Source organism: Coptis chinensis, chromosome 8 (assembly GCF_015680905.1).
Source record: "Coptis chinensis isolate HL-2020 chromosome 8, ASM1568090v1, whole genome shotgun sequence".
Taxonomy (NCBI): Eukaryota; Viridiplantae; Streptophyta; class Magnoliopsida; order Ranunculales; family Ranunculaceae; genus Coptis; species Coptis chinensis.
The window spans coordinates 69,208,904-69,280,992 of NC_141463.1; the positions used below are offsets into that span (position 1 = coordinate 69,208,904).

General features: G+C 35.6%; 1 protein-coding gene and 2 long non-coding RNA genes across 7 annotated transcripts; 2 read left to right on the forward strand and 1 right to left on the reverse strand.

Annotated features, from left to right (window-relative positions):
• Nucleotides 1–44,217: 44,217 nt before the first annotated feature.
• Nucleotides 44,218–46,928, forward strand: LOC147482680 (uncharacterized). Of its 4 annotated transcripts, none has more exons than XR_015204533.1 (6): nt 44,218–44,424; nt 44,574–44,659; nt 44,771–44,821; nt 44,948–45,148; nt 45,436–45,928; nt 46,486–46,882. XR_015204533.1 is itself a non-coding variant. In XM_086577391.1 (6 exons), the coding sequence occupies exons 1-4, from the start codon at nt 44,254–44,256 to the stop codon at nt 45,080–45,082; spliced, it is 441 nt and encodes a 146-aa protein (XP_086433517.1). In that variant the 5' UTR covers nt 44,225–44,253; the 3' UTR covers nt 45,083–45,148; nt 45,436–45,928; nt 46,486–46,928. The 4 variants fall into 4 exon arrangements, 3 of the variants coding, with proteins under 3 accessions (XP_086433517.1, XP_086433518.1, XP_086433519.1); XM_086577391.1 differs by having other exon boundaries at nt 44,225–44,425; nt 44,577–44,659; nt 46,486–46,928; XM_086577392.1 differs by having other exon boundaries at nt 44,225–44,424; nt 44,621–44,659; nt 46,486–46,928.
• Nucleotides 46,929–47,933: 1,005 nt separating this feature from the next.
• On the reverse strand, nt 47,934–50,192 carry LOC147482681 (uncharacterized). Of its 2 annotated transcripts, none has more exons than XR_015204535.1 (3): nt 50,085–50,192; nt 48,592–49,662; nt 47,934–48,355 (listed from the first exon to the last, which is right to left on the reverse strand). It is a non-coding gene; the product is annotated as an uncharacterized LOC147482681 (long non-coding RNA). The 2 variants fall into 2 exon arrangements; XR_015204536.1 differs by having other exon boundaries at nt 49,875–50,171.
• A 90-nt stretch (nt 50,193–50,282) lies between these two features.
• Nucleotides 50,283–53,731, forward strand: LOC147482682 (uncharacterized). The gene is made up of 4 exons (XR_015204534.1): nt 50,283–50,468; nt 50,553–50,665; nt 53,232–53,286; nt 53,444–53,731. It is a non-coding gene; the product is annotated as an uncharacterized LOC147482682 (long non-coding RNA).
• Nucleotides 53,732–72,089: the final 18,358 nt, after the last annotated feature.

The window sequence follows — 72,089 nt, forward strand, 5'->3', positions numbered from 1 at the left end:
ACGCCCGTATTTAAAATACGTATTTATCTATTGATTAATTAATTAATTTAATTATTTATTTAAAAATTCGCTGGATTGGATTTGGGATATGTGGGCCTGGTTTCTGGGCCCGAGTCTGTGTTGGGCTTGGGTTTCAAACCCAAGTATATAAACACATTTTTCTAGAGAATAGGGTTTTTTTAAGATAATAAAAATAATGAAAATGGAGGCGAGCTAGAAGCTCGTTTGCTAGAGCTGTGGGAGCCATTTATTTCGGACTCGAGGAATTTCGGCCGAAATCGCTCATTATTGTGAGTAGAGTTCACTCTCACCACTACTAGAACTATGATTTTCATCTGTTTAAAATTTATGAATTTACTGTCCATATAAACTGTTATTGGGAGTAGTTAGTGTTCTTTTTTTTCTCGTATATACACCAAGGTGGTTTTACTGTAGAAACAGGTTTCATTCTTTTTTTTTATGCCGGCCATTTCTGTTCAACAATGGTTTTTCTCTGTAAGAGTTAAAACTTATTAGATTCGTTATTTGTTAGAATTGTTGGAACGGTTGGAACTCTGGAGATTCGTCAATTTTGGCGACGCGAGTCCAACAGCAAGAAAACAACCAGTATTTAGTTGAATCTTTCTTGTTATAATTGCTGTGTTGTGACGTTGGTTTAGGATTGTGGGATTGGGTAAAAACTGTTGGTGGTAGTGGGGGATGTCTGGATCGAAAATTGGGTGGTGCTGTTGAACTTTGACGAGGTCGTTAATGGAGGCACCTCATTTTATTATGATGTTGTTTTGGTGGGTTTAGGTTGTGGTTTTATGTGGATTGTTGATTTGATAAAGTAGGGTAGTAGGTGTGAGGGCTGTCGAGTGGAGCTTGAAGCACCATTAATGGTGGCCGAAATTTGTAGATCTAGTTTTGGGGGAAGTTTGGATTGTAGGATTTGAGGTTTTAGCTTTTGTTAAAGTGGTGGGGGTTTGTACCCTCTCCATTTTCGGTTTGTTGAAATTGGGGGTTGGGTGGAGGTTTGTGGTGGTCGATTTTGGGTGGTGGTGGAGGAGAGAAACTGTTGGAGAAGATGAACAGTAATCCGAATTGGGCTTGGGCCTTAGTTGTTTGGTTGGGCCGGTTTGTTTTGTTTTGTTTGGGCCCGATTATGTTCTAAATTGTTGGGCCAGTTCTAATATTAGTCTATGGGCTCGTTTCATTTGTATTTGTGGACCAGTTTAAATTAAAGTGTTGGGCGGTTCAAATTAAGTTGTGGACCAGTTTTGGTTTTGATTGGGCCGGTTTCAGGTCAAATTTTCGGGCGAACTTCAACAGTTTTGGGCGATTCGGTCTAAAAAGTTTTAGGCCGGTTTAATATTGCTTGGGGCCAGTCCATAGGACTTAATATAGATCCCAATTGGGTCAGGTAGAATAAATAAGTTGGTTTTAGACTTTCGGGTTCTAAGGTTTGGGCTTGGCCAGTTGGGTCCGAACCATTACCTTAGTCATGAGCCCATGAGCCATGCACCTTTGACATTAGCCATGAACCATGGCTATGACCCTGAACCTGTTGAACCTGGAAATGGTAGTTTGACTTTGACCATGACATGTTGACTTTGACTTTGACCTTTGACTTTGACTGTTGACTTTGACCGTTGACTGTGGAATGTTGACTTTGACCGTTGACTGTGGAATGTTGACTTTTCCAGTTTTTCACACTTTTGATTATATGGACAAATGTAGTAATAAAATATTGTCGTATATTGTATAACCTTGTTTGTCATTATCTAATTTAGATTTGACGTGAGTAGCGTGTAAAACATATACATATTGGGCTTTGATTGTGGACTGTGGACTGTCTAATTGTGCTACGTTTTATGTTGTATATTGTATGGACAAATCCAATGCTAAAATGTTGTGGAAGCTTGTATAAATTGGTTAGTCCTTATCTAAGAAAGATTTGACATTGATGTTGTGTATTTTTGACACGTGCTGAGATAGAAACTGTAGGAGATATATTATTCCTAAAATGCTATAAAAATATATGCGATACGTTTGAAGCAATTGTGATATCATATGATATATGGGGATGTATATATTAAATGCAATAGTTTTGGAGACATAAATGTATAAACGCTCCATTATTTTATATGTGAGATGCTACTATGAGGTAGTATAGTATGTGTGGATATTTTTCTACGGGATTGTGGCTTAGTGCAATAATATATTGGCACGTGAAAAAATGAAAGTAATTATGAGATATAATTGAGATATTTCTAAATATTGTGGCTTAGTGCAATAATGTATTTGACATGCACGTGATATAATGGAATGATTATGAGTCATAGATGTATGACACTTGAATAAACTACGTAACGAAAATCCTAGAACCTAGCTACCACAACTCATGTGATTGGCCCTTCTGGCATTTCAGTTAATCTGAATGGCCTTCGGGCGTAAGTAATGTGATTGGCCCTCCTGGTGTAGCCGAATAGTGGCTTGATTATTCCGTTCGCAAAATAGAACGAGACGCGCGATATTTTATGCCGAATAGTGGCATTACTTATATAATTGCTTCCGTGTGATGATTTACCTGGTGTGCGGCATCCCGCTCAAGGTGGTTATGCACGGAGTGGTTCATTATGTAAGGGGATGCATGTGGATGTACGTGTTTGGCGTTGGGTAGCAATTGTAGTAGCCAGGGAAACTAGGTAAGACATAGATACGTCGTGGATTTTAGGGACACGCAAGGAAAGCCTTAAATAATCTAATTATGGTAATATGTTTGGTTGGTTATTTGTTTAGTTATAACCTAAGGCGCCTCGATGGAGGAACTACATGCCTTGTTTATGATGCGTATATTTTGTGGTGTGGTTAGTGGGAAGTTAAGGCGCCTCAATGGAGGAACTACCTGCCTAGATTATTGTACTTTAAGGATGATGATGTATTAGTCGCGGGAAAGTTAAAGCCTCGATTGGAGGAACTACCTGCCTAGATTATTGTACTTAAGGATGATGTATTAGTCGTGGAAAGTTAAGGCGCCTCAGTGGAGGAACTACCTGCCTAGATTATTGTACTTAAGGATGATGTATTAGTCGTGGAAAGTTAAGGCGCCTCGGTGGAGGAACTAATTGCGGTAAGGTTTGTGTATATATATGTATAATTATATGTTGTATTTTAGAGCTACTCACACCAGCATTTTTATAATGCTGATCCGATTTGCATGTTTGCTTATCGGGTGTGTTCATTGAATGAACACAGTTGATAAGTCTTGACAGGTTTAGTGTTGAAGAAGATTGGTTGCTGCTTGTGGTTTCCGTTAGCGTCGCATTTCAAGATAGGCTTTGTTTTCCTTTGAGGTGATATAGAGTTTCCGTTGAGACAAAGTTATTTGTATTTTCATTTGTAAATTTTTGTAATAAAGAGGACTTTTGTTTAAGTTAAAATTTTTATTGGTTTTTAATTATCCGCATATTTAAACTGTTTATGGGTTTTTGGAAGTTGAGAGTGCGTCACACCTCGGAGATCGAAGAGTCGGGAACAGATAATGTTTTTCCGAATTCTGTCGAAATTCGGGGTGTGACAGTTACTTTCCCTGATTTCTTTATTTTTTATGGTGAACTCGGAACTCTCTTGCTTCTCTTGAAGTGAAAAACTTACAGGTTTCATTATTCACGATTCATCAAATTCTTGACTAGAAGAAGTTATGATCGTTTTTTCTGAACTTTTAGGACTGATCTCACCTTCCAATTGATCTCTGATGTTTAACTCAGTCTGATAAACATTTGTGTTAATTTGAACCTTAATTTATCTGTCTCTGTAATCTCTATTCTTGGTTTTGCAGTGAGATAAAGAGAATAAAAGGGAAAAACAAGGAGAGAGAAAGGAGAGATACTTATACTAAAGAGTATCATAGGTAGTGTTATGGTATGGAGTAGGATACATGATAGTTTTTGTTCCACGACCAATTAAAACAAGCCACATGTCCACATAAATGAGACGTAGGATACAAGATAGTTTTTGTTCCAAGACCAATTAAAACAAGCCACATGTCCACATAAATGAGACGAATGTGATGTAAAGACTTTTTTTTCTTTTTTCTTTTGAAAGAAATATAATGTAAGGGACATTTAAAACTCTTGCTGGAATTAGGAAAACTATTTCGATCAAAAGGGTATCACACGGAATCAATTTTTTGTATGATTCTTTGATAGTAAAGGAGAGGTACTTATACTAAGGAGTATCATAGGTATTGTTATGGCACAGAGTAGGATACATGATAGTTTTTGTTCCAAGACCAATTAAAACAAGTCACATGTCCACATAAATGAGATGAATGTGATGTAAAAACTTTTTTTTTTCTTTGGAAAAAAATATGATGCAAGGGACATTTGAAACTCTTGTTGGAATTGGGAAAACTATTTTGATCAAAAGTGTATCACACGGGAATCAATTGTTCGTATGATTTTTCGATAGTAAAGAAATCACAAACAGTTTTGGAAGACAAAAATCGCTTTGTTATATGTTTTCTTATCCCCTAAAACAGCTAGGATATTGATAAGTGTTCAAATAGTGTATTTTAACCATTAATTATACCTCTTGCTTATCCCTTGATCTTAATGGACTAATCAAGTTTTATAAGTTAAGTTTTGTGACTTTACATGTGAAAAAGAGAGATTTCCAAAATATTGGAGCATTAAAGACCTCATGCGAGCTTGTGGACTATTATGGAGAAAACTCAAAGTTTATAATAAACTTATTAAAATTATTAAAAGAATGGACTTGGATTTGTTTTAAAGCTTAATTATTTGGGAGCTCAAGTCATTGGACTCATTGATTGGATCAAAGCCTGTGAAGATGGACCTATTTGGAAGCCATGTTGGATGCCCAAGACATTCATTCAGAAATTCAGCAAGAAGTTCTCGATCAAACAATGCAATCTCATATACTATAGCGTAGAGCTCATCGCGATGTTCATTTTGATAGGTCCCAGGTCTCAAACGGACTTATGGTTCAAAAGATACAGAGTTTATAAGATTTGCATCACGCGCTGAAAAAGTCAATGCGTCTAGACACATGAGATCATGCATCCTAAATGAATAGAAGCAACAAAAACCTAATTTTTTAGTCAAACAAAGGTCAAGGTCGATAGAGTAAGAAATTGGACCCAAAAGCTCATATTGTAGATGTTTCTAGAGCTCATTGTAACACTTATATAAAGAGCACCTCAGTGCCAAATGTAACTCACCAATTCACATTATTTTTGTCTCCAGAACTTGAGGCAGAGAAAAATTAATAATAAAATATTCGGTTTTCACTAGTCTAGTCTTAATAAATTAATTTTCTTCTTCTTTTTGTTTTTCGTCTTCTATGGAAAGCTAATATTCTCCTTCAAGGGAGGAGATGAAGTCAGTGCTTAGGGTTTGGTGATTCTTTTCGTTCATGGTATTCTCCAATCAGGTTAGTTCTTTATATTTGTTTAGTTATTAGTTTCATTGCCAAGACCAGAAAATGAGAGTATAGATTAGTGTTTTTATTTATTGTAATTAAATATCATACTAGTTTAATTAGGGTTTTATTTATTGTAATTAAATATTATACTAGTGACAGACTTTTATTTATTGCAATTGAATATAATATAATGCTAGAATATAGTTTTATTTATTGTAATTGAATATTATACTATTATTCTCTACTTTATTTCTAGTTGTGTAGTATTTTAGAGTAAAAAAAATATTCCTTGTGTTTGTCTTAGATGGTGATTCATTAAATAGCTGTCTAAACTCACATAAAAAAAATAAAAAAAAAAATTAATAACACATACATAGGAATAACAACATAGAAGTAGAAATAATTGTTTAATGTTGTTTCTCCCAAAAAGGTATCAACACTTGTTTGATTGCCTGATTATAATCTACTTGTGATAACAATATAAAACAAAAGGTCCTTAAATTAAAAGCATTTGTGGATTTGAATCTCTCTCTCTCTATCTCTTTCCCATTCTTTAGTATTAGTATTAGTATTAGTTTAGTTTAATTCACAATCTCTACAATTATAGTTTTAATCCCTCAAAACCCCGCGGCCTTTCCACTCATGTCATTCATAAGTGATACTAATTATAAGCGGATTAATACCCTACTCATCCTTTACTTTAGAAGGATATTAAGTTTTGATCTTGTGTGGTTTTGACCAACGACTCCCATAATCCATCATCATCCATATTCTCTTCTCATCAGATACAGGTTACGGTTATAGGAGGTCTAATTTTTTTTATACAATGGCTGCTTTCTCTCATGGCTGCTTTCTCTCTCTCCTAGGGTTTAGCATAATAAACCCATCTCTCTCACCTCTACAATAGCCTTTTTGGGTTGATGTCACCACCCTGTGCCATTTCGGACGGATGTCTCCTCTCTTTCATGAGATTACCTCATCTCTTTGCAGATTGTAAGGTGAAACTTTAGTTTTCATGTTATCTTGTGGCTTGAGGAAGTGAATTTGGTGAATCTGTTCAATAGAAGTTGAGTGGTTGTGAAAAGAGTGTGTGCTCTGGAGATTTCGCTGTAGCGGTTTGGTTCTTGTGGGTGATCTTGGGATGACATTTGGTATATTTCGTTGGCTAAAGATTGGAACTTGAACCTAGCGGTGGCTGGAGGGGAACTCTGGAGGCTAGTGATGGTAAGGGAAGGACTTGTACAACCACTATGAGCGGGTTGTTGAGGGATTGGGTCTGAAGTCTGTTTCTTGGCAGCTGGTTTTTTTGGAAGCTTTGGTGACACCGGGGTTCTATATGGAGATAAGTCGAAAGATTGGAAGGGGATGTTTGATTGCTGGTTGCGTTGGGATTGGGCTGATGTCTAGCTGATGGTGGCTGGTAGAAGACGGGTAGAGATGGAGAGTGTCGGGTTGGTTCGAACCAGATCCACTTTTCAGGCGGGTTGGAATGTTTGGGCTCGGTTCCAGGCTCTTTATCAGGCCTACATGGTGGGTTGATAGTACTAGCTAATGTATTGAGCACAGACTTGGAGCCTGGCTATGTTGGGCTATGGCTATGCTGGGCTATGGATATGTTGGGCTGTATTAATTTGGTTCTCTAATGGTTGTTCCTTATTTAGGGGTTTCCTAATGAGGATACAATATAGTATGTAATAGGGGATTAGTAGGTATATATACAAGTTTGTAATGTTACGCCCTGTAATGATCATACTCTTAGAGTGGATGTAAAATTCAAACTTTGGTTATATACACGTAGGGGTCTGCCTTAACCCGAGCTTATCTGAAAAAAAAAAATACTTTTTTTATACAGTTTGAGGTACACTTATTAACACCAAAGCAATCTCGACTCGGTAAGTGGAGCAACATTTAGAAGATGATTTCAGAGTCAAGGTTCGAAAGTCTTGATGTGGAGAGATTTTCCTGAGAAGCCCGCTCACACTCAATATGTAGGTAAAAGAATCTTTCCCCAGTTGTTCATAATCTTTCACTTATAATCTCACAAATTTTCTCCTTAGGCGCATGACTTAGCAACACAAAACGATCACTCATTATAAGATTTACTTAAGTTACCGCTCATACAGCTTCCAGCTGCATGAGCAAGCCAAGCTACTCACTAAGACTGCCCAAGCAGCTAACTTCGAGACAACTAAAGGGAAACTTCGTGCTAGAACTAATGGATTAGTATTAATAGGATTTCACACCTGGCGAATCTTTCACCCTACCTCCTCTTATTAACACATTCTCATTCTCAAGATTCAATGTTATTTCACAACGCTGGAAAATTAATTTACGATTCAAGGGTTGCCAAGAGATCGAGCTAGGACGAGAGGTAAAAATCTGACTTCTATTCCTATCTTGCCTAGATCGGTGATTCAATTCTATAGAAGCTCTTCATACCTCGGGGAAAAGATGAGTATGGCGAGCTCACAAATACATGCTCTCTCAGCAGAGCATGTTTACGGCATCTTGACTTTGATATATGCCTCTGTGATGATCCATAAAATTCTTCTTTTTTTTTTTCTCGTTGTTAGTCTGTAGAGCGTGGTTGGTTATAACACTTAGGGGTCGTTTGTTTTTCTGAGCCTATGAATGCTGAATGCTGAATGGCTCATCCTCTGAATGCTAAATGCTGATTGCTGAATTCTAAAAAACATGTTTGTTTTCTGTTAGAATAACCTGGCTCTGAAGGCTGAATATAAATCATTCGGACAATTTTACTCATGCTATCTATTTTAAACACTAACTTGATTTCTTGTTAAACAAAATATATATTATATTTGAGGAGAAGAGATTGATTATCGAAAAAAATAAATGATAAATAAATTTATTTAAAATATGCTTTCACAAATATATTTTAACGGTTTATTTTCATATTTTGTTTATTTTTCAAAAAATATATATGTAATTCTATTTTTAACAAAGTGGATATCATTCACCCAAAAAAAATGAAAAAACCCGTGACGCCAACATTAAATTTTGAAGAACCTATTTTGAAACCATAAAAGTCAAGGTAAGAAAGTAGATGGGTTCTTAAGATTGGGTTCTTAAGAAAGGGCAAGAAGGGACTTTTTTGTTTCAAGTATTAGAATTCAGCATTCAGAAGAAATTTTGGTGCTGAATGCTGAATGCTAAAAGTACCACTTAATGCTTAAACTACTTAAAAAAAACAAACAAGTTTTGAGCCTCTGAATGCTTAAAACTTAAGTTTAAGAGACTCTGAATGCTGAATTCAAAAAAAACAAACAACCCTTTAGTGAATTTTGTTGGATACTTGGCCATGTGTCTTCATGTTGTTAGTTGGTAAATATATATGTACTTACAGTGACCCTGTTATAAACAATATACAACTTTTTGGATCCGGGCATATTATGCATGAACTCATTTAGATAGTTTGCGTAAATTGGTAAGAGTGACTCTGGTGTTATGGTAATCGTCATACTCTTCCTCCATTGATTTCTCAATCAAACAAACAGCTTATTGCATTTTTATATATTATTTATACAAATATCTCCATGACTTTTCTCCTATGATTACTTAACTCTCTCTAAAATTACTGTGAAGAGTGAAAACCATACTTGCTTTAATATTCTTTTTTTTTTCATAAACCACCATTGTATTCATGAACTGATCCAATGATTACAAATAGTTATCAAGCCAAAAGAAAATACATGAGTCAAAACAAAACTAAGTAATAACAATAAAATCGTGTAGACAAACCCCAATAGCATCTCCTCCTGTCTACGACCAACAACCATAGAGTGTTCAATTTGTATCCACCAAGCCACCACCACTTCAAAACTTTCAAAGTACCTATTGCTAGCCTGCATCTTCCAAAAAGACCCGAAGGTCAGTAACCAAGACCAGAAGGTCAAAATTGAAAACTCGAAAGTCTCAATCGTCAGAGTGATGCTTCCAAAAGGAAACACCACACCAAGTGCACTACAAAAGTGCGATAGTGGCCTAACTAGAATTCATGCCAAGGTATCTATACACCAAGGCGGACGAAGAGGAAGAAACAAAGCCGAAAACCTGCATATCAAAAGATGAAGGTTATATTTCAACAAACTCAACCAACACACACCATGCTTCTAGAGCAAGAACTGATGACTCAAACTCATAGGTTTGGACTTGCAACTGTTACAACCAAAGATATCAGTAAAAGAACACCACACAACACTAAAAACGATAAACTGATCTAGCTTATTATAGGTCATAATAGGCGCAGCAAAACCCAAAATGGGGAAGAAGAAATTCAAAATGAATCCCTTCAAACAGCCATGAGTTAGAGTAATTGCTTGCACATGACGCTTGCCGATCGAAATGCTATATACACATCCCAAGAACAAAAACCCCATATCTTTTCTATTTCTTCTTCTTCTTCATCTCGGCCGGAATTGATATCAAAAAGAAAAAAGCAAGAAAAAAAGGTTTGGGGTAATGAATTTAGGCTGAAATTGATGAATTTTGATAGGATATGTGTGATTTGGGATACAAATTTGATGGAATATGGTTTGATTGGAGGGATTAGGAGAGGAAATTGGAAGATTTGGGTGGATTTGGGCTGCTAAAGACCTAGGGATGATGAATAAGTTTTTGTTGCTACAGTGACGAGGTAAATCCACCCAAATTGAAAGATTTGGGTGGATTTACCATAAATTGCTTTAAACTACACCATAATAGGATATTTGCAACACGTACCTTTTTTGATTTGCAACGGTTATTTACCATTAGTAAATTTCCAACGCTAAATAAGCGTTGGCAATATTGTAAAGCATTACTTTATTTGGTTGAATTTCCGGAATTAATTGCTAACGCTTAAAAAGCGTTGGAGAAGTGTTACAAATTAAAAACTTGAAAATTTCGCGAAAGGGGTAAACGAAAAAAAACGAAATATCATTGAGTTAAAAACGAAAATTTCTTTCTCTCCTCGCTCTCTCTCTCTCACCGCCGCATCCCTAAAATCATCATCCCCTCAAAACTAATTCATCACCGCCGCAATTTTCGATTATGAAAAATAGATCTCGCACTCAAAACTAATTTTCGGTATATTAACCAGGTTTGTCTTTCTTTCTTCAAAACTTTAAAGTAATATCCTTGTTCTAGCTGTTATTCAATTTTTTTATTATGTTCAATTCTTCTAGTGATCAATTTTGAAAGAGACACAAATGCATTTTCTTGAAAAGTAGTGTGGCCGTCTTGTACCCCGCTATTGTTTGAACTATACCTCTCAGAAACAAACAAATGCAACTTACAACAGATAAAGCAACATAGACAAGTATGAGAGTGGAGGATTTAACAGGAGACTTCAAAGATCTTTAGATATAGGAGTAGATTGAGCCATCCGTAAATTGCTTCAATCTAAAGTAATTGAAACGTAACCTATTGCTTCTATTGCTTTTACTAAATATTTGGATATCACTTGTTGATTTTACTAAATATTTTATCAAATATTTTACTCATTTTCTATAGGCTAAGCTTTTCGGAGAGAGCACTTGAGCTTCTAGCTTTACCCGAAGATGGAGTGCCTAGATTTCTCCTCGATATAGGTATTGTATATCTTCATTTTTTTGGTCTTCAAAATGGAGACAAGTGTTTCAATCAGATTCTTGTATCTACTTTTGCATGGAGTTATTGGAAGCTAACATCAAATACTGTATCTTGTCATCTTAGGTTGTGGGTCGGGGCTTAGTGGTGAGACATTATCTGAGAATGGGCACCAGTGGATCGGCTTAGATATTTCGCAGTCAATGCTTAGTATGTGAATTCTTGATTTGCTTGGAAGTCAAGCACATTATACCATGTTTGTCCTTATATATATATACACGGTTTGTCTAGAGTGACACTCTTATAGTGACACTCTTATCTCACTCTTCTCCTCAGCCGTCCAATCTCGCCCTCAAGATCTGAAGATGTAATTCACTGATAAAACCGATATTTCAAAATTTCGTGGTATTTCAAAATAAAAAAAAATGAAAATAACAAAAAACACGAAATTGGGTTCTCTCTCTCTCTCTCGGCTTCTTCTTCTCTGAGGGTATCATTTGGCAATTCGGCTTCTTCTTCTCTGACAGGTATCATTTGGCAATTCAACTACTAGTTCCATCAATTCAAATTTAAACTTCTTTTGACTGTCTTTGTAGATAGAATTGATAGATATGTAATTACTATAGTGCACTTTTGGTTATGGTGCTTGCCTATTGGAACGTTTTAATTGACACTTGGATTGTCATTATACCATAAAAACTTGAATTTTGATTTAATTTAGGTTGCTATGATTATAGTTATGATTGATACCCTCGTTTAAAGACGGCGACAATTTCGGTGAACTCTGTTAGAGTTCGGTGAACTAGCATATTCGGTGAACTCTGTCAGAGTTCGGTGAACTCTTTCAGAGTTTTGAACTCTGTCAGAGTTTGGTGAACTCTGTCAGAGTTCGGTGAAGTAGCATATTCGGTGAGCTCTGTCAGAGTTCGGTGAACTCTATCAGAGTTTTGAACTCTGTTAGAGTTCGGTGAACTCTGTCAGAGTTTTGAACTCCTTTAGAGTTTTGAACTTTGTCAGAGTTCGGTGAAGTAGCATATTCGGTAAACTCTGTCAGAGTTCGATGAACTATATCAGAGTTTTGAACTCTTTCAAAGTTTTGAACTCTGTCAGAGTTTGGTGAACTAGCATATTCGGTGAACTCTGTCAGAGTTCGGTGAAGTAGCATATTCGGTGAACTCTGTCAGAGTTTTGATGTTTAAGTTATTTACACTGTTTATGTACATTGGGATTTTTAACTGTTTAAGTTATTTATATTTTTAATTTTTTCGATTTATAGAAATGGAGACAGAGACATCAATCAATATCGAAGAAGACGTAGTTGGGTCTTCGTCTACTAAAGCCCCTGTTCAAGGCACGCAAACATTAGCTGCTCCTTATATAGGAATGACTTTTACAAGTGTTGACGAGGCAAAGACTTATTACAAAGAGTATGGTCAACAAGAGGGATTTGAGACTCGTGGTTCGAACGACTTCCAAGCAACAAAAATCGGTGGATTTGGTTAGTGGTTGTTTACCGGTTTGCTCACGTGAAGGGGTTAACAAGAGAGATGAAGTCCGATCAAGAAATACATCAACTATCCGTGTGGTTGCCAAGCTAGAATTCGTATTAAGAAAAGAATGCATGAAGAGATATATGAGGTCAGCGTTGCTCATAATGACCATAGTCACAGTCTGGTGACCCCATCAAAGAGAATTTGCATGAAAACTAACAAACATATGCCTGAAGCAGCGAAGTGCTTGACCTCATTATTTAGTGATAACAGTTTATCTATTGGGAAAGTGGCATCTGTTTTCCATAGAGAGAAAGTTGGGTTTACACAGAAAGATTGTTGGAACCATTATTATGGTTTGACCAGAAAGATGCCTAAAGAAGGTGATGCAACTGCCGTGCTGCAATATTTTATGCAGAAGAGTGCCGATGATCCCTGGTTCTACTACGCTATTGATTTAGATGAAAATGGGACTGCGGTGAACTTTTTCTGGGTTCATGGGAGGTCTCGATGCCAGTATGACTATTTCGGGGATGTTGTGTCTTTTGATACCACATATCGCATTTCAATGCATATTCCATGCCTTTTGCCCCTTTTACCGAGTCAACCATCATTATCGGTCGATTCAGTTTGGTTGTGCATTGTTGCTTGATGAGACGAAGATACATTCATATGGCTATTTAAGGCCCGGCTTGCGCATGGGTGGTCAGATGACGCCAACTGCAATCATCACTGACCAGGATAGAGCGATGACTGCAGCCATTGCCAAAGTGTTTCCTAGTACTCGTCATCATTACTGTCTTTGGCATATTATGCAGAAATTCCAAGAGAAGATGTCATTTACCAAATTTGAGACATTGGTAACTGAGTTGAAGAACACTATTTCTTTTTCGTATAGGATTGTTGATTTTGAGAGAAGATGGTGTACAATCATTGAGAAGTATGAGTTGTCTGAAAATCTTTGGTTGACAGAGATATATTCAATGCGGGAGAAATGGGTTCCTTGTTATCTCAGTGGCACCTTTTTTGCTGGTATGCACACGATTGGTCGAAGTGAATCGATGAATGCTCATTATGACCAGTTTGTAAATTCGACGACTACGTTTATGCAGTTTGTACATGTTAATGAGAAGTCTTTGGCTTTGCTTGCTAGGAAAGAAAGAGATTCTGATTACCGCACCGAGCATAGTTCACGGATTGTGCCTAACGATGTTTTCCTCCTTATGCATGCCATGAAGGTCTATACGATCTCAATATTCAATAAATTTAAAGAGCAACTAGAAAAGGCAAAGATGGAGTACAAAATTGATGGGGAATAGATTGACAGGTATGGAACCGGAAGCTACATGGTGAAATGGAGAGACCCGCTGAAGAATTTTGTTTGGAGAGTGAGTTTCGATAGAGGAACCTTAGAGGGAGACTGCGAATGCAAGTACTTTCAGTTTATGGGTTTGCTTTGTGGTCATATCTTAAAGGTTTTTATGCACTATGAGATTGAAGAGATTCCAAACCATTTTAGATTGACGCGGTGGATGCAAAAGGCTAACACTTATAGAGCAGAGTTTGATACTGGATTTGTGGTCGGGAATGTCTCAAATGAACCTTTGAGAGTGGCTCATTCTATCAAGGTTGCTTCTCAAGTGGCTTACGATGCGTTGCATACTTTTGAGGGTTATTCATATTTTATTGAAAAGATTGGTGAAATGGCTATTGAAATTTCAAAGTTTAATGAGACTTCCTACGAAGGAGACGCAGAAGTTGCAGAGCCTCCAGTTGTAGAGCCTCAAGTTGTAGAGCCTTCAATACCTTCGGTTAATACATCACAGGTTTTTTTTTTTTTGAATGTTTAATTTGATATAAATTTAGTGTTTAATTCGGTGTTTAATTTGATATAAATATTTATTTTAATTCGGTCTTTATTTCAGCTATTGATTTTGAATCCCAACATTTCTCAAACAAAAGGGAGGGGGAAGAAGAAAGCGGATAGATGGAAATCCCCCAAAGAGATAGCCCTAAACAATTCAAGAAGAAAGTGTCACAGATGTGGACAGATTGCTAACCATGACTCGAGAAATTGTCCGGAGAAAAATAATACGTAATCTGTCGATTGTAAGTATAGCTTTATTCAAAACTCTTTGATTCATTTGTTCACTAGTTCTAATGATATTTTATCTGCGCGTCGAATATTTGATTCTATATTGGTCCCAGATGTTGTGTCATGGACTTCATTGATGTCTGGACTTGTTAAGAGTGGTTTAGATATGGCAGCCTTGTTAGAGTTTTATCAAGTGTTGTTAAGTTGAACTGTGTCGAGGGTTGTGTTCTATTGCATCATTATGTCCATTGGATAATATCTAATGTTGCCTGCTAGGCTCTAGATAGGAAACATCATAATGATAGACCGGTGCTTTTTTTGATAACTTCTTTCTCCCTTTTTTTTTCAAAGTTCAATATTGCTTGGTTTAGGTTACTTTTGGGGAGTTTAATTAGACCGAGTTCTAATCTCATTGATGTTGTAGAAAAGAGAAGTATGGCTCAAAGAGAAATGGAGAATCTGGAGGCAAAGCTTTGCTTTAGGTAAAAATACGCCTACTCATCCGCTCGTTTCCAGCCCCTCGACTTTGCATCACGATCTTTAGTCTTTTCATCATTCTCTCGTGGTTATGTTTCGATCGCTACTGAGTTCCACAAGATGCCACAATATATCACTCGCACCTTGACTATGCACCATTCAAGAAAGTGCATCAAAATTGAGTTATTAGCTACAACGGAGAAATTGTCGGAAAAAGAGCGAGAGAAGAAGCGTAGTGTTGAAAGAAGGTGGAGAAGTTGAAGAGAGCTGAAACTTGGAGTGAAAGGCTTGAACAAGCCAAAGCTAGGTGCAGAGTGCAGCTATACTTGTTGCTAATTCATTCCGATGTGCTTAAATGTTGTAAAGACGTAACAATAATATTTGGGATTGCATAAAGCATTTTGATGTGCTTATTGTAATAAATGTTACTTGTTGTTGCACAAGCCCTTTGCAATTTTGTTCCGTAAAGTTGATATGATGTATTGATGCAGATACTATACCACCAGTATAATGCCAACGTTTGTCAACAACAAATTTACCTCAACCTATATGATCATCAATTAACATCAACAAAATTTAGCTCAACTGATAAATTGCCAAAACACGAAACTTCTGTTTTTTTGCCTCTTGACCGGTGTGGCCAAGGGGCAAAAAATAGACACGTCATTTTTTTATGCAAGTTCAAATCCAAACGATATGGCTGCACCGTTTGGACTTAGTCCCAAACGGCATGACCGTTTGGGACTAAGTCCAAACGGTGCGCCATATCGCTTTGGATTTGAACTTGATCAAAAATGACGTGTCTGTTGACTTAGTCCCAAACGGTGTAGCCACACCGTTTGGGACTAAGTCCAAACAGACACGTCATTTTTTTGATCCAAGTTCAAATCCAAACGATATGGCCGCACCGTTTGGACTTAGTGCCAAACGGCATGGAACTCTGACAGAATTCACCGAAAATAACTAAAACAAAGCAAAATTCTGACAGAGTTCACCGAAAATGTTAGTTAAAACTCTGACAGAGTTCACCGAAAACAATTGAAACAAGGCAAAATTCTGACAGAGTTTACCAAAAATGCTAGTTAAAACTCCGACAGAGTTTACCGAACTCTGACAGAGTTTACCGAAAATAACTAAAACAAGGCAAAATTTTGACAGAGTTTACCAAAAATGCTAGTTAAAACTCTAATAGAGTTCACCGAAAATAACTAAAACAAAACAAAATTCTCACAGAGTTCACCGAAAATGCTAGTTAAAACTCTGACAGAGTTCACCGAAAACAACTGAAACAAGGCAAAATTCTGATAGAGTTCACCGAAAATGCTAGTTAAAACTCCGACAGAGTTTACCGAACTCTGGCAGAGTTCATCGAAAATAACTAAAATAAGGCAAAATTCTGACAGAGTTCACTGAAAATGCTAGTTAAAACTCCGACAGAGTTCACCGAAAATAACTAAAACAAGGCAAAATTCTGGCAGAGTTCACCGAAAATGTTAGTTAAAACTCAACAATTCGTCGATACTGATTGTTATATTTTCTGCCGTTGACTCCATACATACACAATTTTGGGTGATCTAACGGTTGTGTATTAGCAGTAAATCGGCTGCAGGAAAATTAAAATATAAAAATTAACATCCAATAAACAAAACCTAATAAAATTACCATACAAGCAGTTAATAACACAAAATACTTTTAATAACGAAGAAAATATACCTTAAATCGAAAATGGGGTTTGAAATTGGTCCAAAATTTGAATGGGGGTTTGATTTGTATGAATTTTTCGGTTGAATAATTAGGGGTTTGATTTTGATTAATCCGATTTGTTTAAATAATTTGCTGTTTGATTTTGATTTTGATTTTGAAATGGTGTAATTTGGGGTTTTGTTTGAATTAGTCGCGTAAGTTTTGTTTTTGGAAAACAAAATGGTGATCTTTTGAAATATCAAAATACCGGAATATCGTGCTTAAGGCTTAAGGTTGGTTTCTGATATCAGTTTAGATTATCTAACGATCTAACGGTCCAAAATTGGTTGTTTGATGACTGTCCAAAAATTGGCTGTTCGCCTAGCCTATCCACACACACACACACACACACACACACACATATATATATATATATATATGGGGAGGGATAGAGGCACATTCATTATGCGCACATTATAGCCACATTTTCGACATACAAATGAATTAAGGCCTAGTTTTTTGTGGAGATGATCTCCCCACCATGAAGATCATTCTCACAAAAAATCATAATATTTGGATATGTCTAACCATGTAAAAATTAGTGTTCATTTGTGTTTATTTTTGAACTTTTCATCTAACGGTCTAAAAGTTTTGTAAGCATATTCTAATGTTAGACTTCTTTGAATGAGCTAAATTTTTGTGAGCATGTTCGCCATGGTGGGGAGATGATATCTACAAAAAATCAGCCCTTAATTCAACTTTTAAGTCTATGATTTTACTTGAATTAATTTACAATGTGGCTATAATGTGCGTATAAGAATGTGCCTCTATCCCTCCCCTATATATATATATATATATATATATATATATATATATATATATATATATATATATTTTATTTTTTTTTTTGCTAACCGGTGTCAGGACCAGCTTACACACACCTCGACTGATCCCGGGCCCTGGTTGGAAATTTATTTATATGAGCAAGCTAGAAAGCTAGATCAAGGATATCATTTGATAAAGGATATGCCACCTATGTTTAAACATGTGTCTATCATCTAGGTGTAGTAGTAAGTGAAGGTTTTATTTGTTTGTGCACATTTGGTTTTGTTTGTTTGTGTATTATAACTTTCTTCTTAGATTTGATCAGTGTTGTATGTATTTCTTTGCACAAAAATACATTAACACAATGTTGTAATAGCCAACACCTCCCAACCCCACACTCTCCTTCTTAATATAAAAGTTAGCTCCCTTAGAAGAAAAAAATGGAAAAAGTAAATGTCCTATTTTACTGTTTTTCGATTTTGTTGTTGTCTTGTTTTATTTTCTTGGCCTGTTTAGAATTTGGACAAGTATGAAAATTGCATATTGTTTGCCTATGTTAGAGAAAGCGTAGAACTTTGACTGTTTGCCTTTTGAGGTTTTGAGCTGATGGATCGACATACCCAAGGCTAGTCGGCCCAATGCAAAGTTGTTTTAAAAACTGTCGAGCCTAAGCTAAGTATAGTGGTCTTCATCATTTAACTTTACAATTTTCCTTGATTGTCTAATTATAAAAAAATTTAGAGCGATATCTTATGGTCTAGTAGCTTGGTGCTCCATTAATCTATGCCTAGAGACCTATATACCTGTTATAGACTTATAGTATTGAGACGGGGACTATTATTGGACCACTACTAACGGTTGTAGTCGGATGTAACGACCCACCCCATTCTATCACATCGATACTATCCCCACTTAGCCACTGCGGACCTCTGACAGTGTGGGGTTTTCGGATTCCGGACAGTAGCTTTCCAGGAGGTCACCCATCCTTGGACTATTCCTGCCCGAGCACGCTTAACTGTGGAGTTCTCACTAACCCTACAGCCAAACGATCCTGAAAAGGCCTCGACTACATCGGACTTGTTACATTGGGCTCATCTCATGCTTGGCTCAAGATCGTACTTGTAACTATAGCTGTGTTTGGTTCAAAGAAAATTGAGAAAAAGAAAGTGTTTTCAAGGAAATTGAAAACTTTTGAATGTTTGGTTCACAATGGAAATTGAAAACTTTTGAATGTTTGGTTCACAATGGAAAATGAAAAACTAGAAAACAGATTCTTCAAATGTGTTCAAAAGGAGGAAAACAACTTCCATTTTAACAAAGAAGAAGTTGTTTTCTATTTTTGAAGGAGGCTTGCAAGAGAGAGAAAGGGGGAGAGATTTTAGAGATCTCAGGTTTCAAAAGATTTTGATTCCCTACGCACTACACCAGATTGGTTAATAAAAGACATGTTAAAAGACACGAATATTAGCGCCGAATCTTTGGACCCGTAACCAGCCCCGTTTATATTACAAAAAGTCTCATTTATTTTTTTGTTTGAAATACTTAAAAAAGAAAAGCCCAATATAAACAGCCCAAAACAAAATAAAAACCACCGACTCTTTCTTCTTTTTTCATTTCATTTCTTTTTTTCATTTCTCAGAAAGGTGATTTCCTCAAAGGTGATTTACGAAAAAAGATTAAGGCGATTCCACTCTCTCTTTCGTTGTCAAAGGTGTTTTACTCAATAAGGTGATTTTTCATTCTCCTCAAATCTAATTAGAAACCCTAGCTTTCTCATTATATTTTCTGTTCTCCTCAAATCGAATTGTTAAATTCGTTGATTTTGTTGATTTAAATGATTGTTGAATAATTTTGATTTAGTTATCTTATTTAACTTAGTTTTAACATTGATTTGAGAAATATTTTTGAATGAGTGATGCTTTTGTAAATATTTTAGGTATTTTTGAATAATTGATGCTTTTGTAAAATTTAAAAAAAAAACTTTATTCCAGCTTAATAGATATGGTTTGGAATTTACTAGATAGAGAAAAACCCAAGGTTATGTTTTTTATAAGATAATTGAACTAATGTTAAGAGCGCAAGAGGCAGAAATATTACTAGGTAGAAAATATTATGTAGCAAAGAAGCCATGAACCAAAGCAGCAGGCTATTAGAAAGCTGCTAGAATATCATGAAATGTTTCTAGTTATCGATGAACAAGTTTTGAAAGGGTTGCTAAATTAGTGTCGAAAAAGAGAGAGGAAGTGACGACAACAAAATTTGGGGGACATTTCATCAAGGACTAGAGAGGAAATGCCGACTTTTCTTCCTTAGAGTTTTCCATGTACACTTTTCTATTGAATGGTGCAGCTTGTGTTAGAGGTCTAGACATGGAAGCTTCGTAACTTAGAAACTATGATTGTAAAAAAACTCAGTATGATTTTAGACCACTAAATACTTGTCCTGTTTCAATTGAGCCTTTTTAAGGCCAAACAAGAAGTTTGCTTTGACTGAACTTCCATTGTTAGTCTTTCGATCTGGTAGACTGGCCTGGTATACCTAATAGAAGACTCAGCTAAGCTAATTCACGAACAAATTTATCATTGATGTATTGATGTATTGATGCACACAAAAACAGTCCCCTTTTTGTATTTGCATGTCTATGGGGAGGAATGGGGGTTAATTAGCATCCTTAGTCGTGTGGAATATATGGCAAGGCTTACTTAGTTACTTATGCAGCGACAGTCAGAGGGACTATCTACTGGGGAAGTCGGGGCTGCACAATTTTCCATACATATTAGCAGTCTTTGATTAGGATTTTACATTTCAAAAGTCAAGAAGTGGAGTTATCCATCCATCTGTCCCATATCCCCCCCTCCTTTTCTTCCCTTTCCTCTTCTCGAGCCCTCCTTTCCTAGGTTTTAAGGTATTGCAGTACCTCAGTCTCGCTTCCCTGAGATGAACTCCACCAATAAAATGTGTACTGTTGTGGTAAATGGAAGCTGGTTTCTTTCAGCGCAGTAGTTGAAACCATTCTTCACTATGCCTTTCCTTTGTTAACACTCTCCATTTAGATATCAGTATTCTTGTTTGTCTCCCTGTTTTGACATTTGTTAGTGTTTTTTTGAGTTTGAAGGCTGCTATTGATAAACTTGATTTGATTATAGCTTTCTGCTGTTTATAATTGCATTTATTATGTCCATTTATCTGTTAATTTGAGAGTGTCTGGTCTATTTAATCTTTTGTATCCTCACTACAACACATCTTTTGTGTCCTCAATAGGCACGCAGGAATAAATCTCACAAACAAAAGCCATTTCTGTGTGATAGGAATGGCTCTATTACCACCACACAAAGATTGGATGTCAGCACCATTGAATAGCGATGAATACTTGGATGTACTTGAATCCTTTTTAAAGTTCATGACCTATAGATTAGGAAAAGGAACTTGGTGCTCTTGTCCATGTCCGAGGTGTCGTAATGTGAGTGGAAGGTTTGGTCCGAAAATAGTGGCTGACCATTTAATTCGTATTGGAATAGACCCATCCTATACGATATGGTATTTTCATGGGGAATCATTTGAAGAAGATGCAATCAATGTTGAGACTGTTGATCCTTCCTCCCATAGCCAATATGAAGATGGCTATTCTCGAGACATTGATTTAGTTAGTGAAGAGTTAGGATATGTTCATCTTGATGGTTTGGATGAGTCCATGGATGGGAGTACTTCAGATGAAGATCGAAATGTAGATGAGATGAGCTTGGACGATGATTCAAATTCTCATAATGAGTACCACTGTCATCAAAATCCAAATGATATAGGGAAGGAAACGAAGTTTAACAATTTATGGGAAGATGTGAAGAGGCCCATTTATTCATCTTGTAGGAACAATCAAACGGTTATCTCAGAATGATTAATGAGGTTAACCTTAAGACGAAACATCAGCTATCAGATAACTGTTTCACCGATCTATTGAACACTCTAAGAGGAATTCTCCCTAAAGATAATACCTTACCAGTCAGTACATACGAAGCCAAAGAATTGATCAAGTCCTTAGGTATGGAGTATGAGACGATAGATGCTTGTCCAAATGACTGCATATTATATTGGAAAGATGATGAAAGTCTACAATGTTGTCCAAGATGTGGTGTAAGTAGATGGAAGAATGAAAGAGGTGATGATCTCTTAGAGAAGAAAAAAAACTTCATTACCGGTGAAAAGTATTGAGATACTTCCCCTTGATACCGAGGTTGCAAAGATTGTATAGGTAACCCTCTTGTTTAAATACTTATAACACATTGCCATTTGGTTTTAACACGTAGCCAATTAAGATATTTATGTTTTCGTAGTGTTCCTTGGATTGCGGAGCAAATGACATGGCATTCAAGGGCTTGTCGATGAAAATAGAATGCGCCATCCAAATGACTCTCTTAATTGGAGTACAATTGATGCTAAGTATCTGGAGTTTTCTTTTGAGCCTCGAAATGTCCGTCTAGGACTTGCAACGGATGGGTTTAATCCTTTTTCTCATCAGAGCAATTCGTATACTTGTTGGCCTGTTATGGTTGTTCCCTATAACTTACATCCATCTCTTTGCATGAATAAGCAATTTGTTATGATGTCTATGTTGATACCCGAGAAGAGTAGTCCAGGGAAAAACATTGATGTCTACTTGCAGCCTTTGATTGCAGAGTTGAAAGAGTTGTGATCCACGGGCACTCCATGTTATGATTCTTATACTCAGTCTACTTTTACCATGAAAGCAATTTTATTATGGGCTATTCACGACTTTCCTGCGTATGGCATGCTTTCTGGTTGTAGAATTGGTGGAACTTGTGGTTGTCCTATTTGTGCTAAAAATACGTGTTTAATTAGATTGAAACATGGGTCTAAGATTGCATATATGGGTCACAGAAGATTTCTTCCTGAAGATCATCCTTTTAGGCATCAAAAGAAACCGTTTGATGGAAAGGAAGAACTTGAGACTGCTCCATCCCGATTGACCGGTACTTAGGTGTTGAGCATAGTAGAAGGGTTTGAAACGGTGTATGGAAAGGGGGCACCAGATAATGGCCCTAGTGCGTGGACCAAATGCTCAATTCTAACTAAGTTGTCATATTAGGAGGCAAGTAATGTTTTTAACAATATTTTGAATATGATTTATCATGTGTCATTGTCATTTGAATGTTTGTATAATGCATAGGACTTGTGTGTCTTTCACAATTTGGATGTGATGCATGTAGAAAAGAATGTCGCGGAGAATCTCATTGTAACTATTATGGAATTGGACAAGAGTAAAGATGGGTTGAAAGCACGCCTAGATTTGAAAGAGATGAAAATTGCAAACACTTGTGGCCCATAGAATCGAGATAAGTTACTATTAACAAAGGCTGAGTTTGCTCTATCTCGGGTTGAGAAAAAACTCTTCTTAGAGACTTTGTCCACTTTGAAGGTACCTATTGGATATAGCTCTAATTGGAAGACATGCAAGCGGGGGTAGATTTTGAATTGAAAGGACTGAAGTCACATGATTATCATATTTTGATGCAACAATTATTACCATTACTACTAATGCATGCTTTTAAAAAACACAAGCCATTGCGTGTAGCTATTGGGCAATTGTCAACATTCTTTAAAATCCTTTGCTCCAAAGTAATTTACCGTGATGAGCTTCGTATTGCAAAAGAAAGAGTGGTCGAAGCATTGTGTGTCTTTGAGAAATATTTTCCACCTTCGTTCTTTGTTATTATGACACACCTTGTTGTGCATTTGGCGGAAGAAGCAGAAATTTATGGACCAGTTTGGAGTCGGTGGATGTACATTTTTGAGCGGTAAGTCTTTTGAGTAAATCGTGCTTATTTTTGTTATTGGTTATAAATAATATTTTGGTGATGACATGTCTTAGGATGTTGAGATCTTATAAGAAGTACGTAAAGAATCCGGCACACCCTGAAGGTTGTATTGCTGAATGTTATGTCATTGAAGAATCAATAATGTACTACATGGAGCACATGCCTAATGGCTCAAAGGGAAGCCACAAGCGAGGCAAGGAGAGATATATTGATGATGATGGTGAATTTGTAAGCGAAAAACCCCTTAACAAAAAAGGAGTACATACACTAACTAATGTGCAATATGAACAAGTGCGAAAATGGGTGCTTCAATGTTCAAAAGTTGCCATTCCATGGAGAAAGTAAGTATAACTAGTCAAGGTTATCTTAATTTGTGATTACGTAGCTGGGGAGGCATATATTTGACTTGTATTAGTTTTGTTTCCTATTTAGGAAATACCAAGCATACGTCAATGGATTCAAATCCAGCAATCGCAAACGTAAAGGCAATAGTCCGATGAGTTTTATTTTTTGGTTAAGGCAACAAGTAAAACATCTTGACACCGAATTCAACATTTAAAGTTCAATTAATATTAGGTAGTTTTGTTTAATATATATATATATATATATATATATATATATGTTGGGGTTTTTGACATCTTGAAAACAGTGAGATGTCTGTCATCAAGAGACTTGCTGATGGTCCGCACTTTCAAGCAACATCTTATAATTTCTATCAAGCAAGTGGATATGTGTTTTCTACTGCTGAATGAGAAATTAGAAGACAACTCAGAATTCCGGAGTTAAAATGAACGCAATGACCAGTTTTCGCTCAAGTGCTAAAGATAGGAATCTTATCGATGAAGAAGCTACCTATTATGGGGTCATAAGACAAATTCTCGAGTTGAACTACTTTGACTTCACTCAAACTGTATTTTACTGTGATTGGGTTTGAATTGAGGATAAAGCGAATGGATGTTACTTTGACCCTGATATTAATTTAGTTTTTGTGAATTTTAGCAAGTTCAGAAGAAGTTCAAAGTTTGAAGATGAGCCATTTATCCTAGCATCTCAGGCCTCTCAAGTATTTTATTGTAAAGATCCAACATGGAGTGGCTGAAATGTGGTGTTAGATGCTCCAAAGAGACTAACTAGAGATATGGATGCTTATGAAGACCCCTTGACTTTTGAGTCTAGAGTGCCTAAAGAATTTTTACATACATCACATTTAGAAGATGTTGGAGAAATAGGTGCAGATTGTGTACCAAAAAATTCTCGTATTTTGAAAAAAAAACGGTGAATGAATGATATGCATTTGTAACCTAGTCCAATGACATTGTAAAAGGCAGGAGAAATATATGCATTTGTAACCTATAATCAGTCAAATTAGTACATGTTTTTTCTTTATGGATGTTTTTGAATGATTTTTCTGTTAGCCAATGATTGATACTTTGCTCTAGACACTTGAGCACTTGTTATTGTACACTTTTTATGCATGATTTATAAGATGTTGTGTCATAAGATTATAAGATGATTTATAAGATTGATACTTTGTCTAGCATTACTTTGTCTAGTATAGTCATAAAGACATTTTAGACTTTGTTTCTCCATTGTACAATATTTGAGCCAATAATCTGTTTGCTTTTTTTAGGATATGGCAGACCAGGAGAACCAGGAGAACGCAAAAGTATATCTTAGTGATTAAAGATGTGTAAGTTTCATTGAATATGCTATTTTATAATGATTTGTGTTCTACAAAGAGCTCAAGGAAAAAGTTAAAAAAGGCCAAGAAGGAAAAGGTTGTGATGCATGATGTTATGCCTACAAATACTTCGAGGGTTGAGGTAATTTCATGACTAGGTGTATAACTTTCATTGCATTTTGTGTGTACTAATGATTTGTTTAAAAAAGCCAAGAAGGGAAAAGCTGTGATGCATGATGATAAGCCTACAAATACTTCGAGGGTTGAGGTAATTTCATGACTAAGGTGTATAACTTTCATTGCATTTTTTGTGTACTAATGATTTGTTTAAAAAGGCCAAGAAGGGAAAAGCTGTGATGCATGATGTTATGCCTACAATGGCGGAGGTAATGTCATTACTAAAATCTAAAGGTATATAAATTTTATTGAAAATGTCAATTTCTAATAGTTTGTATTATTTTCAAGAGCTCAAAACAAGGGAAGAAAAGGATTAAGAAAGAAAAGGATTCCATACATGCTGCGTTAACTAGAGATACAAATGGAGGAGTAAGTTTTGTTGATTCAAGAGTTGTTGGTGTTGATCCAGGTTAAAAAATGTTTTGTTTTGAACAGTTTACATGCTACACTAGATTAAGTGTTAAATATGAATTTCCTTGTTCTTATGCTCAACTTTAGGATCAAGTGCTAGGGTGAGTCATCAAGGGTCAATGCCTTTGTTTATATCACGATTCTTTGAGAATCTTGCTGGTAATGACTTTTGAGAAATAGTGTAAGAAACAAGCTAATATATTAAGTTAGTGCATGGATTTTTTGATACATGTTCCTGATTTCAGGCTCATCATCAAATGCGTCCCAAGGTTCTGACCCACATGATGGAAACCCTCCACAAGATGGAAACCCTTCTGTTAATACACTTTTGATTTATTATCTTTTGTACTTCTTTGTTTAGATGTACAGTAATTCATTTATTTCCTTTGAGTTTTTACATTTTGTTTTAAGCCTCCATTTTATTTTAAACAATAAATGGCTCCTGGTACTGTTTCCAACTTGGTAGTGAGATAAATCAAACTTTATTATGTCATGTCTTCGTGCAACTGTCAATGCTCCATCTTCAACGATTGATTATATATAGTACAAGCGGTCGATGTCCAAATTCGGAGAAGTATAGTGGGATAGTTGATAGTGAACCATAGAACACAATTTGGCTTATTGATAGAAAACTCAGCTTATCAAGTAAACTAATGATTCTATAACTAGGCTGATGAATTGATATGATCACAACACTTCCACTCTAGCTTTCTTCTTCGACCTGGACAGTGGCCGAGGCAACCGAAACTCAACAGAGAACATGAGTGTTTCTTCAACTGTTAACATGTGATAATATGGTATTTTCCTTCTATTGATTGTTTAGTCAAGTTTCCACCATAAATTTTGACTGAAATTTTTTGTGCTCTGAAGAACTATGAACTTCCAGGTATTATTAGTCATCAGATATTGTCAGCATTAGTAGCTTAGCATTTGGCCCCCATGGACTCAAAAGTTAAGTGCATTTTTGGTTATCTGGAACTCTCACATTTGATTTCGGGGTTAACCTTTCTGCTGATTCTATCAGGGTCACTTTGGGTGTCTTAATGTGGACCTTAAATTTGCTTACTACTTTTTCTTACATTTATGTACTTAAGTTTGTCTTTGAAACTTTCACGTATGTATCCGTCCCATTAATTCTCCATTTATGCCTTTGAGTTTTTTTTTTTTTTTTTTTGGTGTAGTTCATTTTATTTTATGGTTCATTGACTTAGTTTTTGTTGAATATAGGAAAAGAAATTTATTGAATTTGACCATGGACAACCAATTGGAGATAATTCAAGTAGCTATTCCAAACACACTTGGTGGAATTGTGAAAACTCATTGTCCAATTTTCTATGAAAGTTTCACAAACGTTCCCGATCAAACTAAGAATGCAATTTGGAAGAGTATCAAGGTTAGTGTTGAAAATACATCAAAATGAATTTTTATTTATTTGTAAGTATATAAGATTAACATTGATCCGACTTCATTCTTATACTGAAAAGAGTACCATGTTTCCATACATATAGGAAATGTCAACTCAAGAAGGTTGGTAAGTCTTTCAGGGGAGTACAAGCATCGCCTTTAGAGTTAAACACTATGACAAGTACAAAAATGATGACGAAAGGAAAAGGAACCGGCCCTAAAGGAGTAAAGCAGACGAGTGGGAGAGATTTGTAGACAATGAATCGAAACCTTCGTGGAAAGCGAATGTGGTTGATTGGCAAGAAATCAAGACAAGCAAGAAAGTCTTTGCATACATCATGCATGAAGAGGATCGCAAAGAACAATCCATGAGTTGGTATGTTATTTTGCATCTTAATGTATGAGAAGTCGAGAAAAAAGAAGTTGGTTCTTATAGTTTTTCTTCTATTATTTGTTTTTTTAGAAAAAGAGAAATCCTGGTGCTAAGTTCACCCAAACAGATTCTTACATAGCTATCCATACACGCAAAGATGGTTCTTTCGTTGCTCCCGAGAGGATGGTGAGCTATTTAAATATTAAATTGGAACTAGTTACGACTATTATATGTTTTGCTTTTGTGTGTATGTACAAATAATTCGTTTTGTTCTTTGTGTCATAGTAACAGGCTAGAATTAATTCTATAATTGAAGTTGATCCGTCTAGCGTTGACTTAGACTTGGATAATGATCCGGTTGCGCAAGTGTTTGGTCTCGATAAATATGGTCGGGTGCGTGGTATGAGTCTGGTATCACGAATACTTCTCTTTGTCATCATCTCTCACCAAAGAGAAGCTTCACCAAGAGTACCAACAACGTACTATGGTTGAAGAGCGGGTTATAAGTCTAGAGAAACATATGATCAATCTCACCCAAATCTTGGTGGAAATGAAAGACCAACAAACAAATTCACAAAAGTGTGTTACTACTAATGCAACAACATCTAATGTAATCTAATTATATCTCTTGAATTGCTTGAGCTACTTTTTGCAATAAATTTATGCTTAGCTGCTTAATTTGTTTTTCTTTATTAATGTTTTATTTGTTTTGTAGGTAAGGGAACCAGTAGATACACAACCTTCACGAGGTATGCAACTGTGTGAAATGTTCAACATGCATAGAGAACTGATTGCTAAGGGAAGAGCGACGAAAGGAAACATTTTTTCTGATCCGGATGTCGATTCCTCAATGGAGATGTATAATGTCCAAGTATCTCTCACCCTTGATCGTAGTGAGCGACTTGTTTGGGTCGAAAAGGACATTTGGAGAGCTTCAGCTGCCCACAACAGTGAAATGGCCAGCAATCTTTACTCGTTTTGTTTAGGTACGAATTTTAAGTTTTCTCGATTCCTGTTGGGTGTCCTGTTATATATGGTTGAGGGTTTTGACACTGTCAAACATATTTATCGTCATACTTAGTCGAATCAGGGGCCTATATCATGTTATAAACTGATTTGGGGTAACAGTTATATGAATAGTTATCTACACACTTAGCATCCAAGTAATGGACTCACTTATATATGGATTGCGATATGAATAGTTTTATGATCTTGTTGGGTTAGGCTGTTGCCCTAATTTACTGAGTTTTGAAGTTATGTCGAGCATGATCACTTTTATATGGATTGCGATATGGATTGTGAGGGCCTGCATACCTTTTTTTTTTTTTTTTTGCTTATATATTTGTTTGTAATACTGTGCTGATGTGATCCTTGTTTTTCGAGCTGTTAGATTATAGAAAAATGGATAATACTTTGTGGCAGAAAATTGAAAGCCTTTGAAATAATAGTTTACCCTCTCTAGTCTACCAAAAGTTTATCTTTGTCCAGTATCTTGTTTCAGACAACACTACACAAACCCTAATTTTTTATTTTATCTACTTTGTAACTAATTTTTGTGTAGCTTTGAAACTTGAAACTTTATCTCCTACTATTCGTAAGCGTGTTGAGGTTCTTAGAGAGATTCAAGTTTGTGTTGTTGTAACTCTATTAGTGTTAAACTTTGTTGTGGTTAAGTTTAATTAGTTGTAATTAGTTGTTTACTGTGTTTAGTGAGGCTGTTGATTTAGAGTATCATTAAAATGTTTTCATTAATTATTTTGCTAGTTTTTGTGTTACATTGGAGCTAGTATACTTGTATATATAATAGTCATTTGTTTTCTGTAATCATGTCTGTCACTAGATCAATATGTCCTTCATTCAGAAGAGCTATGCTTAAATCAGTATCACCAGTAACATGCTCTGCATTGTATACAACCATTTCCAATCCCTCATCAGAATTAATCTCTATATTAACCACCCTTAGACTGTCCCTATCCTCTGTGATAAGTGCTCAAAAAGTGCTATTTAACCCTCGATTATGCCTCTTGTTTAGCCATCTTAGTGGACTAATAGTGTTTATAAGTTGTGTTTTAAGATTCTACAGGTGAAAAAGAGAGTTTTGTAGAATATTAGAGAAAATGGGGTAAAACGAAGCAATTCGAGCATCAATGATCACATGGGAGGTTCGTGGACAATCATGGAGAAGGCCAAGGAATTGAGCTATTAAATATGCGACTTGGACCTATTTTAAAGTCTATTTGGAAGCCCAAGGCCAAAGGATTAGATTGCTGTTTGGACCAAAGCCCGCAAAGAGGATAGAAGGATAAGAAGAGAGAAAATCGGCTTATCGGGGGGCGATAGATCGGCGCCCGGGACGCATTGATTGCATCCGGGGACGCGTATCGAAAGGCCCGAGGGCATTTGATTAAGTCTGGGACGCATGGATAATGCGTCGGATGCATGAATCGACACTATAGCCAATTCCTTCTCAGTTTTGAAGACGAAGTCGGACTCTGAAAGAAACCTATTTGTATTAGGAAACAAATGACGGTTTGGAATGCTTCTAGAACTCATTGTAACCCCTATAAATAGAGGACCTAAGTGCCTCATGTAATTTGCCAATTCACTTATATTTTTGTCTCCAGAACTTGAGGCAGAGAGAGATTAATAATAAAAGATCGGTTTTAACTAGCTGAGTCTTAATAAATTAGTCTTTCTAGTCTTATGTTCTTTGACTCTTCTTCTTCTCGTTCTTCGTATTCTTCCTTCTATATGGAAGGCTAATCTTCTCCTTCAAGGGAGGAGATGAAGCCCGTGTGTAAAGGTTTAATGATTCTTCTAGTTCATGATGTTCTTCAATCGGGTTAGTTCTTTATGTTTTTAGTTATTAGTTCCATTGCCCACACCGGGGATGGAAGTATAGATTAAGGTTTTTTATTTATTACAATTGAATATCATGCTAGTTTAGGGTTTTATTTATTGCAATTGAATATTTGCTAGTAATATGCTTTTATTTATTGCAATTGAATATAATGCTAGAATAGAGTTTTATTTATTGTAATTGAATATTATACTATTATTCTCTACTTTTCTTCTAGTTGTGTAGTGTTTTTAGAGTAAGGGAAGTATTCCTTGTGTTTGCCTTAGATGGTGATTCATTGAATAGCTGCCCAAGCTCACATAAAAGGAAAGAAGATACTAGTAATATGAACATAGGAACAACCTTAGTAGAGTTAATTGTTAACGATGTTTCATCCAAGGGGCATCGGCACTCAGCTTGATTGCCCGATTGTAGTCTACTTGGAGAACAACATGAAGCAAAAGGTCATTGAATCAAAAGCATTGGTGGATTTGAATCTCTTGAATCTATCTCTCTCATATTCTCTCCCTATTTCCAATTCTTAGCTTTAGTATAAGTTTAGTTAGTTTAGTTTAGTTTAGCATTAGAATCTAAAATCTCTACAATCATAGTTTTTAATCCCTCAAACCCCCTTTCCAGTCCTGTTCTTCATATAAACATACACTTAAAAGTGGAACGATACCCTACTCATCCTTTACTTATTGAGGGATAATTAGGTTTTGATACGCTTCTTTTTGTTCAACGACCATACCACATCTAACACACAAAAAGAGGCAGTGTCACTCTGTGAGTTCAGTTTGGTCATTATCAGCATTCTCTTCAACAAAGCCCCTTTCAAAGCTTGCCACTTCCAAGACTGGTACAACCTCCTCAATTACCACTGTAGAGCTTTCACCTGCAATTAGAGCAACATCACTCGGAGGTGGTTCAAGGTTCTCTACACTTGTGCTAATAGAACTTTCATCTTGGGCTTGTGCATCCACATGCTCAGATAGTGTTGTGCCCCCCACTTCCACACCGTGATCAGTCCTCAAACAACTACTTTCTGGTTGTGTCACTGTTGTTTCCACTACTTGTTCTTTATCTCTTACAGCCTCTGTTCTGCTATATTGTTTTCCTGTGAAGTTCTCTGACATATGGCTGAATTTTCTACAGTTGGCACACATCTTGTCTCACTTCACTCTTTCTTAATATTAGCATCATGAGAATACTTTGGGAGAATATTTTGTTGACTCAGTGTTATCGATTACATTGAACATCTTGTCTTATCAAATACCTTGTCCAAAGTGTGAACCCAGAGTATTGTGTTTCATGATGATTGGTGTTGTGGAGTTGTTACTCAAGTTCCTTACTGACTTATTTAATCATAGAAATTGTATGAAAATGTAGCAACTTTAGATTGTGTATAGGTTATAAATAGGCTACTGAAGCATCTAGTCCGATTTTTCTTTTGGATTCTTTACAAATGATGATTCTTGATCATCATGATATGTTATTGTTTAAATCAATGTTTTGTACTGTGTCTAACTTCAGTGTATATTTTTATGTCTTGCAGGACTTTGAGGCACTTTCTAGCTTGACATCTTATACTCACACAAGGATATACAAGACTTGATAGTTATTAGTCAATGATGTACAATGATATACAATTAGTTTGTTGTTTGTTGATTTGCATATACTAGAATAGATGATGATTGTATCAATTTTTGAATGGTGAGTCGTGGGACGATTTTTGCCTACACTTTCCAGAATTTGTTTTTTTTTTTTTTTTTTGAAATTGCATTATCAATTGTTTTTCAGAAAGCTTTGCTGAGCCTGAATGTACAAGTCGAATTTCTATTTTTTTTTAAAAAAAACTAAAAATAAAAAAACCACGCCCCATAAGTGTCTATTAAAAAAACCATGCTATCTTAGGAGTGGTTTTTTTTTTCAAGTGGCAAGTGTGTTTTCCAAGATAAAAGATACTTTGGTTAGCGTCATTTAAAAATTAAGACATGCCTATAAACGGGTCACCATCTGACACTCAAAAAGTGTGGTTTTTCTCCATAAAAGACGCTTTGAAAGTGTCTTTTTGTGGCAATTCTGTTGTAGTGTACTTTGCGCAAGAAGTTTCACAAGCCTTGATCCAGTACTCCCAAACTACACTCAATTACAACAAACTTTCCCATTTCCAACCAAACACACAAAATCCAAATTCTTGGAATATCATTACATGGAAAACCAAATCAAATAATTTGCACTACTAAAAATATGATTTTTTGCCGCGGTCAGTTGTACTGGCAAAAAGCCCAAAATTCGTGGCAACATGTGTTTTGCCACGAAAAAACTTTTAGCCTCGCTCAAGGCCAAAAAGGGTGTGGAAAGAAGTTTGTTGCCACGATTTTTGTCACCGCTGCAAGAGAATGAACATTTAGCCGCGACCATGTCGTGGCAAGATATTATTTTTTATTTGAATTAGTTTAATTGTCAAAATAAATTAATTTTTTTTTGTCACAAGCACGGCCGTTGCGAAAAGTATTTATTGCCACAAGTCGTGGCAATAAATGTTTCTCCCGCCATTATTTTTGGTTCTTTTTTGCAGCAAATGGCCGTGGCAAGACATTACTTTTGGTTTTTTTTTTTGCAGCAAATGGCCGCGGTAAGACAATACTTTTGGGTTTTTTTTTACAACAAATGGTCGCGGCAAAAAGTGTTATATATATATATAATAATAATAATAATAATTTGTGTACTAAAACCACATAGAGCTATGAATGAATCTAAAATGAAATTTCATTTCACATGGAAGCTACATAAACCAATTCCAATCATTACCAAAAATAAGAGAAACAACAATTCATTTTTGGAGTATTTCGGTACCACACAAACAAAAGTATCAAAAAATCTACACAAAAAATCATTGTGATGGAAGTTCAAAATCCAGCAGTACGCATGCATAGTAGTACCATATTCCGCCCATCAGCGCCAAAATCGCAAAAACTATGAAGTTCGAAATCGATCATGCATGTACAAGAAGCCATCGATGTGCATTTATTTTCTACGTAAACAAACATCAATTAACACAAATTTAGAATTTGTAAGAACTCATGTCATCTAAGTATCATGAAATGATTTTAAAAGTTCACAACACTCCTATATACCCATGAAACCTATTTTCAATTTTCCTTTAAACAAGAAATCATTCTTTCATTATTATTTCTATTTGTTAAAGCAAATATATTTTTATTACAATAAAATGGAAACTGTAGGATGAGATATCATGCATACAACAAGACAAAAAAAAGAGCAAGCTCCCAAACCGTGTGTCCCTCTCCAAACTCATCACCCAAGTACCCAATAATAAATCAATGGACCATTGTACAAGTGCCCAATAAAGAATCCCTTCTGAACAAGAATCCCCCCAAACCGTGTGTCCCTTTCCCAACTCATCACCCAATAAGCTACAAGCTCTTTAATGGATATAACTAAATCCTCCAATGATTAAAGTACAAGATGCCCATGCAAAGATTTTAAATATGTAAGACTTTGCAATTAACAAAGGAAATCCATCATTTGTAATTGTAAATGCTTCTTGAGCGCAAACCTGGGCAGGTATTATAGCTTCATACAGAAGTAGAACATCCCTTGTAGCATAGTAAAACTCCCTAGACACTCGGGTGATGACAGTAAATATCCCAAATGATCCACCAACATCATAAAGACCATTTGCAAGGAGGGACACCGTGTAGAGTGTCCATCATAATTCATAACTAGATAATGAATATATTTATAGGGGTTGCATAATATAATCATCATTTTACTAATAAGGGAAAATAAGGAAACTGTTTTTTAATGATGACATATGATACTAAAGGGCTACAGAATATTAAAAAACAGATGGTGATCTAACAAACTGACATGGGAAAAAAACATCCCAAAGAAAAGCAAGATTTAATCTCCTAAATGAGAAATCTTTATCAGCTGGGCTTTGAGTGCACAACAAAGAATAAACCCCTTCCAGTACACTTTTATCATCTGCACTCTATAGAACCTTCATCCAAATTTTTGGACATTACCACCAAAATGCATGAAACATTTTATTTTCATTTCATTTTCCGTCTCTCCATTTATTAGTTTGGGTAGGCAGCTCATCCTCGTATAGTAATTTTCCTAGTCACAAAATTAATTTGAATCTGAAATCTTATATTTACTATAGATAGTAATAATCTATCTTCCACGGGTTAAACATTTCCATACACGTACTAATATTCTCCAAAGAGGTTCAAAGGCATAAAGAGTGATATAATGATTGCAGTCGCAAATCAGGCACACACTTTTTTGCTATTTTGATAAGTGTGTTAGTACCAACATAAAATCTTCTTACTAAATGAAAGATTACCAGAAGCACTTGATGCACTAGTTCCATCACCGTGTGCTCTGCTTTAGAAATAATGCATCTCGCAGGCATGAAAAGAAGTTCAGGAGGCTGCTCAGGAAAATCTTCTGTAACTCCATGAGCATTTGAGCTATTGTTTTTCCTTGTATACTCCTAAGACAAGAGCCATTACTTAAGTGAGTATAATTTTCCAATTGATTCGTTAAAAAAGGCCTATCTATCCGATGTACTCACTGGAGGAATTGAAGAATCACATTGTAGAATTAGATTCCTAGCCTTTGCCATTAGTTCTTTCTTCTTCCTCGAAGCAAAATAAACTTCAATATTTTGAGCAAAGTTACTCAACCGTCTATCCTTGTCATCAGTTCCGGAAATAAACTCCATTTCCTATGATGCAGTCTCAAATTCAGATGTAACTTCTATTATCTTCTGAAACTCTGGAAGTTTTGAAGCATCATCTGGAATGGCCTGAAAAAAAGCATTGGTGGAGACATCATTCTCAACTCTCAAGTAACCAAACCTTTAGAGAAGCTACGTCATAAGAAATTGAGATAAGAATCTGATTGGAACATCGGAAAATTATGTCCAAATGTTGCTAAAAATTATGACAAGAGTTCAGGAACACTAGAAGAAAACAATTTCTTTTACAAATAACCCATTAAAGTAAAACAGAATAGGCATTAAAATATTCACAAAGAACACGGATTTGGTTAAGGATATGATACAAACCTTAGAAAGGAAGTTAGAAATAATTAACTCAGATCTGTGGCCATGACAATCGTCCAAAACACCTCATCCATCGGCCGTTTCTTAGGCATACAAAGTTGTAAATGAACTTAATAACTTGAATGATCCGTGAGTAAATACAAGGGATTTCAACCTGCAAATGTATAGTAGCATACAACACTGATAAACTACATAGGAGAACTATACACTTCAGAATGAATAATAAGAAAAAGAAAAGCTAACAATTACAATTTAGATGTTAGCAACTTATATTTAACACCCTTTTTCTTCTTTTTTATATGAGCACACTGAGATCTAACTAAACACAATCCAAACAGTATAAACCTTTAAGGATCAAACGTTATACTTTTTATGATATTTGTATGCAGACAAAAACCCAATAAGAGAGAAGAGATATGGCCCACTACTATAAACAAATCATGATCTCGTGATTCCCAAAAACTATGTCTAAAAGGTGAATTTTGTGCACATATTGTTTTCATTTATGCACTCTAACACAAACTTAATTAGGAGTAGTGCTCATGACCAAAGATTTGAAAATATACAAAGGAACCATGTCCACGAGGTGAGTGCAGCCTTAATAAGGCTTAATATAATTTTTCATCAGTTTGTTCCCTTATTTCCCCTCTTTTCTTTTCCTATCTTTAGAGTGGAGAAATGAGTGCGAGCCAGCCACTAATTATTAGTAAATAAAATCTTAGTATGGCAAGCTAATTGGAACCCCTGTCTCCGAGATAAGATCATTCTAAGTAAGCAGCATTTTCTTCCGTGAACTTGAACTACATCATTGAGTTAAGACTATCACATTAGTTAAGACTCGAGAGTAGTATATTTTACCTTGGAGTCGAATGACAACACCGAATAAAGAACTGCTTCATCCATTCCCTCAATATCATCTTCTACAAAATCAAAGTGATATCCATTACTAATTGTGAAGGAAAAAGAAAATGAAATAAGGGTTACCTGGTTCTTAATTACTTTAATCTACAAATCTTTCGCTTTCAGTGAAAGAGGAAAAAGATTTACTTTTTTTGGATGGAGATTTCAATAAGGTGGAAAATGGGTTTAAATAGATATGGTCGATTAGAAAGAGAAAGGGTGGAAAATGGGTTTTACTTTAGCTGCCCATGTTCTCTTTGATACTGGTGAGAGAGAGATAAAAACTTGGGCGGCGAGAATGAAAACACAATCTATTTTATTTTTTCAATTTTTTCGTTCGATAATGACTGCGAGATAACGAAATAAAGTCACGGGTCCTTTTTATTCGTTTTAGATTCATTTATTCATATATTATAACCAATTAAAAATATACATTTTGCCCCACCCAATTTCCTTCCGAGGCGAGAAGTGAACTTGTAGCTGTGGGAAACCTACAGCCGTTGCGAGAAACTGAGATTTGGCTGCAGATGTTGACAAGCCGTGGCCAAAAACCATATTTTGCTTCAACCGAAGATGGCGGCCGCAAAAGGGTCTTTTAGCCTCAACAATTGGTGGCCGTGACAAAAGACTCGCCGCAAGAAGCCCTTTTTTTGGTAGTGTTGTTTTTTTAAGAATTAGATTTCAATGAATGAAACACAGCCTATATGAGCGAAGGGCCTCAACATTTTGTAAAACTTGTTTAGAAACGGACACAAGGGCTAAAAAGTCAATATCAGTTTTCAGAACTAATCGGTTATAGGGCGAGGCGAGAGGCAATTAATCAGTGATTTAATCGTAATTAATCGGATGGATATAATTACCTTTTTATTTATAGATTGTTAGAGGATCTATTGACTTATCTAGTTTGAAGCCCATAAAACGGGTATGCCCATTGAGAAAACTCACTTTTCTGACTATATCTTGAGCCCACTACATAAAAGCTTGAGCCCAAGAGGCCAGGATCACTCTTAGGCTAAGTCCAATGGTTTGGCGCACCCTAACACCAAACCACAATAGCATAGTGTATACAGGGATAGTGTTTATGGACCCAATGGTTTTTGGTGTAATTTGAAACAGTAACCTATCCTAGCTTCCATTGGTAATGGCGGGTATGAAAAACAATTTTTTTTTTGGTGGCCGCCACTTACAAAGGCGTGTGGAGTTTTAGCATTAAATGCCCACCCATTTTGCCCTTCTCCTAATTCTCTCTCCTTATCACCAAAAATATGCTAAAAATATAAAATATTATGGATAAAAAGGTAATTGGACAAACTTAATTCTTTAAAATCAAATTTGGTCAACACATTTTTTAGCCGCTTCTGATAGTAGTGTGTGTGAAATGCTTTATCTTCAACCCGCCATTCATATTGGCGTGCAGAGCATATGCTATCTCGCTAAAATTGGCGGTATAGATAGATAAAATAATAGCGATAGCATTGGCGGCATAGTGTATTGACGCACCATTGGATCTCAATTTTCCTCATATTTAGTGCGATGACGCACTATTGGACTTAGCCTTAGAGGCATAACTAGATTTTGAACCTGGGCATACGCCCGAGATCTATTAAATATTTTGTGTGCTGAAAAGGCTTTACAAAATGTCTCACACAAATTTTCGAATCAGAATATTTTTTTATTAAAAATAAACCAAAATACGTTAATGACCAACGATTATAGTGCATAAGTACTTGGAAACTAAGAGATCAAATTGAGATAGCCTCTTCACTTTGTGGTTTAGGATATTAATCTGTAATTTTCAAATAGAATTATCTTAAACTCGATCTAGCTTGTATAATAGTTTTCTTAGATTTATGGTGATTTAGCAGCAAATTTTCGAATAAGAATATATTTTTATTGAAAATAAACCGAAATACGTTAATGAGCAGCAATTATGGTGCATAAGTACTTGGAAACTAAAGGATCAAATTAAGATAGCATCTTCACATTGTGGTTTAGAATATTAATCCATAATTTTCAAATGGAATTATCTTAAACTCGATTTAGCTTATATAATAGTTTTATTAGATTTATGGTAATGTAGCGGTAAATCATCACCATTTGGCTTACGTACTAACGTGTACAAATCACTAAAACAAATTGATTGTTTCCATATCCTCAAAGAATACACTACTCCCATTTAAAAAGGTTTATCACATGAATGTGTCCTACGAACGGGTGTCATTATATTAAATTATTCTAAAAAATATTAGCAACTATGCATAGCTATGAGATATGAAAATTATATTAATTACTCATTTAAATTTCTTGCACCACTCTCTATAAAAAGGAAGCACCAAATCTTGATAAAACTCATCGACTTCTTTTTATTGTTAGGTTTAATAATAGAAGTTTGATTGAAGTTTTGTGAGAATGTCCAATGTGACGAAGATAATATTGAAACAACTTAAATAGCAAGACATTCTCAATCACAATAAAAGAATTATAATAAACACTATTTAAAATGCAAAACTATATTTGTCGAGATATTTATTCCCCCTACATATAATATAAATATGTTTTAGAGTTATTAATTCAATGCATTTGCATTAAGTTTCTGATTTTTCATTAATTATTCTTTGAGGTTAGTTTAATGTAGTACGTTGCATCCAATTTCCAATTTCTCATTAATTATTCTTTGAGGTTAGTTTAATGCAGTTGCATCAAGTTTCCGATTTTCCGTTAATTATTATTTGAGGTTAGTTTTGTGCAATTGCATCCACTTTATGATTTCCTGTTAGTTATTCATTAAGGTTAATTCAGTACAGTTGCATCCAGTTTTCGATGTTTCGTTAATTAGTCTTCCAGATTAGTTCATTGCATTTGTATCTAGGTTTCAATCTCCTGTTAATTACTCTTTGAGGTTAGTTCAATATATACATCTGCATCCAGTTTCTGATTTCCCGTTAATTATTTTTCTAGGTTAGTTCGATAGTTTACAATTTCTATACAGTTTGAATACATGTAAAAATCTATTTTTATAAACTCACTTTCATTTTGGGTTCCTAATTACTCGTAATTACTCATGTGAGAAGGCTACAAAAGTGGACATTTATGCTTTGAGGTCAGCGCGATGAAGCTACATCCGACTTCCGATTTCTAGTTAACTATTTTTTTAGGTTATTTCAATGCATTTGCATCCAATTTCTGATTTTCCGTTAGTTAATTTATGATTTTACTTTAATGCAGTTGCATCCAGTTTTTGGTTTTCCGTTAATTATTCTTTGAGGTTAGTTCAATGCAGTTGCATCAAATTTCCAATTTTATGTTAATTGTTCTTTGAGATTAATTCAATGCATTTACATCAAGTTTCCGATTTCCCGTTAATTATTTTTTGAGGTTAGTTCAATCCAGTCACATCAAATTTATAATTTCTCATTAATTATTCATTTAGGTTAGTTCAGTGCAGTTTCATCCATTTTCCAATATTTCGTTAATTAGTCTTTGAGATTAGTTCATTGCATTTGGATCCAGTTTTTGATTAATGCATTTGCATATAATTTCTGATTTCTCGTTTATTATTTGATAAAGTTGCATTTGCATCTAGTTTCTGATTTCCCGTTAATTGTTGTTTGAGGTTAGTTCAATGAGCTTGCATCAAGTTTCTGATTTCCCGTTAATTATTTCTTGAGGTTTTGCATCCAGTTTATTTTTTGAGATTAGTTCAGTGCAGTTGCATCTGGTTTCCGATTTCCCGTTAATTATTTTTTAAGATTAGTTCCACGCATTTGCATTATGTTTCCAATTTATAATTAATTTTTCTTTGAGGTTAGTTCAATGTAGTTGCATCCAGTTTCCAATTTTCCGTTAATTTAATCTTTGAGGGTTAACTCAATACATACATTTGCATATCCAGTTTCTGATTTTCCAACAATTATTTTTTATGTTAGTTTGATGTATTTGCATCCAAGTTTTGATTTTCTGTTAATTATTCTTTGAGGTTAGTTTAATGCAATTGTATATATATTCCAATTTTCTATTAATTACTTTTTAAGATTAGTTTAATGCTTGTATTTGCATCCAGTTTCCGATTTTCCGTTAAATATTATTTGAGGTTAGTTCGATGCATTTGCATCTAGTTTTCGGTTCCCCATTAATTGTTTTTTAACGTTAGTTTTATTCAGTATTATATATATTTTAAAATATTTGTCACTATTGCTTTGCCATTTTTTTTTCCATTTTCTATTATATATTTTGTGATGTTATTTTTTGTATAATTGTTTTTAACTATGTTTTGAGGCCGTGTTAAGGATATATTCGAAATAAGTCGGTGCTTTATCATAGACACTAAAATTATATGATTTGTAATAGGGAATTAGTTTCTATAAATCACCTATTTTTTAGCAATTTTTTTTATTTGATCAAATATATAATAATTGAAAATACACTCAAACTCTCCAAAGAGATTCCGTGTACGTGGGATTGTAGGATATTAGAAAAGACTATCTTTCATATTAAAGTGCTATATAGGAGAGAGAAAATACTAACTCTCATATTAGAGTGCCGCATAGGAGAGAGAAAATCCTCTATTAAAGGTCTCTGCTTTAGTATATAGATAGTATATGCAGTTGCATTCAGTTTTTTATTTTATGTTAATTATTTTTTGAGTTAAGTTCAATGCATTTGTATCCAGTTTCCGGTTTCCCATTAATTGTTATTTGAAATTTGTTTGATGTATTTGCATACTGTTTCCGATTTCCCGTTAAATATTTTTCAAGGATTTGCATTCAATTTCAAATTTTCCGTTAGTTATTCTCTGACATTAGTTTAATGCAATTGCATCCAGTTTCTGATTTATAGTTAATTACATTTTGAGTTTAGTTTATTGCATTTGCATAAAGTTTCCGATTTTCCGTTAATTACTCTTTGAGCTCAGTTATGTATTTGAATCCAATTTCCAATTTCTTTATAATTATCCAATGTGGTGTGTAATACCAACTTCTACCTGTAGTGTCTTTGCAAACATGACATAAAAAGTAAATTATATTTAATTTACTATGTGGGATCATCAAAGATTATCTAGTTCCCGATTTCCCGTTAATTATTCTTTAAATTATGCATTACTCACTATGTGGAATCTTCAAAGATTATCTACGAACGGGTGTTGTTATATTAATTATTATGAAAAATATTTGCAAATATATAGAACTATTATATATTAATATTATATTGACCACTCGACCAAATTTCTTATAACGTGAAAACCTCACTCTTCATTAAAAAAAAAACTCACCTTTGATAAAACCCTTCAACTTCATTTTGTTGTTTAATAATAGAAGTTTGATTGAAATTTTGTGAGATTGCCTAATAAGGCGAAGTTCATATATATTGAAGCTACTTGAATAGCAAAGAGTTCCCAATCATACGGAAATAGATAAGATAAACACCATTTTAAATACAAAACTATACTAATCGAGACATTCCGACAACATATAACCCAACTATATTTTTAGGTTAGTTCAATGTATTTGCATCCAGTTTCTGATTTTCCGTTATTTATATTTTGAGGTTAATTCAATGCAGTTGCATCCAATTTCCAATTTCCGTTATTTATTTTTTGAGATCAGTTCAATGCAGTTGCATCCAGTTTCTGATTTCTCGTTAATTATTCTTTTCGGTTAGTTCAATACATTTGCATCCAATTTCCAATTTCTTGTTAATTGTTCTTTAAGGTCAGTTCAATGCATTTGCATCCAGTTTCTGATTTTTCATTCATTATTATGTGAGATTAGTTTAATGCATTTGTATCCAATTTCCGATTTCTCGTTTATTATTTGATAAAGTTGTATTTGTATCTAGTTTCCAATTTCTCGTTAATTATTGTTTGAGGTTAGTTCAATGAATTTGCAACCAGTTTCTGATTTCCTGTTAATTATTTCTTAAGGTTTTGCATCCAGTGTATTTTTTGAGATTAGTTCAGTGCAGTTGCATCCGATTTTTGATTTTCCGTTAATTATTTTTTAAGATTAGTTCCACGTATTTGCATTATGTTTCCAATTTATAATTTTTTTTTTAGGTTAGTTGCATCCAATTTCCGATTAGTTGCATCCAATTTCCGATTTTCCGTTAATTTAATCTTTGAGGGTTAGCTCAATGCATTTGCATCAAATTTCCGATTTTCCGACAATTATTTTATTTATGTTAGTTTGATGTATTTGCATCCAAGTTTTGATTTTCCGTTAATTACTATTTGATGTTAGTTTAATGCAGTTGTATCCATATTCCAATTTTCTATTAATTACTTTTTAAGATTAGTTTAATGCTTGCATTTGCATCCAGTTTCTGATTTTCTGTTAAACATTATTTGAGGTTAGTTCGATGCATTTGCATCCAGTTTTCGGTTCCCCATTAATTGTTTTTTTACGTTAGTTTCAATCAGTATTATATATATTTTAAAATATTTGTCATTATTACTTTGTCATTTTTATTTTTTATTTTCTATTATATATTTTGTGATGTTATTTTTTGTATAATTGTTTTTAACTATGTTTTGAGGCCGTCTTAAGGACATATTCGAAATAAGTTGGTGCTTTATCATAGACACTAAAATTGTATGATTTGTAATATTGGAAATTAGTTTCTACAAATCACATATTTTTTAGCAATTTTTTTTTATTTGATCAAATATATAAGAATTGGAATACTAAAAGTGTTTGATTCGTAATAGGAAATTACTTTATACAAATCACCTATTTTTTAGCAATTTTTTTTATTTGATCAAATATATAAGAATTGGAATACTAAAAGTGTTTGATTCGTAATAGGAAATTACTTTCTACAAATCACCTATTTTTTAGAATTTTTTTTTATTTGATCAAATATATAAAAATTTGAAATACACTCAAACGTTCCAAATATAATAATTAGAAATACACTCAAACTGTCCAAAGAGGTTCAATATATGTGGGATTATAGACTATTAGAAAATACTATTTTTCATATTAAAATGCCACATAGGACAGAGAAAAGGCTAACTCTCATATTAGAGTGCTACATAGGAGATAGAAAATCCTCCTTTAAAGGCCTCTGCTTTAGTATATAGATAGTAGATTTATAATTTAATTAGACACATGTAGTCCCAAAATAAAGTATCGACACCCTCCCTCTTTATCCTTTTTACTTCTCATCTCTTTTATATGAAAAACGTATTTCTTTGTTTCTTTCTTACATGCATATCGACATGATTTTTTGAAGTGGGGGGATGATGTAATAGTTGTGGAATGTTCTGAATTTGTTCCTTAAGAGAATCTAGGTGAAAATCGCATAAAACAATTGTTAACTTGTCAAGTCCAACACAAACTTCATTCTTTTTATTTGAGCTCCGATAATATTTCTTTTGAACGGAGCATGTGAGAAATTGGTCATTTCGGCTAAAATCACTGAATTAATCAGTTACTTATATCAAGCAAAAATATCAAATAAACTTTATCGCTCTAACCCCGATAAGCGATTAATCGGCGATTTAATATGATATTAACTTATTAGCACAAGTATAACAGCCTCAGGCTTGCATTCTAGCTTTATAGATAACTTAAGTTGAGAAAATGCAGAAATGGTAAAATGAGAAGACAGTCTGAGTTAAAAATTTCTAAAACTAATTTTAACTCTGAATGCCATGCAAATAAATGTCAAATATATTCTATTTTTTATTTATTTATTTATTTTTCTTGGATAATAATATATTCCATTCCACAGTGCCACACATCCAAGTGGGCATGTAAGATATCCGGAATTTCATACATGGAATATGCTGACCCAACAATGCCGATCTAAGGGTTGACATTTAACGAGCCTAGATTTAGGATGGGCTTTTTTTCAGCCCATTTCACAAGTTCAGCCTATATATTAGTTCTCCCGCCAGAGCAAAAGGGAAAATTAATTGAAACGTTTCAACTTTTGACACTCAAAAACTCAAATATGAAAAAAATGGACAAGTTTACTGATTTGGTAAAGAAATTGGCTAATGAAACGAAAGTTCAATTACGTGAATTATGTACATCTAAAGGCACTGATTTCGTAAACGCTAGAGATGAATTTATCCAACTTTTCTTAGAAGAGGATGGAGTAGAAATTGGGGATAAACAAAAGGTTAGGGTTAATTAATTTATTTCGTGATTTTAATTCAATTTCAACTTGTTTTTTCATTTATTTGATATATATATAGACTGAATTTAGCTAGATGTACAATCGATTCTAATAACGTTTTATTATGTTTTGAATGTTTGATCCAATTTAAGGATATGATAATGACAAAATTAAATCTGATGTTGCTCTGAGTGGTAAGGCGAGTTTGGTGAAACTGGATGATGTAGTGCAGAAATCTGTGAGTATTTCATTGTTTAGTAGGTTTAACTTTGCTAAAGAGGTTGGTATTAATTTCTGCCTAATTAGGTAGAGTAGAATAGTTCTGATCTTATGTATTCATTTTGTAAAGGGAGTTGTTGACGGAGTCAAAGGAAATGAAGATGGTGGAGTGATAAACATGGTTAGGGTTTATTGATTTCAACTTGTTTTTTATTTATTTATTAGATATATATAGAATGAATTAACTAGATCTGTAATTGATTCTAATCATGTTTTATTATTTCTTGAATGTTTGATTCAATTCAAGGATGATATTGACAAACTGAAATCTGATGATGTGAGTGATAAGGCGAGTTTGGTGAAAAAGGATGATGTAGTGCTGAAATTGGGGTTGACTTATGTGAGTAAATCTTGTTTAGTAGGTTTAACTTTGCCAAATTAATTTCTGCATAACAAGAAAGAGGTTGTCGACCTTACTGATGATGATCCGGTGCCACAACCAAAATCAGTGAGTAAATTCACTTTTTCATTGAGCTTGTTTGTTTTGGGGAAATATATAGTCTGTGAATTAGGGAGTGTGTCATGGGAATACGAACGATGAAAGAGGTATTTATTGTTGTTTTTGAATCCTTGAGATTTTTCAGTAATGGCGGTTAAAATTAGATTACACTTTGCTTTATTTCAAATATTTTCTGATTCACATTTTCTTCTATACTTTCATGTAACGTTTCCTTAATGTTCTCCTTATGTCTCGGTTCAAGCTAAAGTAACCTAATGAAATTCAATATTTTGAAGGCTACAGAGCTTGACAAGTGGGATCCAGCAGATTTCCAGTATCCATTTCAAAATCCATTATCAGTTATTGATCATAATCAGTTGAAGGAGCTGGACCATAAATCTGAACCTGCTTTGCTTGTTGATTTCACACAACCTACTATGCAAGAGCTTGGTGCTCAAGTACAAATACCTGGAGAAAGAAAGGGTGTTGATGTTTTGGCCATAAAATTATTGATAGACAAAGAAGCAAGTGGTGGCCACTTTCTTGTTAAGGCTGATTACTTGAAGAATGTTACGAAGTTGGTGAAGTATGGGCAGAAGATCATTTTTTGTGAGAAAGATGGATCAACAGTTTACTGTGCAGTTTCTCAGAAATACGAAGTTAAACTATTCGTATTTCAAAGGGGATGGTCTCAAAAGTTACTTCCAGAAGAAGGGTGCTCAAGCCAACGACCGAGTAGAGCTAGAATATCACGAGGGAACTTTCTTTATAGCATTTTATAGCATATAGGTAACTTATTCTTATTGATTTATTTTATGAATTTGGATGAGCTGATCTGCCACATTATGAGACTGAGTCTTCTTTTTGTTTTCTCCCTTTCTGTTGCATTATTTCGCTTTTGGTTCAGATGGGTGACATATATTAAATTATCCATTTATGCTCTTATAAGATGAATACTGGTTCTCAGATTGCAGAGTTTCATTTTCGGTGTCTCTGAAATTTAAATAACTTTGGTGCAACTGGATTGACTTTAAATTCATAGTGATTTCATGCGGTTTCAGTTCTACTTTTCAGCGTGTGTAGATCAAATAGATCTTGAACTGGACAGGAAGAAGGTGAACGTGGACTTAAATCGACTACTTAAATAAATTGTGCAAGGCGCCGTAACTTATATTTTCTTTGGATCAGTTTGGTAATAGAGCAATAGTAAGAGTAACATTAGAAATTCGATCAAGTATAAATCCATGTGTTAAACTAGCATTAAGCATGCATATAATTAGCATTTTAGGCATTCCCATTTATTGACACACTGATCCCAATGATTCTTGTTTTGGTATTTTGTTCAGATGGACTGATTTCTTACTCGTGCTGGGATAAAACTATCTTGTATTGCTGTGTTCAGTTGGACTGATTTCTTCCATGTGCTGCGGATCAAAGATACGTGTGTTGGTGTTTTGTTCAGGTGGACGGATTTCTTACTTGTGGTGGGATCAAAGACTCGTCTTTAAGACATTGTAGTGACAAGTTTTTAAAGCATGGCTAGGTGCTGAAACTTGTTCTGTTTGTACTAATGACATTGATTTAGAAGGTAGAAGTGTCTAGACTATGAACATGATATGAGGGTTGAAGAGTTTGGTCTTCTTACTCATTTTGTCTTGTTTCATGCATACAATGTTTTAGTTCAACTGATTCTGGGTCCTTGTGATTACATCAATGTCTGAAAAGAACGGATGAGTTCTTCAATGTTCCTTTGCACTTAAAATGAAGAAACTGACCTCTAGTTGAGATACTGATGTTGTTGAAACATTGACAAAAAAATTATAATGGTTGGTTCTGCTTGCTTACTACACAATAAGGTTGTGGTCTGAAATTTTAAGCAGCAGCACTTTGGTTTTACGATAAATGTGCATCTTGTACAAATTTCATACTTCAGAGATCAGTGAGCAAAATGCAGTTGGTGTTATTCGGTTGCGGCAGTCCTTTGGACCACATTTTCTCTACTAATTGGTGTTCCTCTGGAATTCATCTTAAGAGTGAGAAATATAGTGCAGAGGATCAAAAGAGGCCTGGAAATTGTTATATTTTTTCTTTGGGTTAACTAGTATTACCCCCCACTAGATGGGAAATTAGGGTCTCCCCCTAAATACACACAAAAAAAAGTCAAAATGAGTTGACCGAATTTTTTTTTGTGTGTATTTAGGGAGGACACCCTAATTTCCCATCTAGTGGGGGGGAGAATCCTAATTGGCTCATCTAGTGGGGGTAATACTAGTTCACCCTTTTTCTTTTGATGGTAACATGTTTACCCTCCCAAATACTGTGAACGTACAGCGACTTTGCAAGAAGGCAGGCATTGAAAGGAATTCCTATTCAACAAAGATCTTTAGGAGATTCTAGACCTACTATCGTTGGCAAAAAAATCTTTGCTAAAACTTGAGCAAGGTACGATGAGCGAAGTCATTGCTCACCAGCACTCTTCTCAAACCTTATTCAAGTTTAAAAATCCTTCCACCTCTTAATATGAACTTGTTACTGCCATAAACTCCTAACCATACGCAGAAGCACAAGTCTGGAATGCCTACAGACATCGCCAAAACTTCCAGGTTCTCAAAAATCCCACGTGTCAACACTACAAGGAAATCCTCTTCTTGGAAAACAACGTTATGAACACCATTAATCTTCATAATATCTTCTCTCAACCGATCATCCAGATTACCACTTGAACATCGTCATAACTCATAAATGAACAACGGGGCATCCATCATCCACGTCCATCAAAAAATAAGGAAAAGTAGAATAGAAAATGTACTATCAATTGATAACAGTCACGATACAGAGTGAAGAATCACCTTCAAATTGCGTTTAGCTGCAATCTTTTTCCAAATATTTCTATGTTCAAGGTAAAGCGCAGTGGCAGCAACAGCATTACAGAAATCTTCTGTAACTCCCAAACATTAAGCACGTCCAGAGACACAGGAATTAGGCTCAGCTGGACCAAGGACCAAAATTTATACTTCCCATTCTTGGCATAACATACACACTGCTGCTGGTATGGCGCATATCTCACGCAAGATCCAAACTATTGAGAATGCACCACCTTGACTTCCTTATTCAACAGATGCAATTGTTTACCATTTGTTTGCAGAAATGTAAATGTGACTAGAACTCTTCTTTTGCTCATTCACATATAACACATACTGCCAAACTCTATTTGCCCTGCAAATGAAGAACACAGACAGGATACGGAAAAGGTGTTAAAAATGTGGCAGACAAACTCCTTTACTCTGTATCACGGTTTACTAGCTAAAAATTCTCGATCCCTGGAGAGAAACTGAACAGACATCTAAAGTATAAGTGTTTTGTAAATTGTAACAAAAATAAAAAATAAATAACAAAAACAAAAGTTGCTATATATGATATAGACTAGGAATGGAAGAATGACTCATATATACCTCAATAAAGCCACTCAATAAACAGAGTTTCTCCACATTGCGCAGCCACACCAGAATCTTAGACGCACTTTTAAAAAAAGAATCCACGGGAGGACTACACAAACTAATATCCAGTGAAAAGTGAAACTTAGCACTGACCACAGATATAACATTTTCATAGATAATGTTTGGTGGTTTACAACACATGTATATAAGTTCCCGAAGAACTGAGTTAAAGATGCTGATGTTAAGTTCGTGTGTACCAAAGAGCGTTAGGTATTTAAGGGTAGGAATAGAAATGGAAATAGTATTGATATCAATGCAGCAGCAATACCAGATAACCAGTTTTTCAAGCATGGGACAAGTAGATCTCGAGAGGAGTTTGTTTACTAGGTTTTCACCAAGGAATGTAACATCGTCAAGTAATAACGATTTAAGCACTGGAAAATTAACAATTGTGGGCAAATTTAACTCGACAGTATACAAGCTCAATTTTGTTAGGGTACTGCTTGTAAAAAGGCAGAGGAAGGTTTTCAAATCTGCGTCTGCATCTGTAGGACAAAAGCTCAAAGTCTCGAACATTGTGCTTTACAGCAAAAGAGATCCATGAATTGAATTGACGAGAATATAGAAACGGATCATCGGCCTTCATATTGAGACTGAACCTTGTTATATCCAATCCATCATGAGTTGAAAGCGTCTCATCAATGAAATCTACAAAATCTCCTGGCTTTCATTCTTTTGTTTCTTCGAAATCACATTGCCTAAAATCTAGATTCGAAAGAGAAGAGCATACATATCTCCATTGCCTTGAAAGAATGCTGCTTCTCATTGCTTCTTTCATTGGAAGGAAAGAAACAATGTGGCTCCGAATTGGATCAGGAATATGGCTAATCCTATTTTCCTTATCAAAAGAACAACAAACCTGCTTCATATTTGCTCGTCTCCCGCTACCACCTTTCTATATAAATAATAAGTGAATAATTTACCACAACACTTTGACAGAAGTTAAATAATTTACCCTTCAAATCTCACTCTTCATACCCTGAAAACCAGAAAGCTTCTGAGCCACCCAGGGACTGAGAGAGAAACCTGTAAATAAATTCCAACCAACACAATGTTACAAAATGCAGAAACGCACACAAATTCAACTTATTATAGATATACCGAACCAATAAAAGTTGTTACTTATTATATTTGATTTGAAATAACCAAAAAGAGATTCCTTTTATTTCTATTTAAGTAAAGTGTTATCCCCCCTTTTGAGAGAGAGATTAAATATTAAAGAAAAAAAAAACACTTACTAACAATCTCCCTTTTTTCAATTTTTCAAAATTCACATTCCCTCCCAAAAAATAAAGTTCTCCTTTGTCGGCAGGGTTAATAAATTTTCTTTTTTTCTTCTTCCAATTCTCTTGTGATTATTTCTAAAAGTGAATATTCAACATTGTATTGAAAAGGAAACAAAAAAACAATCTTTATGTCATGAGAGAGAGAGAGAGAGAGGATCTAACCAGGTGTGTATATTTGAAGGAGTAATTGCAATTCAGAGTGGCTTTGGTTGTTTAGAGATGACTGTTGATTGATTTCCTTGCTCTTTTTCAAGTTTCAAGAGAGAAGATACAAAATATATATATTGGACCCGACCCGCGAACCCTGAATTCATATACGGGTTGGATTTGGACCCAAAGATGGATATTGTTTGGCCCATTTGAAACTTCAGCCCTCCCATAGTCCCATCTCACTTCTCCAGTTCTTCTCCTTTGAGGATTCCAAAAAAGAAAGAATCAATTTCTTCTTTATGGATCAAAAGGAAGAACCAGCTTCTTCTTCTTCTTCTTCTTCGGTGCCCCGACCCCAATTACTCAAATGCTTCAACGCTCTCTGGTTCTGCTACTGTAAGCAAAAAACACTTTATATTATATTATATATTATATCTACCATAAAAACCTTACAAGTTTTTTTCTTTTGGGTATATTCAGCTCCATTTCACCAGATGCAACAGTATTACAGAGCAGGAGTTTTTGATAACTGTTCTGGGAAATGGAATGCTCTTTTTGACTGTTTAGGCCTCAAAACTAAACCACCTTCTCAAGTACAGCTCAACTCTTTAACTTTATATTTTCTACTTGATAATAATAAGTTCGATATACATTACTAGTAATAATCATTTATTTTCATGCACCACAAGAGATTCTTCAATCTCGCCAGAAAATGAATAAACATATTTGGTCTCTCCGTACAAAAGAAGAAGCTTCAGCTAATTGGAGAAAGTGGTTTGGGAATAAACCCCATGAAAGGAAATGAGAATGCATGTTTCGTAAGTTTTGTGTTGTAATTGGCTCAATTTCACTGCCCAATAGAAAGTTTTAACTAGACTTTTTGGTATATGTTTCAACATTGTATTAGGCCCAAAGTGATTAATAACATGCCAGATTCTTCAAGTCAAAGAATTTGTCGTCGTCTGTTCCCTTTACGCTATCTTCTCTCTTGTGTGTGTATGTGTTTTGTTTAATCTTTTGTAGTTATGCATTTTTATCATGAATATATGTAAAATTCATGTACACTGTCTTGTTTTCATTTATATGAGCAAGCTAGATGTAGGTGTTAAAGCCAGATCAAGGATATTATTTGATACAGGATATGCCACTATGTTTAAACATGTGTCTATGTCATCTAGGTGTAGTAGTGAAGGTTCTGTTTGTGGTTGTTTGTTTTTTAAGTAAATTAGTATTAGGCAATTTCTAATGACTAGAGGTAATATCAATTTATATAATCTTATTCGTGCTAGATGTAGATTTTGAAGTCAAAACTTGGATACTATTTGATGGAGGATGCACTTTACATTTGAATGAGCATCTATACTGTCTATACGTAATGGTGCAGGTTGTCTTCTGTCTAGGCGTAGACTCTTTCGTTTTTCTGAAAAGCGGAATTTTGAGTTTAGTGAGTTCGCTTCATAAGTTCAGATGTAAACTTGATTGTACAAGTTTTAGAATAGTTAATTTCCCGTTAGGTTGACTTGCTAACTTTTCTAGGTTTCTTTACTTGTTTTGAGTGTCATTAAGAGTTCTTTATTTTGGAGTCAAAGGGACCAAACCTCTATATAAGGGTTTCATGTTTCGTCGTGATAGTTATATGATGATGTTGAATTGAATTTAGGTTTTCTTTTTGTTCCAATTCTTTTCCTCATTCCTATGGTGTGGTATTCTAAAATTATCTACGGTGTAGATAATTTGCTGATGCAAAAGAGGGAGAGGGAGAGGGAGAGGGAGAAAAGGAGAGAACAAAAGTTACTCCTGTTAGGCTGAGAGTGGAATTAGTTAATTAGTAAATAGGGTTAATAGGCTGAGAGTGGAATTAGCAATTTTCTGTGGATAAAAGTTGTTATAGTGTCAAAGGTGGACTCTGGGCCAAGATCTTACGTTGCAAATTTATTTGTCATCCATATCGGTCAATTGTTTTGATTTTTCTAAATCTAATTGAAATCCCCATAGTATCCAACCATATTGGTGGATTCTATTGTATCCCACAGGCACCACCATACTATGGTCATGTGCTGGCCTCCGTATTCATGGATGTTGATGTTGGTCAATCTCTCAGCCTGGTGCTGTGGATCGGAGTATATTTGTACTTAGAAAGCCTGGTATGAGTCTCACTTTTGTTCCTCTATGCTCTGCTCCTTTGTTTCCTTCCAGATGAGTTCTATACTACTTTTATGATTAATTTTCTCCTGCTTAAACTCTTACTCTTTTGATCTCGTTAAAGGAACTGATTTACTTGGATGAGTTTATGCTTTTACACGTACGAATGCTCTGACACACTAGTTGGAAACAACTATAAATAGGGTAAAACTATAAAGCAGAGAGATTGTCCTATCAAAGTGAGGTTAGATTTGTAACATAGTTTATGCACTTAGTTGGCGATTCATCAGTTTGTCTACATTAAAGACCATCATCCTTCTTTGTTATATTCTTCAGAAGGTACCCTTATCGGAAAAATAAATAATACATGGTACATGGATAGGACCTAGGTTCTAATCTAGTCCCTTAGATATATATCCTGCTGATGATGTTGCATTTGGAATTACAAACTGTAGGTCTGTATGTTGTTAAGATACAAAGTTCAAATGACATAATTCAGAGAGTTTGCAAGTTATTTACCCACTATATCTTGAGAGCCTTTTTGGTTTCTTTTCAGTATTGGTCTTACTACTTATGGTGACAGTTAAGTGCCAGTTGGTAAGATACTATTCTGTTGCACATTCCACAAGGCACAAGTTGCAATAACTTGGATGTTTAATAGGCTTCATTTGGTTCTTGTTTGGTGCTTGCATCGATGCAATAAAACTTCTGTAATATCGACAACATATTTTCAAGAAATCTGTGTTGGATGTGTATCCGTAGGTAACATATTGAAGTTTAAATTCCTCAAATGGTGCTACTTCAACCTATTTTCAAGAACTCCATATTGGTTACATGGATACATATGTTGTGGATGCGCCATATGGACATGTTGAAGGCAATATACCTCATTTTGGTAGTTCGTTCCTACTCCTGTCGGCTACAATACACGTCCCCATGTCAATGTTACTTTGGAAACATATTTGCCTCCTTTTCCTCTCAAACTCATTGTTAACACTTTTTAAGTTTGTTTTTCAGCTGTGGAGGTGCGTATTATTCCTGATCTTATTCTCTAATTTATACACATCGAAAGGTGTAGTTTGCAGACTTTGTTTTATTTGTATCCTAGAACTGTCACTAAAAGAGGCATATACCCGTAGGTTACATTGGCTAACCAATTAGCTTCTTATCTTGTTTATACTTAACAACTGCTGCTGTTTATCTCATTGATGCTTGTTTTATTTTTTTAGCAGTAAGTGGAGCACTGGAGCTATTCTGATGAATGATGAATATGTTGTAGTTGCAGCATGGAAATAGATTCTGACGTGGGCGGTGAAGATGCCTGCTATGTATTAGTTTTGTAGTCATTCTGATTCTGTGAAGTTTTCTATATATGTAAATGGTGTCAGTATGGCTCAGTAGAATTAGATTTCAGTGAACCAAACACAGCGTATATGAGCGAAGGGCCTCAACATTTGTAAAACTTGTTTAGAAACAGACACAAGGGCTAAAAAGTCAATATCAGTTTTCAGAACTAATCGGTCATAGGGCGAGGCGAGAGGCAATTAATCAGTGATTTAATCGTAATTAATCGGATGGATATAATTACCTTTTTATTTATAGATTGTTAGACGATCTATTGACTTATTATCTAGTTTGAAGCCCCATAAAACGGGTATGCCCATTGAGAAAACCCACTTTTATGACTATATCTTGAGCCCAGGAGGCCAGGATCACTCTTATGCTAAGTCCAATGGTTTGACTCATATATCTCAATTAGTAGAGTATATCATAATTAACATAGATATTTAAATTGGACTAGTTTTTTTTTTCTATCATGAACCCTTGATAAAATATTAAAATTGTTATGAAATCCATGGGCTTATATGGATGCCCACCATTGATATGTGTTATCCTGATAATCCTCTATCTTGGTATTTATCCTGATAACCTTCTATCTTGATATTTATCCCGATCATCCTCTATCTTCTTGTTTATCCCTGTTAATCCCTTTATCTTTAGAAAGGGAGGTTACCTAGTTGTATATAAAGGTAACCTCTTCCCATTTAGTTTTACCTCAAGAAATAAGAATCTCTCTCTCTTTTTTGATTGATTCAATCTACATGTTAAGTTAGTATGGTGTTCTCTCCAAATAGGTTTAATTTCTAACACGTTATCAGCACGATAGTCTCTAGTTTTGGATTAAAGGTATGTGTTTTACTTACGATTAATGGCATGTGTTTAGTTTGTTATTATGAATAGTAATCGATACTATTGAATTTAAATTAAGTATTTTTTGTATTAAATTAAATTCTTGTCGAATTTAACTGTATTGTTAACGTTTTTCTCTGGCTTGTTATTGTAAGTGCATGTTTAAACTTTTTTGTTTTACTGGAGTCGTGTAAAACAGTAGACAAAGATGCTGTTATCAGTAGTCTTTAGCGTTGGATTCCGGTAATGTAATATAAGAGGTGTTTTTGCCTTTTCAGTAAAGAGAGTCAATGAATGATCTGCATGTGGTACGATAATTAGGTTCTAGTGCAATACCTATCTACCAATAAACATGCAAATTAATAAATAAATAAATGTGGTAAGAAATATAAGCTCTACTGCAAGGACTGATTGACTATAGATTATTCATGGTCAAGTCTATTAAAGTTCATTGTGCCTTGGTAGCTGAAGTAAGGAGCTCTAATGTTCATCGTATCGTTTATATTTCCTGGATCAAATTATAAATTTTTCTTTTGCTTTTAGTTTGATAAAAGAAAAGGGTTAATACCAATTTATTAGCTATGCCGTACTTAGTTATGACTTGTGATGCTGTAAAGCAAGATAACAACCTTCTAGAGAGGCATGGGACATGTAATATTTAATTTCGTCAGGATATTTTTTTTTCTTCTAATTGGGCTTTATAATAACTGGTTATTAAATGTTATGCATCTATTATAATTAGTTAAATCAAGCTTTAAGTACCTGATTCGGTGATTCCTTTAAAAACTTATGTTTCGACATTGTTATTGGGCCTAAAAGCGAAAGGATTATATTTCTTTTTGACATTACAAAAGCCACAAAGTGGGTCGTGGGATGAAAAACTTTGTTTCTCAAAACTTCAAAAGGCATATTATTCGTCATGCCAAACAGTCAAATACTAATTTCATCCACGTTGATCAAGTTCCTGAAGACCGACCTATCATTTCATATCTTTTAAGTCTTTTAATGCTAGCTTATGGAATTATTGGAGTTGTTAGCAAGTTTTAGTAACACTGATGAAAATCTTTTTAACTCTTTTCATAGTACAACTAACACTATTATGTTTGCCTGTTTGGGACACCTTATTACAGTGTTGTAGATGTTAGGAATTTTGAAAATAAGTAGAAATTGTTTGGAACACATTATGGTCGGCTATTCCAGGGAAGAAGACGATGACAACATGTTATATTTTGTTGGATAAAGGGCCTAATAACTTTTAAAGGCTAAAGCACATATGTTTTATTGGTTCTGGGCCTTAAGTTAATAAAACCCAGCTCATGACATTAGCTTCGAAATTCGGAATGTTGAGACACTCCCAATGAAAACGGCTATAACTTTATGCTCAAAGGTCGGATTTGCAAACCGTTTTTTGCATTAGAAAGCTGACTCAGAGATGTTTCCAACGGTATGTGGAGTGAAGCCTAATTTGTTTTGAGCTAATTCAGTTTTACAATTCTTTATTGACTAATTTCTCGTCGGATAGAGAAACGTGGTAATCCGATTTTTCAATCGGATAGGTATCGTATTCCTTACCAAATCTATGCAATTCTTTGTTTTATATTGTGAGATGGATTAAAACATAGAATTACATGTTAGGGTTTTTACTTTAAGGAAATTTCTTTTCTTTTCATTTTTTTTTATGTATACTATTGAACAATGATGCAGACCCTAAAGTTTTACGATATATTTGGAACCCGAAGTTCAAAGATCTATTTTTTTTAGGAACCTGAAGTTCCAAGAACTATATTGTTTGGAACCCGAAGTTCCAAAATCTATTTTTTTTTAGGAACTTGAAGTTCTAAGATCTATTATTTTTAGGAACCTGACGTTCCAAGATTTAATTTTTAGGAACCAGAAGTTCTAAGGTCGAAATTTTTAAGAACCTGAAGTTCCAAAGATTCAATTTTTAGAAACCTGAAGTTCTAAGATCGTCTGGTTGACTATATCGACTTGGTCAGGTCCAACCTATAAGGACTGGTCCGGTTTTGGCCCATTACAGTGGTCATTTATGTAGGCCCAATTCGTTTTTATAGCTATTTTTGTTTTCAAGAACTTGACGTTCTAACATAAATAAGGCCTTGAAGTTTAGTATGAGAATCCAAATAACAATGGACAAGTTTGATGAGCAAACTTTCATAATTGGAATGATTTATTTAGTTAATTATATTTTTATTACCAATTCATGGAACGTTTACCGTTAATATTGTGTTTTATTCATGGACAGTCTAGGCTAGGATTGTCGTTAATATTTTGAATTTTCTTATTTTGAATTTATTCTATCACAATGCACTAGTATCAATCTTTACAAATTTATTTTGCTTTATGTTGAAATGTATGGATATATAAATGGAGAAAAGTATTATGGATATATGTCCGGTCGACTATACCCATAAATGAGAAAAGACATTGTGTATCATATCTAACGTTGGAAGCGAAGCTCACTTAGGCGATCACGTATTACATAATTGTCAATTTAATGAGATAGTATTCCCGTCGTTAGGGGAGAAGAGCAATGGTTGCTCTAAGGAACGGCGATGAAGCAACTTGGATCACGCCCTCTGTCTCATTAAGAGATAAGGAGAATGATACACTTGCAAGCGGTTGCAAAGAAAATGCCTAAGCATTTAATGATATGGTAAAAGTAACCATGAATGTGCCAGCCCATAATTGATGTTCCATTTGGATGCGGGTCCAAACATGGCGGCAAATGAATCTATCAGACGCTAAAAGCGTGGTAGACCTATAGGATCCAAAGAGAGTGCTCCCCCGAGGAGAACCGAGGAACCATCTTGTCCAAACAATAGCGGTCATGGCTGGAGCTCCATAAACAAATAATGAAAATGTGCAAATATCCAAAATTCACTGAAATGCCTATATATGGTTGCCCCTAAAGAGGCACAGGTACCTGAAAATAAAGAGATCGATCTCAATATTCCATGCATGTTCAGGTGAATTGTGGGATAGGAAAGCACTTGTCATAGATGACATATTTAGCTATGGTATAGCTATTGGAACATCAAAGGACAATGATGAAAAAATAAATGAGCCACGTGTTTTGTCGACAAAGGAAAGATTGGCCAATCTGGAATTTGCTATTCAAGCATAATTAAACTCTTTCAATAAACGTGGTGTATTTGGACCTATAGTACAAACCCCAAAAGGTGTTAACCCTGTAGGTTACAAATGGGTGTTTGTTCGAAAACGAAAACGAGAAAATGAAATTTCGATATAAGACACGACTTGTGGCACAAGGTTTTCTTGAAACACGATTGATTATGAAGAATCATACTCATGAATGTAGTGACCCGACTACTTGTATGGGGACATAGACAAATATATTTACATGAAAATCCCTGAAGGATTTGGTTTGCACGAAGCAAAATCAAAGGAGATGCGTTACTCAATTAAACTAAGACATTTATTGTATGGTTTGAAACAATCCGGAAGATTGTGGTACAATCGTCTTAGTGAATATTTGTCTAAGGAAGGGTATGCAAACAATGAAATTTGCCCATGTGTCTTCATAAAGAAATCCTTAAATGGATTTGCAATACTAGCCACTTATGTGAATGACATAAATTTGATTGGAACTCCGGAAGAGCTCGAGATAACTGCTCAATACCTAAAGTAGGAATTTGAGATGAAAGACCTTGGGGAAACAAGACTTTGTCTCGGCTTGCAGATTGAGAGAAGTTCTAGTGGTGTATTAGTCCACTAGACTAATTACACCGAGAATGTTTTGAAATATTTTCATATGGATAAGGCACATCCATTAAGTACCCCAATGGTCGTCCGGTTACTGAATATAGAGAAAGACCCATATTGCCCCAAAGAAGAAAATGAAGAAGTTTTGGGTCCTGAAGTACCATACTTGAGTGCAATTGGTGCATTAATGTATCTAGCACAATGCACTAGACCGGACATTTCTTTTTCTGTATATTTGTTAGCCAGGTACAGCTCAGTGCCTACTAAAAGACACTGGAATGATGTCAAACACATATTGAGATATTTTTATGGAATAATTGGTATGAAACTATTTTATTCTTATGGTTCCACTAATGACTATGATCTAGTTGGCTATGCAGTCTTTGGTTATCTATCTGACCCTCAGAAGGGTCACTCCCAAACAGGTATGTATTTCTTAGTGGTAATGTTGTTATTTGTTGGCATTGCACTAAACAAACTTTAGTGGCAACTTCCTCTGACCACTCTGAAATTTTAGCTCTTCATGAAGCTAGTCGTGAATGTGTATGGCTAAGGTTATTAATTGGGCATATTCGTAGTTCTTGTTAATTACCTTCTATAACAAGTGTTCCCAACATTATTTATGAGGATAATGCAGCTTGTATAGCCCAGATTCAAGAAGGATTTATAAAAGGAAACAGGACAAAACACATTGCGCCAAAATTCTTTTATACTCATCAGCTTCAGAAGGAGAAGCAGATTAAGGTCGAGCAAGTTCGTTCCAGTGACAACCTTGCTGATCTTTTCACTAAATCACTACCGAAGCATACATTTCAAAAGCTTGTATATGGGATCGGCATGCGCAGAGTTCACCACCACACCATATAAAGACTTGTCTTTATCAGGGGGAGTAGTAGAATAGGGGAGCATCCTGAAGAATGTGTCCCGTGACATATGCATCATACTCTTTTCCCCTTATCTAGGTTTTATCCCACCGGGTTTTCCTAGTAAAGGTTTTAATGAGGCGAAGATAAAGCAAGTCACAATGATTATGAGTAATGTTGTACTCTTTTTTCCCTTCACTTTGGTTTTCCCACTTGGGTTTCCTTAGCAAGGTTTTAATGAGGCAAACTGTCATTGGATGATTATAGAGCATCCGAAAGAATGCTACAAAAAGATGCATCCACCATAATTTCCACAAGAATGGTGGACATCCAAGGGGTGTTATGAAATCCATGGGCTTATATGGATGCCCACCATTGATATGTGTTATCCCGATAATCCTCTATCTTGGTATTTATCCCGATAACCTTCTATCTTGATATTTATCCCCGATCATCCTCTATCTTCTTCATTTTATCCTGTTAATCCCTTATCTTAGAAAGGAGGTTACCTAGTTGTATATAAAGGTAACCTCCTCCCATTTAGTTTTACCTCAAGAAATAAGAATTCTCTCTCTCTCTCTCTCTTTTATTGATTCAATCTACATGTTAAGTTAGTATGGTGTTCTCTCCAAATAGGTTTAATTTCTAACAAAAATAAATTATTCAAGGCTTTTAAGAAGAACTACTTTGTCATTTAAAAATTTACTACCATCTATACCCTTAATATTACATAGTAATTTAAGGACGTGTGTGTAAATTCAGGTCGGAAATCAACTACACGCCATTATTCAATTGTTCACGACTTATCTTTCATTAATTGTCAAATAATTACCTTTTATACCGAATCTCAATTAGTAGAGTATACCATAATTAACATGGACATTTAAATTGGACCAACCTTTTTTCTACCATAAAATACCCTTGATAAAATATTAAAATCAATTATTCAATGCCTTTAAGGACTACTTTGTCATTTAAAAATTTACTACCATCTATACCCTTAATATTACATAGTAATTTAAGGACGTATGTGTAAATTCAGGTCGAAAATCAACTACACGTCATTATTCAAGTCATTATTCAATTGTTCGCGACTTATTCTTCATTAATTGCCAAATAATTACTTTTTATACCAAAATTAATTGCAAGAAACCAGCCCTCTCTTTTCTTCTTCTCTTCTTCTTCTCTTTTCCAAATCTCCCCTAATTTGCTCTCCCTTATAAAAACTTAAACTGAAAGCCACAAAAAAAAAAACAAACATACCTGATTGTCTCTTTACTGTCGATTATTATTAGAAGTCAAGCAAACAAAAAAAAATCTCGGTTTCAAAAAGTAATATATTTTGTCAACAGTCTTTGTTCAAGATCGGCATATTAGGTTTTGACAGCAATTTTGTGGAAATTACATTACCAATGTTAAGCTGCTTTTACTTTTTTATATTTTAATCCTTGAGATATTTTTTTTACCTTGAAAATGTGATTCAAGTTCTCTTTATCTGGTGTTTGGAAAATTCCTATCTATTGAATCTTCTTTTGGGGTTATTGATTGCATAGATACAAGAAGCTACTATGCACCGTGGATCTCACAAAGGACTTCTTTTTCAGCTACTCATACCATGTTATGCGTAGCCTTCAAAAGAATTTATGTGAAGGCGTGACAGAGCAACTTCTCTATGAAAAAATGTTTGTGTGTAATGAGTATTTGACAAGAGGTATCAGGCATAACCTAAAGAATACTCTCTAGACAGTTACCCTGGTACATGGCTTCTTTAAACAGGTAAGTTTTAAGAAGAATAAAAGATAAGGATTAATGAGTAAATTAAGAAGAATTTTATTTTAGAAGCTACACGTAGGATTATCCGAAAGTTATGAGACATATCCCTAGCTAAAAGGGTTGGCAAACTTTTGCAATCATGTGCATTGGTTAAAGTCCAAATTAAGCTGTTAAAAAGGAAGCTTCAGCGGTCATATCAACATATCGGCTAAATAGACTATTTTATAGGTAAATAAGCTCATTGGTTTGTTCGGTTCGATTTGCCTGAGGCAATTCTGATGTGTTACGATTCTATGCTTTAAAGTTCGATATGAAGAAAGCATACGGGTGCTCGGAATGGAAGTTTATAGAAAATGTCTTGATTAGATTTGGCTTTCAACAAACATGGGTGGATAGAATCTTGTTTTGCATTTCTTCACCGTCCTTTTCCATTCTTCTTAATGGATCTCCTTATGGTTTCTTCCGACCGTCTAGGGGTATTCGTCAGGGGGACCCTATCTCACCATATATTTTCATTTTGTGTGCGGAGGCTCTTTCACGGCAGTTTCAATATGCACAGGTTAATGGGAAGATTCAAGGGGATTAGAGTGGCGGATCTGCTCCCAGCTCTCTATCGCATCTTATGTATCGCGGATGATTTATTGGTTTTCTTAAAAGCCGACGTGGCGGTTGCTTCGAATTCTGAGAGAATTGCGGAGCGGTATGAAACAGGTTTTACGGTGAGCATTAACGAGATAAATCCCAAATGATTCATAACAACCTATTGCGCATTTAATGACTTCTCTTCGGGCGATTCATAATGTTCAAACTACAACAACGTTTCCCACCTATTTAGGTGTTCCTGCTGTTATTGGAAGAGCGAAACGGGCGCATTTCAAATCTTTGATTAAAAGGTTCCAAGATCGACTTGCGGGCTGGAAATCCTCGATTATTTCTCGAGGAGGTAGACTCACGTTGGTTAATTCCGTATTAACGGCGCTTCCAGTCTACTTGATGTCATGTATCCGATTGCCGGTGTATATCATTGAAGAGCTTGACCGGTATAGGAAAGCTTTTCTGTGGAATCATGAGAAAGGTCAAAACAAGCTTCATTATTTCTCATGGGAACTTGCTTGTAAACCAAAAGAGGCTGGTGGGCTTGGGATTAAAGATTTAGAAATTCAGAATATCTCTCTACTTGGCAAAAAAGCTTGGGAGCTTATATCACCCACGTCTATGTGGGCGAAATGCATGAAAGGTAAATACTTCCCAAGGACTGATTTTCTGAGAGCAAGATGTCCGAGGTCAGCATCTAAGGTTTGGAAAACTATTTTGAAGATGAAACCTCTTCTCGCAATGGGTATCCGTTGGCATGTGGGCGATGGTCTTGCGATTAGTGCGTGGCTTGACTCTTGGGTGCCTGACACAACTTCCCCTTTGCAATTGCAGCCGAGTAATTGCATCCTAAATCGTGTTAGTGATTTCATTGATCCGTCTACTCGAACGTGGAGGGTGGAGGAAATTCGAAACTATTGGTCTCCGGAATATGCGGCTCGGATTCTTTCTATACCTTTATCTATTCATGCTCATCCAGACTATAGAATATGGGCTCCTGATAAATCTGGTCGTTATTCGGTTAAATCGGCGTATCGTCAAGTGTACCATTGGTTACAAAATGACAATGTACAAACTGATCCTATATTTAAGAAAATCTGGAGGGTCAACATTCCTTACAAAATCAGATTTTTCTTATGGCAATGTATTCGTGGAGGTGGTGCCAATGCTGATTTTCTCCAACGAAAAGGTATTTATGTAAACTTCGACTGTTCTCTTTGTGAGTATGGTAATGATCTGAAGGAGCACATTTTTATTGGATGTCCGTTAAACGGCTGTGTGGTTTGGTGTTGGGTTTTTCCCACTACATATGGATAACACCTTTGCTGATTGGGTGAGGAGCATGATGGCAGTGGCGTTACAACACGAGGATGTGGATTGGTCTCTTTCAATTACTGCTGCTGTTATCTGGAATATATGGATAGCTCGAAATAAAGCTAGATTTGAGGATGCCAAGGCATCACCTATATATTATATGATGAAGGCCAAAAAGCTAGTGGAGAATATGTGGCGCGAGGACAACGGAGAGATTGTTTCTGCATCTTCGTCAATGGAAAAGTGTAGGAGGTGGGTGGCCATTAGATGGATACCACCACCTGTGGGTGTGTTTAAATTAAACATTGATGGTTCGTCTAGAGGAAATCCAGGTGCTGCAGGAGCAGGTTGTGTTCTCAGAGATTGGGATGGAAGATTTATCTTCGGTTTAGCAGTACCGATATTACATGCGTCCACTATTATGGCTGAAGCGAGAGCGCTTTTCTTTGGCTTGAGGATTTTATCTTTTCTGCATCTAAATGGGGTTCGTGTTCTAGTGGAAACGGACTCAAAGTTCATTCAACAATGCATTAGAAATTCATCAATGGATACACCTTGGGAGGTGCTTCATGTTATTCAAGACTGCTTACATTTTTTTTTTAGTTCAATGGCAGTAATGAACTGATTTGGAATTACTGGAAACTAACCTCGTGGCTGATGCATTCGCCAATTTCGCATCTGATCGTGCCGAGGATGATGCGTGGTTATCGAACCCAATGGGTATGAAAGTGAATGTTCCAACTGGTTTAGTGGAATTGCTGGAAGATAGTTTTTTCTTTTGGTGGTTGAAACCGCCAAACTTTGTATGTAATCTTACATTTGTTTGATATTACCGCCCGTTAATGCGAACGGTTTATTCCGCAATAAGAAATAGCAGTTACCAAAAAAAAAAGATGTCTCTATCTATTCTTTGCTTGAGCTTGAAAAGTGTAACTTTTAACTGACTTCGTTGTTGAATCCACTTGCAGACCAAACTTTCGATATCTGGGAGAGACTTCACACTGACACAAATCACTAGGCGCTCACGTCATTATGCGGGCACAAGGTTTGGCAATCTTACTACTTGTAAAATGATATTAGCTGTTTTTTTTATGCGGGCACCTGTAGGTTAGGGTCGGCCCTGACGCCATTCGCTCCTAACGTCAAGAATGACGGATTTCCTTTCTTTTCTATTCAATGACCAGCAATTCTTTCTTTCTTTTTAAGGGTGTGACTCATCAGTATACCTTGCCTGTCTCTAAGAGGCCTCCCTATCCCTAACCCAGGGAGTGGGTTGAAAGAACGACAACATTCAATCCTGCAAAAAACTTGCACGTGTGGCTCAGAGCGTTTTATGAGGCTCGCTTGGACTACGCTAAGAATGAATCTTTTGTACTATTCATATGTTCATTGTTATAGTCGGCATAACAACCAACTATAGCTGTAACTGGAACAACAATCAGTTATTCAGCTGATTATTAGCTTATGAGACTTGGTGGGTATATATATTCAAAGATGAAATGGAGCATGATGATAACGAGTGTGTGGGAATCCGAAAAGCCATTTACCTCGCATTTGAGCCCCAATGCGGAGAAGTGTGAGGCAATTACTCTTAACACTTGGTCTTCATTGCATTGAGAATGTACATAGACTCCTAGAGAGTAGAGACCTGATCGTCCAGTCTTAGGCCCAAATTCGGATTTTCAATTCTTCCAATGAATACCGTGTCTCCCTTGCTATAATGAGAACTTACCAATGGACAAGGAAAAGTTAATTGATTTTTAGATAAATAACCAAGTTCTGATTGCGGTTGTGATAGGCTTTTCATCTTATGGTCATAAACAAATCAATTTTATTTGCATTTAATAAGTTCCACTTGCCAGTCCTTGCCGTTCTATGTTCTTGCTCTTACGCGATCTATTTTTTTGTTTCAACTTTAATTTTGCAGTCATCTGAACCTAGAGTAAAACCATGCTCTGTTTAGGTCTCTAAAGTGACATTGCATTCTGATAAGCTTTCCCAGCTGAGCTGATGGTACATGGGTTATGGGGACCTTATACATTTGATAACAATACAAGAAGTTATTGCAATACACTTTGCTGGTGTTTCAATGTTAGATGGTAATGACATCGCAGAGCAGTCATAGTGGCAATAAATTAAACGTTATGTTTTTCTCATTTTGAATCTTCATCTAGGAGTCTATCTGATCTGCCGTAGGAGAATTCAATTGGTGATTAGATTGTTCAGTAAGTAGATTCCTAGAATATTGCTCAAGTTGAGTCCTGCATGGATTGGCTATCTGCATATTTGGCTCCTACATGGTCAAACACAATTTGATCTTAGTTCCACAACCATTCAATTCGTGCTCTCCCATGACTACATACTATGCTTCTCACCATTGATAAAAGGAAAATGATAGAGTCCTGCAACGTCTTTATGTTAGTAACAAGCTTAACAGATTCAATGGCGTCAAGGTTGCAACTTCGTTAATATAGTTGTTAGATTACCTCCGATTCTCCGAATGTCAGAACTAAATGATACGAAAGAACAATAAAAGAAGAGTATTAACGATTGTAGATGCACCTTACATAACTTGAGCAACAGATTCAGCAACCCATATATGTAGCATCACCAAAGCAATTTTTTTTTTTTTTTTTTTTTTTTTTTTTTTTTCTGATTTGTTTTAGAGCTTTTAGTCTTAATTTGTTTCCTATGCTGTTTAATCAAATTATTCATAGGGTCATTGATTAGTTGTTTGGCCTTTTTTTTCCCCTGGATAGTTTGGAGGCTATGATTTACGTACATCTACTTATTTTCAGTGAAGCTGATGGATTTATGTCGATTTTTCATGGGTTTCTAGGACCAGGTGACATTAATTTAAATGAACAACAATAAGAACCAATAAGAATATATGCTCTGAAACAAATGCAGCTACCGTATGAACTTTCAAACATACAAATTTCTCTGGAACGGATATGGTCACTTTTACAAATGTAATAGCATTACAACTGGATAACATAAACAAAGCAATTGACTTTAAGTTAGCAATATAACTTCGAAAGAAGCCAAGAATACTGAAAGGGATTCAAAAGTAGCTGCGGTCCCTCTTAATTTCATAGGACATTATGTTTCTAAAACCTCAGAAAGAATATATTGAAGTAACTGAAAAAGTAGCTTAGAGCCTACATTGTTAGGCACTAACGCACCTTAAACATACTATACGAAGAAAACACATGGAACCATACCATAGTATAGATTCAATGATTTGTTGATTAATGAATTTCTACCTGTTGTTTCAGGGATGATTTTGGCGAGTTTGCAGACTTTTGTTTCAAACAATTCGGTGACAGGGTTAAGAAGTGGGTTACCGTAAATGAACCTTCAATCTTGGCTACTCATGGCTATTTAAATGGAATTAATGCTCCTGGTAGACGTTCACCACCAAATGGAAACTGTACATCAAAGTAACCAAATAGTGGTTCATGTATGGAAGCCACCTTGAATTGATGCTCTTTGCAAGATGCTTTAAAAGGATTTCTTTGGTGAAAAAAACATATTGATCTACAAAAACACCAGTTCTCCTTATATTTAATAACAATTGACGTGATCTATTCCTCATGTGAGAGCCTATATTTCTATTGTGCACTGTGGTCGTGTGATTACATCTCTTCAGTTTTCTTTCTATTTTTTTTAAAGATATTATTATTGCTTATTTTGTTTTATTTTTAACGCCATATTGCTTCAGTAGACAATATGTGAGCAAGTTATCATTTCTTGCTAATATCTATGTACGTATTTTTAGTTCAATTAGTAAATTGGTCCAGTTAGTAAATTCACATTGTCTTAGTATACCAACTACAACACCTAATGTGTACATTTGAACCAAAAGAGAAGAAAATTAACTAATGTGCACCTCAAAACGCAATTTCAAAAACTGATAACTTGCTCACATATTAGCGATTGGTACTACAATTGTTGCATTACTAATTGTCACTTAGCTTATTCAATGTAGTCCATGAGCTTCCTGGTAAATTCAGAGTTCTACTACCCTGAGACAAATGGTGGTTCCCATGGGAGCTCACGGACTACAACAACCAACATAGAGGACGACTGGGATGCAGTTGCAACAGCAGAAGAACTCAAGGGAGAGCTTGCTTCCCTTAGGTTGGGAAGTGGACTAAGTGAGAAGAATTGAGGCAATAATAGAAGTATTTATAAAGCTGCAACAACCAAGGTGAAAGGTTAAATGAGGGGGTCTTTTGTGGGCGAAATTTTGAGCCAAAACAAAGTATGTGGCTATAGAGTTATGGAATTAATTGCTGGTAATTGCAATTTGCTGTTCACCAAGAGTTAAGGTAATCCTGTTCTTTCTAAAAAAAACTTCTTTTCTTTGGTTGTTCATTATTAAATAAAACTTGAAAAAAACAATGCCTGTTTTGTCTCTTTTTTTGGGTTTTTGCACAGAGGAGGTGCCAAGCAAAGTTAAGGGGCAAAGAAAGGATGTTATGTGAGCAACCATAAGAACAGGGTTGTCTGTCCTGGTTGTGTGCATCCAATGTGAAATCCAATTTAATTCATTGCACCGTCGGACAAGTTTAGTTAAATGCTTGATTTCATACATGGTAATGGATGATTTAGTAGCGACCCCAATTCCTACTACAAGCAGACCTTGGTTTCGTCTGTCTAGCTAACCATACCATCTCATATAACATGATTTTACACTGAAATTTAGAGCATCGAACTAAAATTAGCCTACACTTCCGTCTTTTGTGTGTGCCAAGTAGGTCTATCTAATGCATGACTGAAAGTTAATGTTGTAGGTTTGTATCAATCCATGTTTTAGTTAGTTAAACATTTGATTTGTTTTAACTCTTAGAGAGAGAATGAAGGGAAGGAAAACTATTCTTTTCTTCTCACCTGCTTTGTGTTAGTGTTTAGTACAGTTTATGTGCTAGAGGCGTGGCTTTGTTACATCATGAATTTCTACTTTTGGCTACAAGTTTATGTCATCTTTTTGATATTATTTCTCTTTATGCCTACCTAATGTACTAATTTTTTGTTTTCAATTTTGCAGGCCATGGTGATGGCAGAATTCTATGCACTTTCACATCTTTCTTCTACTACCAAATATCTAATTTTATACTTTGGAAATATGTCAGACCATATTGCTTTTAAGGAGGACCTCTCTACTCTTAGGGAAAGGTGTGTTTGTTTGCAATTACATTTTTGACTGAATTAAAATATGCAACACATAGTTCAAGCCATTGCTTTTTACTCTCACATGCAACCATGTTCATCTTAAGTATATATCGTTGTTTCCCATTGTTAGAATAGGGCAAGAAGTTCATGATAATATATAGACGAAAATCTAAAAGTGTATAATACACATTAATTATCCAATTATCCCTTGCTTCTTATCAAGCAGAACATAGTGATGGTGAAGCTCTTTCAACTTTTACCAGTTTGGTAATGCTTTGAAATCCTGATAAATCTTGCATCAATATACTATTACGTCAGATCTGAGAGCATTTGTAGGAACAAAAAGAAGCAAGGTTAAAGTTGTATTTGGGATAGTAGGAAAAAGGCATACAATGCGATATTTGCCCATTTTTTTGTTCATAGTAAATAACACAAAAGGAAAATAATTGAAATGCAACTAAATTAATCCAATAATTGCAAATGGCACTCATTTGTTGTTTTGAATGCACTTATGAACATATCATCCTTTGAATAGCATATACGACGTTAGTTTTGAATCACTTCTCAAACTCTATTTTATTATTTTCATTTCTATTTTTGTTTTTCTGCTTCAATTATTTCGGATATTTAATACAACGAATTGAACTAGATGACATACTTATTTGGTTCAGCATCCTGGTATTTGCATACCCTTATTTCAGTATGACCACTGTAGATGTTGGTTATTTTGGGAGTACGACCTGATGTTTGGTTGGATAGGAAGTGGCTTCACTCTTCTTGGAATAAGAGTTGCCTATGTATCAAGTTTCTCGGGGTAAACTTGAATCAAGCCTTACGTAGTTCATCTCTCTCTATTTATAAATGTGTGCTTGAACCGTTATGGATTGCAGATCCATCTTGTATGCTATCTTGATGATTCGCCATTACTCTGATGTTATAGAGTAAATGACTCCTTGATTGTTGCGTTGACTGAGCTCCAGGATTGCGCTAGTTGATATTTTTCCATGAATGGTCAGAATCGCTTCTTCTGGGTAACGACACGGGTGTTGGATGGTCGTTGGTATGATCTGATGTTGTGGGACGAGCTGAAGTAAGACGTCCTGCCTTGTGGACACGTGCTCCGTAATGTGGAACGGAGGGTACTTACACAACCCCCTTTACTTTTTATTTGTTCTTTGGACAGCTGTTGTGTGGAACAAGAACGGTTTAAAAAGTAAAGTTTGAAAGCACGAGTCTGACAGCTAGTTTGTTTTGAATTTAAGTTTTGGAGAATGTGTGGGAACTACTGGGCTGGATTCGTGGGTCCAGAGTTACGGCGATTTGTGGGCGAGTAATGATTTAAGTTTTGGGAACACGAAACGTTTTGATTGTCTCAAGGTGTTTGGGCAGTTGAGGGGTTTTTTGACTTGTAGAAGATTTTGTTTGTTCACTTTTCAACCAAAGGAAAAAAAAGAATTCAGAGTGAAAGAAAAAAAAAAAGAAAAAGAAAAAGAAAGAAGAAAAAACTTCTCATCCTTCTTGAATCAGGTTCGTCCTTCAACTTTAAAATTTTGAGCTTTCTTTCTTTCTTTGATTGTGCAATGTCTATGACTAGTGATAGTTTGAGTGGTGAGATTGAAGTTAATGAATAGAGAGAGAGAACTGTAAGTAAAGAAATTGAGGAGAGGGTTCGTAGTGGTGATGAGGCTTCGTCGTCTTCCTCATTAGAGCCGGTGGATGAGAGGAAGCCTAAGTCGGTGAATTGTTATGCCACTTTGAGGAAGGAGTTTGGTTGGGTGAAATCCGATCTGTCTGTGTACGATCTGGCAGGGGAGAAGAATTTGTATACTAACGACTATGTTCCTTGGGGTGGAGGAGTAGTTTTTTATGGGTAGATGAAGGCTAGGATGAGGCTGCTCTTTTCCCGTCTTACTGTGAAGGTTTTGAAATTTTTGGGGAAAGCCCCTTGTCAGCTCGTGGGGAACAATTGGAGGATTCTCCATGTGTTGGACCTGTTGAATGACAGGGGCTACAACATCTGTTTACACGATGTAACGGAGCATTTTGTTGTGAGGAAGTCGGGTACTGTGAACTTTAGTTTTCATGTTTATAAGGGGAAGTCTTCTGTTATTGTGGGGGTGAGCAAGGAGGAATGGGGGCGTAAGCCGATATTGGCTGTAGGTAGATATTGCCCGCCTGGTTTGGAGATTAATAAATGTGTTGTACAACCTCGTGATAGGTCGTTAGTTGTAGGTCGTAATGTGTGTGTTTTAAATTATAGTTTGGACGTTCTGATTTATTTGGTTTGTTTTTGCAGAGATTACAATCCGTGATCGTATGAAGAACGATGTTATTGAAAGGTTTGCTTGTTTGAGTTTGGAGGATAAGTAGGCTTTGTTGGGTGAGGTTGCACATTACTTTAAGAGGCATGGATGGAAGAAAATCAACCGTAAGAGGCTGGAGCAAAAAGCTAGGGCTCGCAAGGTAGTGGTTGAACTTTCTGATTCTAGCTCGGAATCTGCCATGGAGAGGGAGAGTCACAAGAAAGCACCTGTTTTTGAAGTGAAAAGGAGTGGAGGTGCTGGTGATAGCCGTTCTAATGGAGCTAGGACGTCTGGTGGGGTTGCTGAACACCGTTCTGGAGCGGTGAGGGCGGATGGAGGGAGGACGCCTTCCAGACGTCCTGAGTTGGGTGACGCAAATCGTTTGCTATCCTAACGTTCTGAGTTGGGTGATGCAAATCATTTGACACCCTAACGTTCTGATGCAGATCGTTCTGCATCCAATTGCTTCTCCTCTGGAGATGCGGGTGCTGGAAGTGCTGGTGGTGTTGCAGGTGGAAGTGCTGGTGGGGAAGATGATTCTCCCATTTCGTTCCGGAAGCTTAATCTGAAAAGGCATTCCGAAGTGGTTGAGTCAGAGAGGGCGAATAAGGCCCGTACTGAGTCTGAAGACCGACCTGGTTCTGTTGAAGGTCGTTCGTCTTTAGGTCGGGTTCCTCTGAAGAGGATGAACCTGATTGATTTGGCTGATGATGCCGGGTTGGCTGAAGCTCGTGGAAAGAAGAAAGTTGGTGAAAGCCTTTCGAAAGCATGGCAAGGGGGTTAGAAAAAGTGGGACCCGTAAGAAAAGTGATCGTGCTGTCCTTGATAGGATGGTTATGTATGAGGACCCCTATAGTGGGTTGAAGAAGTTTGTTGAGAATGGTGACTGTAGCTTCAAGTCCCCTTTGGTTGGTGGGGCGTTGTTGGAGAGCATTGCGCTTGCTGGGGATAGGCGCAAGCTGGATGGTAAGGGCCTGGACGTGAACTTTGTGGAGATGGACCGGTCGTTGTGCTTTGTGAGTGTTCTTCCGTTATGAGCTTGCTCCTTTTTGGTCTTGTTGATTTTGATCCATTTTAATGTCTGTATTTGTTATATTGTTTGCTAGGTTATGGCGATGTATCGGAAGCTGAAGGATATGGCATCTATCTCCGACCGTTACAAGAAGGAGCTGAACATCAACAAGCAAACTTGTAGCAGACTGGTGGCTGAACAACAAGTGGAGAGAACGGAGGTTGCAGGGCTAAGGGATCAAGTGCAACAGCTTGGTGGTAAAGTGACTCTGCTGCAACCCACTCTGGATTCCGCAAAGCTGGAGGTTCAGCAATGGGTCGATGAGTGCAAGAGGCTGCGCTCCGTTCTGAACGAGCTGAGTCTGCATATAACAACTTGGTGGACACGGTGGAGAGTGGCGATGTGTACGTTATGTTGGATGATTATGTTGATGCATTGGATAAGTATGATCGCCTTAAGATGTCTATTGAAAGTGGGGCTGCAATAGTGTTTGCTGTAGATGTTGGTGTAGATGCTAGTAGACCATCTGATCTGCCATTTGACCAAGTCGTTGTGCCACCGGTTGCTCCAGCTGTTCCTTCTGTTGTTCCTGTTGTTTCTGGGTCAGGTGTTTCTGAAGTTGTTGTTGATCAGGCTTCTGGTTCTGGTGTTGTAGAGGGTGGTGATTTGGACCCTTTGAATGTGGATAATCTTTTTGTGTGAACTGATTCTGAACGTCTTGTGCTTGTCTTTGGGTTGGGAGGTCTTTGAACGCCTTGTGCTTGTTCTTTTTCTTGGGTTGGGAGGTCTTTGAACAATATTTAAACAACTTTTGTTCTTGATACTGATACAATATTATTTTTTTGATAGGGATACTGAGGTCGTTTTCCCGGGATATCTGGGGGCCTCGGTATCTAATCGATTC

Coding starts and splice junctions, on each gene's coding strand:
- LOC147482680 (XM_086577391.1), top strand. CDS start 44,254: ATGAAAAAAATGGACAAGTTTACTGATTTGGTAAAGAAATTGGCTAAT. Junction 44,426..44,576: donor AATTGGGGATAAACAAAAGG/TTAGGGTTAATT, acceptor CAATTTAAGGAT/ATGATAATGACAAAATTAAA. Junction 44,822..44,947: donor ATGGTGGAGTGATAAACATG/GTTAGGGTTTAT, acceptor ATTCAATTCAAG/GATGATATTGACAAACTGAA.